Below are 71,289 nucleotides of genomic sequence, written 5' to 3'. Positions count from 1 at the left end.
CTGGCCCCTAATGAGTTCATATCCCAATGGATCCCTTCCCCTCATTCTGGGATGAGCCCCTCATGAGGCGAGTTGCAGGGGCCACGGCCCAGGGCCCCTCACGAACTAAACGTGCGTCACCCCATCTGCTCTGTGTCCCTAATTCCTGACTGAACGCTCTACACCCCCACGCAGGACGTCCTCCACCAGCTCTTCCTTTCCAAGAAAGACTATGCTTGTTCTTTTGTGCGTTTGCAAGATAAAAGGAGTGTAAACATTTAAATAATAATGTATTTTTAAAGGCATAATGGGGTTAGTTTGGGTAAAACAATCCATTTCACATCATCTGCAGAAGAAATCTAGTGTGTTCTGGAGTTCAGTGGGGTTCAGAGAATATTCAATTTTATAAGATATTACGTTTTTATTGAATAACATCTTTATTCAAGGCACTTTCGTTCATCTACTGAAACTGGAAGTAGATGAGTTTAACTGAGAGATGAGTTTCACTGAGTTTAACTCAGTGATCTCTGGGCTAGTAAAATGTAAACCATAATGAGAGTCTTTGGATGAATCGGTTCTTTTAACAAAGACTCCGTTGGGGCCTTGGCGGCTGCCAGATGTTGGTGTCCCTCAGAGATGGGGTTGTTGGTGGTCGCTGATTTCTACAAATAACCAAAGCAAGCTTGCCCAGGACCCCGAAGGGGCCCAAGTGCAGTGGGATGGGTAGAGGAAGAGGACTCGGAACACTAGGTTCCGCTCTGGTTTTGCTGCAAATAGCTAAGCTCCCGAATTTCTACAGAATGCAGTTTTCTCACCTGCTAAAATAAGGGAATAAAGCAATTGGTGATTCCAAAACACTGATCTGACATCAAACTAGTTACTTAAAATTCTCCAGGGGAGATTGTTAAAAATACACATTTCTCAGCATAAACTTGAAAACAGCTTAACTGTCCATGAGCAGGGGACTTGTTAATCAGTTATGGTACATCCAACCACAGTGCTTTTTAAGAAGCACAGGCTGGTACAGAACAGCCCCTGGGTAAGACTGTTATGTGAGCCAGAGCAAAGCTCAGAGCAGGGTGTGTGGGAGACGTCCTCCATGTGACTAAAAGCACTTGTATGGGGCAGAGTCATGATTAGATTTCTGTTTGTTGAAGGTATCACAAGGAACTCTTCACAGTATTGACCTCTGGAAACTCCAACAGCTCTACACAGTAAGGTATTGCTAATGATGGTGTGATGGTATCAGCTAAGGGCCGAATTACCTGGCCTGCTCTGATACCTGGTTTCCTTGATGCCCTTCCAGGTGGACCTATAATGCAACGCAACAAGTAGATAACTTGGCACTGGGGGAAGGATGCTGAGTTTCAGTCATATACTGGTTGAGTATCTTGTGAAAGTATCTTCGCTTCATTGGATCTTTGTGTTCTCCTCTTTTAAATGGGTGAATAGGACTAGCAATACAATTTGGTGGCTCTAGTGGAACTTGCACAGTGTATATCATCTACCAGACAGACACACTCAAACAGAAACATGAACAAAGAACAGGCACTAACTCAGCAAATTAGTTTAAAGCACTGTCTTTGCTACAACTTTTCTATGGGGAATGGAGAAGAAGTAACCTGTCCGTGGGAAATGGTAGGATCTCGTATGAGTGGTAAAGCATACTCACATGTATCAGCTAGGGAACGGTAGGAGGCTGCATATAAACAACCCTGGGTCTCTCTCGTCGGTGTGGAGCTCACTTTAAAGTGTTTATTTGCTCAAAACTCAGGAAAGCCAGACTCAGCAACAATAATAAAACCCAAGCCCCTTGGCCACACTGGCTCTGATCCGTAAAATAAAGTCTTAGATAATCACCAAGTTTCTTGGATGTGGTAAAATTCTATGATTCTGCAATGTCTGAAATTAGGTCAAACCTGAGGAGATTGTTTCCCTGACACTAGATTCCTCCCGGTTCTGTCTCCATTTCCAGTCATTGCTTTACACCCTCGTTTAACTCCCGTGCACAGCCCCTCCCCCAGCCAAGGAGAAAGCCAGAGAGAAAGCTGTGCAGTGGGAGAGGGGACTTGGCTGGGGGCAGCCAGGTGGCTGCCGGGCCTGCCTAGTCACAAAGACCCCAGTGAGTGTGGGGAACAGCACATGACAGGGGTTCTGGGCAGGTCAGATTTGATGCCTCACTTGACCCCATTGGAAGCCAGAGTCTGATAAAGACATGATTGAGCTGGGGGCTTCTCCTGACAGTTTAACAGATGGCTGTAATTAGGGGCTCTACTGAGTGTGTGCGGACACATAGATCCCATTGTAGAGGGGCTACATGCTAGAAAGGTCAAGGCCAAAATGCGGTATGAAAGAAGCTCAAAGTTTTCCAAAACGCAGGAGGAGGCAGTCTGCAGGGAAAGGGGTTATTGAGCATGATGGGGGATTCCCAGATCCTGAGGTTCCTGGCCCCAGAGTTGTCTTTCTCGGTGGGTCTGTGTAGGGGAGCTTCAAGCCCTCGAGCCATGGCTTCAGAGACCAACTCTGTAAAGGTGGAGCCAAGAAAATGAACTTTTCAGCCTGAAACGACGTTCTGTGGGGAAGGTCTCAGAGAGCAGCTAGTTTTTCTCCTTCTCCTAGAACCTCTCTCCCTAGAATAATAATAATGACCAGAACATGTGCCTAAATTCTTAATGTTAAATTTAATGAATACTTGTCAGGTCTGTTTATGCTTCGTTGTCAAACAGATGATTAATGAAAGTGGCTTAATGCTTTCTGAGACTCTTTAGGCCTTTTTCTTAGAAGCAAGAAGTCACCATGTGCCAGCCATAATAAGATCCAGCTTAGAACCATCAAAAATACAATGAGTGACGGCAATAATGTTCTCATAAGGGCAAACAACAGCTCGCGGTTTGGACAGAGACCCAGGGAGCCAGCGAAACTCCCAACCATGTAGGGTTATAGGCTAGACTTGGAAATACTCTTAACCTGGTCCCAGCTCTCAGAAGTTCATCCCTGGTGAAGTTGGTAGACATCTTGAAGAAGATTCGTGAATTCCTCCAGAATTAGATAATCCCATGGTTGGAAGGGTTTGGGAGGTCATGGAATCCAAAGCTTAAATCGTGTCTCCGATATTCCTGCCAAGTAGCTGACCTCCTTTCCTGCCGGTATCCTAGTGATCACATGTCCTACCTATTCACACAGCCTGCCCCTGGTTGGGCAGCCACGAGTTTAAAATAATAAAAACAAAACCCCCAAATCTCTTCCTGATATTGAGCAAAATCTGCTTCTTTCTCCTTCCATTGACTGATCCCACTGTGTCCCCTGGGGCCACATAACACATGACCAAGTCCCTGCTGTATATGCAGCTGAGACGGTCGTGTGACTCGCAGGCCCCAGGGTGAGAAGGACAATGCGGGGCCCCACGACGAGGACAGTAGAACCTCAAGCCACATGCGGAGCCCTCCTGGCGGCAGGGCGTCCAGCAAGCCCGCCTGAACGTGGCTGCTCTGTGCTGTTTCTGAACCACAGGACTTGGTAGAGTACAGACAGGAAGGAGCTTTGCCTTTGCGCCACTAGTGTTAGAGGCTTTTCCAATTCCTTCTGCCTTCCTGCAGAACGCATGAAATATTCTGGTAATCTCAGATTAAAAGTCCAGCGCCATCTTTATCAAACTCCGAGCTCCCTTTGTCACTGCTTCTGTCCCCCCCGCCAGGGCCTATAGAGACCGAGGAGCCTGTAGAGGCCGCCTCTCCTCTTTGTCCTCCTCGCCGGTCCTCTCACCCCACCCCCACCTGTCCCGACCCCTCACACTGCCTTTGGTGCCCTCCGGGAGAAAGGCTGTGGGGAGGAGAGGCCCTCCTTCCCTGACAGGCAGATGTGACCTGCAACGAGCAGCCCCCCATGGGGAGGTGTTTCATGGGCACTTTTTTTCCAAACAACAAAACCGAAACCATTTATTTTTAGAGAGGCGGAAGGAGGGAGAATGAGAGGGAGAGAACACTGATGTGAGAGAGAAAAACACTGACCTTGTTGAACCTGTAGCCTTTGACTTTGCAGGATAGCACACAACCAACTGGGCCACGCCAGCCAGGGCTCATGGCCACTTTTCTAGGTGCCCTTGAGCCCCTTCCCGTGGGAACTCTGAACTGCAGGTTTTTGTGGGGGAGGAGGTGCAGTTTTCCCCTTTGGCTGGCTGCTTTGACACTGTCCTAGCCCATGGATAGTGCTTTACCTCAGTCCTCTTCTGCTGGGGTCACCCACCCTTTACCCCCACTTTGCTGTCCCATTGCTTAGAGAGTTCTCAAGCAGCTTCACAGTTGAGCTCTCCCCTTGGCAGCCGTAACCCGCCCTTGGGAAATATGCATTTTTCTTCTGCCTCTGGTACAACTCACTTCACGGCAGCTTCCTCTTCATCCTGCCAACACAGCCCTCTCCCACCTCAAGCCATAGTCTCTTTCCTTCAGCCTCTCTCCCAAATGGGAGCCAGATACCAGCACTAGCATCTTCCCTAATTCCCAGGGACACGTGGCAAACCTGCTGGGAGGTTCTTGAAAGCTCATTTTAGTGGGCGCTCAGCAGTTTTCTGTACACAAATAGCCTTCCTACTGGATTCTTAATCTTTCCTGTCTCCTGGGGGTCAGAGATAGGCTAATGTGAGCAGAGAAAATTCTTGGCCTACCATCTTTAAATTTGGGATGCTGACACCTATTGTATGTGGGGACAACTTTTCCCACAAGTTCCCTCCCCTTCCAACCCCCACACCCTGTCCGCCACTGATGAAAATGAAACTACCAAGACATGATCTGTCTGGGGAGGAAAGGTGGCCGATCTCTCAAAGGAGAAGGGCTAAGAACCTTTTCCTCAATGGGCTTTTATTGGGTTCATTTGCACAAGAATACAGGTAAGGATCAAACAATAGCTATCATTCAAAGAACTATGAGGGCTTATTCTCAATCAGGGTCAGATAGCTAAAGAGCCATAAAACTTTGAGGAACACACTTCTTGCTTGGACCCTTAGCATTTAAATGAGAGCATTCTAAACAAAGCAGGTTTCACAGGATTTTATATATCCCTTCTTTGGCTTGATCACCCAGGAGAACCTGCCCTTTCCAGCACAGGGTTGCACTGCCTTCCCCATCATAGGTTTTTAGGCTTAAGTGGATTAGAGCCAGGAAGTGCTTCTCCCAGATGGAAATGGGGACTCAGGCTATGTCAGAATAGCTGGGGGACCAGGGTCCATCACTCCCTCTTTGCTGCAGCTCCCCGAGTCCTTCCTTGAGGGCCTCCCAAGTGATTGTGTCTGGCTTAGGTTGCCTCTCTCTGAGAGGTCATACCCATCATAGACTAACTGACCAAGCACTGGGGCCAGGGGATGAAGCAGAGACAAGCTTTGTCTCCTTGTGGCTCGCATTCTGGAGGTCGCCCACTCAGCCTTATCCAAGGGGGGGTGGTTACAATTCCTGAAACCAGGCAGTGCAGTTCCCAACAATTGTACATAGTGTGAAGCTTCAGGAGAAACAGATGGAGAAAGAAGAGACACCCCACTGGAACACCCTGTCACACATGTAATGCGCTGGGAGCTTCTGAGAACTACTGCTGTGGATGGAGGGCTTGTGTGCCACCCCGACCCAATTCCTGTGCTGAAGCTCCAGCCCCTGGTGGGAATGTATTAGGAGATCGAGTTTGTGTACAGGTAATTAATGTCAATGAGGTTGTAAGAACAGGGACCTGATCTGTTAGGTTTAGTGCCCTTATAAGAAGACACTAGCAAGTTCTTTCTCTACCGTGTGAGTACACAGACAGAAGGTGGACAACTGCAAGCCAGGAAGAGAGCCCTCTGCAGGAACCCAACCAGCCAGCACTGTGATCTTGAACTTCCAGCCCCCACAATGGAGAGAAGGTGAATGTTTGCTGTCGAAGGTACCCAGCATTCTACTGTGGCATCCCAAGGGCACTTAGTGCTGCCTCTTCAATCTGGGAGTCTCCCATCCCCTCGCCTCTCCAGGCAGACCAGAATTTGTTGGCTGCCTCTTTGGACGGACTCGTGTTTGCTTACTACACAGGGCGGTCACGTCTTTCACCGGACTGTTGTTCTACAATAAGGTGAACATCTGATGTACCACGTCAACCTGGAGAACCTGTTTATTTGCTCTTTAAATGTAAGTATGGATATGAGATAAGAGGACATGATGGAGACGGTCTGGGCCCATAAAACATAGCTAGGCTGGCTCTCTTTCCACATGATTTAAATGGTAGCTTTTTAAAGAATGGAATTTATTGGTGTAACAGTGCTTCACAAAACCTTACAGGTTTTGCCCCGGCTGGTGTGGCTCAGTGGATTGAGTGCCCTCCTGTTAACCAAAAGGTTGCCATTTCGACTCCCAGTCAGGGCACATGCCTGAGTTGCAGGCCAGGTCCCCAGTGGTGGGAGTGGAAGAGGCAGCCACACACATTGATGTGTCTCTTTCCCCTCCCTTCCCCTCTGTCTAAAAATAAATAAATAAAATCTTTAAAAATTTGTTTTAAATGCTAAGAAAAAATAAATTTCTTATAAAATAAAAACAAACTATACAGGTTTCAAGTGTACAACTTAAAAAAAAATCATCTGCATGCTGCAGTCACGTGCCTAGATCGTGGCTTTAGACTCGTTCACTTCTTGTCTTATTTCACTGTTTTATCCTCCATGCTGCTTTTTTAAAATGCAGGTACAGAAGTTATATTTACAACTCTTTTAATTGTCTTCAGATTCAATTCTTTGTTCCAACATTCACTGATTTATTCAAAATGAGTTATCAGTCTTAGAGCATCCCCTCCCACACTTACTAATTGCTAATGGAAAAAAAGAGTAACTTTTCGGTGGAGACGAGGCAGACAGCACCTTGACCGAGGGATGACTGTTGCACCACCACAGTAAGTCACGGGAATATCCCGGACCCCTGACAGGAGGCACTGGGAGGGACAGAACGTCATGCTGGTGTAGTTTTGCTAAAAATATATAACCGCCATCTCACCTCAAGAAAACACGAGTAGGCCCAACCTGAGGAATATTTTTATATTATTTTGTAGTAACTCTTCAGAAGTGTGAAAATCATGAAAGATAGAAAGACTGAGGAGCTATCTCACAGATCTGGGGGAATGGGGGGATTCTGGTCCAGGAAAATGACATCAGTGGCTCTGGTTCTGGCACCCCTGTTGATGTATCCACACCACCAGACAATGAATTCAATTCTACCTCTATCTACCTGGAGCTGGCTCCAGGTCCCACAGGCCAAGGTCTTGGTCCTAGGAGACTGTTCCCTCCCCCCTTCAGAGGTCAACTGCAAGTCCAGGTTGTCACCTGTACTTCTGACCCATGGCCTATAGGTTGGAGGTTCCCAGGACCCCCTCTTCTGGGTCCACTGATTTGCTGGAGCAGCTTGCAGAATTCAGGAGAATATTTGCTGACATTTACCAGTTTTCAGAGGACATAACGCAGGAACAGACAGGTGGAAGAGATAAATGCACAGGGCATGGTCTGAGGAGACAGCAGGAAGCATCCAGGCCATTTTCAGATGCACCGCTCTCCCAGCACCTCCTCCCATTCGTCAGCCTGGAAGCTCTCCCAGCCCGGTGCTTGGGGTTCTGTGGACACTCCGTTACATGGGCACAGTTGACTAAATCCTCTGCCACTGGCAACTGAACTCAACCTCCAGCCCCTCTCCCTTCCTGGAGCTGGGGCATAAGATGGGGCTGAAAGTGCAAACCCTCTAATCACAAGGTTGGTTCCCATGGCAACCATCCCCCACCCTGAGTTTACCTAGGGACTTTCCAAATGTTACTTCATTAATGTAACAAAGATCACTTTTTTTCTTATTTTGGGCTTTCCTTATAGGAAATTCCAAGGGTTTTACAGCTCTGTGCTAGACATGGGTCAAGATCAGAAACATATTTCCTATTGTAAATCATAACATCACAGTGGGAAAATCGATGAACTTGAAATAATGTCTGTAGATTGGTTAAGCATGTTGGATAAGTGATGATATCCTGGTTTCAATAATTTTACTATGGTTTTATAAAATGTAAACAGAAGAGGAAGCTGGGTAAAGACTATGTGGGAGCTTTGTATAATTTTTGAAACATTTTCAAAGTCTATCAGTATTTTAAACAAAAAGGTATAAAAATACATTTACCAAGTACCTATTCCGTGCCAGTCTCTGGGTTGGGGAAGTGGGTGAATGAGAGGACACAGACCCTGCCCCAGGGGCTTGCAGCTGGGTCTGCAGGAGGACAAGGGCAAGTGCATTCTTAGCAGGGTTTCAAACAGGGTTTTTTAAGGAGATTTAAAGTTCAGTAAAAGTGTCCTGGCTGCGGAGAGGCTGGCTGACTACAGGGGACAAGACCAGAGTCAGAGGAACCCGAAGAGGCTGAGAGGTCATCTAGGCAAAAATTGGCACCGACTCGGGGTCCTGGTGAGTTCCACTCCCCTCCTAGGAGGAGTGGGAGTCACGTGACCTCCCATGGGGATCCTGGTTCTGTCGTGCGCCTACACAAAATGCCTGTGAGCTGTACGGTTATCCTCATTTTCTTTGTGGATAATGCAGGCTCTACAAGGCTCCGGGGTTCACCCCCAGTCGGAGTGTTACAGGAAAATGAAGCAACCAGACACCGAGGGATTCTGGAGTACGAGGTTTATTAACGTGTACAGGCCTAGGAGTCAGTCTCCAAATTCTGAGCCCCGAACAAAGGATTTTCGGGGTTTATATAGTCTACGGGGTCTTCCTGTCTATGTAGCAAAGCGAGATACAGAAGCGGAATTCGGAAGTTAGTTCTAGCTACGTGGCAGAAGCAGAGTACAAAGGCTAAATGCAAAATTAGTTCTAACCGCGGGGGTGCTAGTCCTAGTCCTTGTGACTATCCTGCTGTTTGCTTTCCTAAATGGCCCTATCACTCTTCCTAGGGTGCTTGGGGTTTGGGCGAACAAAGGTTCTTCAAAGCTTCCCATATCAAGAGAGGGGTAAACAACGCTGCCGACCAAGCCCCCATCTGCAGGACTCCAGAGCTCACCCTTTCTTTACAGTCAGACATCGCATGTGATCTGATCTCTCTCTCTCCCTGTCAGCTTCATGGCCCTGGCCAACGGTCATGCAGATTCACAACCCGAGGAAAGCAATCTCGCCAGCGCCCATCTGAGGCCGGCCAGCCCAGTCACGCGCAGAGAGGAGACTGCTGTCCCTCCGGGGTGCCTCTGTGTGCGGGCGCAGCACTGGGCCGTGGGGACCACAGAGAGCCTGCTCTGCCCTGAGCGCGTCCAGTTCCGTCTACAGATTTCGCAATGATCTTAAATTACTGCTCATTCAGGTTTGTGTACGTTCTTCTTCATACTCAGCTGTTTCTCATGTTCAACTTAAATGTGAGTTCAAAGTATTTCGCAAGATGGTCTTAGATTTTTAATGAAAGAGACCAGCAAAATAGAAACATGCAAAACACATTAGGCCTCAAGTTATACAATTTTATGTCATTGTTAAGTCTACAGACACATTGTTGTATGGTCTCTCTTCTGTGCTTGGGGTCTTCATAACATCTCCTTGGTTTTGTGTGTGTTTTTTAAAAGATTTTGTTTGTTTGTTTATAGGGGACAAGAGGGAGATATAGAGGGAGAGAAACAGTGGCGTGGAGAGAAGCTTAGATGGGTTGCCTGCTAAAACACACTCTTCAGGGACCAAACCTGCAACCCAGGCCTGTGCCCTGACCAGGAATCGAACTGGCGACCCTTCCTTTTGCGGGACGACGCCCAACCAGCTGAGCCGCTCCTGTTAGGGCTGTCCTCGTTCTTTCCACTGAGGTTCTGGATATTTATTTTCAAGACCTTCCTCTCTGTGAGCTCTGATGCCTTCCCTGTCCCTCCCCACAAAGAAGCCCCCTTTCCCTCTGGTCACGAAGCCTCCCCTCCCAGGCTGCACCATTTCCCAGGCCGTTTCCTTATTCACACTCCCGGAGGCCCGTAGCTGCTCTCTCCATAAAGATCCCACTGTGGCTCCTCTCCCTCCACTGACTCTCATAAAGGAACACACTTTTCACAGAACAATTTAGGACCAACTCCAGGAAATCCGTTTAGTTCCCTGAGATACAGGTGAAGGTAAACTGGGTTTTGTCCAGCAGAGCAAGAATTCCCATCGACTTAGTCCTCGTGAGGACCCAGGCCTTCCAACTGCAAGCAAATAACAACAAACCTCCCACTCAAGTTCCTCTGCGACCAAGACACTTACGCAGAGATCGCCCCGAGAACCTTCTAATCCTCACGACGGGGGTATTTACCTCTCGAAGCACAGTCGTTCCTGGGTTGTCAGGTCCACGTGCTCAGCAGGGGCTCAGTGCTGGATTATTGAGCTACTCATCTGGATGCATGCAAAATAAGACTTTACTTTTTAAAATGTTTTATTTATTTATTTTTAGAAAGAGAGGAAGGAGAGAAGAAGGAGTGGGAGAGAAACACCAATGTGTGGTTGCCTCTCATGTGTCCCCTACTGGGGACCTGGCCTGCAACCCACGCGTGTGCCCTGACTGGGAATCCAACCAGCAACACTTTGCTTCACAGGCTCACACTCAATCCACTGAGCTACACTAGCCAGGGCAAGACTTTATACAACAGTCTGGGCTGCTTCTAAGCAAGAGGAGAAATCAGTTTTTACCCAAAGGAATCAATTTCTAATGACAGAAACTTTAAGTACCACATTAGCAGGGGGTAAGATTTCCTACGGGAGGCTCTGTCTTGCAAACATTCTTGTTTTGTCCCCGAGGGATACAGACCTCAGAGTTTTTATCACCTCCGTGTACTTCGGTACGGGCGAAGGTATCACAAGAACCTTCTGTGTTTTTTAGTGAATGAAACAGTTTTCTCAAAATGCCTTTGTTGCTCTGCCTACTCATTCATATGATCCACCAACATTTGTTTCCTCGGGCAGCCCACGTTCAATGTGAGGAGGAGTCCGGCCTTAAAGTGGTTTAGACTCTATCTGGGAGAAGCACGTCAGTGGTGAACAAAACACTCCGGCCCCCGCTGTTAAGTGCTGTTGTTAAATTGTGCCAGAGAAGCTACGGCGGCAGCGCAGGGACAAGGCTGTGTTCCTCCTGGGGGATTCTGGGTGGTTTCCCGGAGGCGGTTTTGAGGGAGCATTTTGACACTTTCAAGGAGGGTATGTTGGCAGAGGTAGGGTGACCAACCCTCCTGGTTGGCTTGGAACCGATGTGTTTCCTGGCATGTGAGACTTCCACACCGAAACCCAGACAGTGCTGAGGGGCCCCGACGGTGCGGCCCCTGAGGGAGGGGAACGGGTGCCACGCACAAGAATGGCTGGGAACTTAGAGCCATTTTTACAATCGAGAACTATTCTGTGTCGTCAATGTTCTTTTGCTTTTTAGGGTACCTTTTTTTGTAGACTACCAAGAACTTCACTTGTGCCCTGGCTGGGTGGCTCAGTTGGTTGGAGAGTCATCCCATACACCAAGAGAATGTGGATTCAACCCCTGGTCAGGGCAGAAACCTAGGTTGGGGGGTTTGACCCTGGTGGGCACATATGTGTGTAGGGGTGTTGAGGGGGGTAAACGGATGGAAATTTCTTTCTCTCTCAAAAAAAAATCAATAAACATATCCTATGATGAGGATTAAGAAAATAAAACAATTTCACTTGTTCTAAGATGCTTATAGTGACAACTCCAGTACCCACTTTCTCATACAAAATCCATCTCGCTTGCTCTTCTAACAAATGAAGTCCTTAAGCGGAAGCAGAGAATGAAGGTCTGTTGTTGCCTTTGTCTTCTCTTTCCCCCTTTCTGCTCCCCCTTCTTCCTCCTCCTCCCTGGTCTTCCTCTCCTCCAGCACGAAGCTCCTTCTAAATTCTTTTTCTGAAGAAGCCGCAGAGCAGCCGATTGATCCCGAGAATTTTGTTCCAGGGCCTCGGAAGCAGTGGTGCAAGGACCAACCTGACGGCGGGGAATGAACCAAGCCTATGTAGAATCTCAGAAGGAAAACGAATACCTCACAGTGAACAGTAATAAGCACGACGGGGGTGGTGATACAGCGGCAGCGTGTCGATTTCTTTGGGAGCCGCCCCGCGCTCCCCCACACTCGCTCACGCTGCACTGTGGGGACGTGCCAGTGCCTCCGGCCCCACACTTTGTTGTCAGAAGCCATCAGTGTGGTCACAGTAGGTTCGGTATTTCCCGCCCTCCCTCTTAATGACTCTCAGTGTTGGTGGAAATAGATTCACACCCTCCCTCTTTCAGAAGCTAGAAGTGAGAGTGGAAACGGTCTCTTTGGTGCCAGTGCCCCAGAGAGGAACAAACACGTCTCTCTCTGATGTATATGCTCAGGTGCAGTTTCCCATCTCTGCACCTGGGAAACCATGTGAACAAGTAGAGCTCTGGGCAGACGAGGAATAGAGCCAGAGAGGTTTCAGAAGTTGTGCCAAATGGCATGGAGTGTAGGGAGGGGCTGAGATCCGACCTCCAGTGCCCTTCACAGCACCAGCTGACCAGGCGTCCTCAGCAGCGGTGACCGCTGTCTGCGGGAGAAACAGGAGAGTGGGGCCACCGGGCAGCCACAGGTCCTCGGCGCAGGGGCGTGAGCGCTGGATCCATCGGGGGCCTTCGGTGCAGCGCCTGGTGCACCCAAGACTCACTGTGCCTTTGCCGACTTCCCGACGAGTGTGCGATGGGAGAGAATCGGGCGGAAGACCAAGGATTCTGACTCCTCAGTGAGCAGCAACCTAAACAGGGAGAATATTGTCGCTAGAGCTTCCCCTTTCATACCACTGGTTTTAATAACCATTTTCCCAGGATCTCTCACAAAGCTTCTGTTTTCCAGGAAACAGCCAGTATTCTCCTTTTTCTCTTTCTTATTTATTTGTTCAATGAAGATTTGGGGAGACAGTAGGTATAAGTTATGGGTTTAACATCAAACATATGTGGGTTCTCCTCCTGGCTCTCACTAGCTGTAAAATCGTGGGAAATTTGTTTAATAACTCGGAGGCTGTTCTTTCTCATGAAAGGGTAGCAGCACAGACTACATCAAAAAAGAGTGCAGTGCAGAGCCTGGGGGTGTCGGGACCCTCGGTCCATCCCAGCCGCTCAGGAGCTGGGGCTGGCGGAACGGCCACTACCTCCAAGGCTCCAAGGTTGCCAGTTGGCTGAGCCGAAAGGAAAGCACGTGAGGAAGAGTCTCTCGTTAGCACTTGAAATGAGTTACAGGGCAAGGCTCGTCTGGTTGGCTAGAACCAGTCACGTGGTGCCACCCACCGCACGGGCCTGGGAAGCACAATTCCCGCAGGTCCCAGGAAGGCAGAGAGCAGGAAGTCTTTGGCAATTAGCAAAATGTGTAAAGTACCTGGCACTATGTCGGGCGTGCTCCGGGAGCTCCGGCCACGCTAGCTCTGTCAGTCTGCATCCGTTACATATAAAACGTGGCGTGTGTATTATTTCAGTGTATTCAAAAGTGCTAAAGATTGATAATTAATGGATGTATTATGTTCTCCCTTTCAGAAGTACCTACTGTTTCATGAAGACTTCTGAGAAACGTGATATTAAAACGCAAGGACCGGATCTTGCCAGTGACTCAGGTGGTGGGAAGGGTTAGGTTTCCCCGGGGAGGGAGGAGGCAGGGTCTGGACCGGCCTGGACAGCTGGGTGGTGGTGTCTCAGCACCAAGCAGCCGAGGACAGCGTTCGATGCGCAGCACAGAGAGCCTGGGGTCTCTGCGAGGCCTGGGGATTCACTCACCTTTCGCCCCTTTGTTTATTTATTCGTTCGTGTTTTCATCACCTGGTCACTCACTGCTTCAGTGTGACTGGGGACGCCTCGCTGAAGCAGGCAAAGGTGCTGCCTCCAGGGGGCTTGCATTTCAGCGGAAGACCCCGGAGAGCAGTGCGCAGGCGCACACGGCCGCAGGTGCTGATGGCTGAGTCTGGGTAGACCCGGTGCGGGGTGTCGGACAGGCTCGGGCTGCAGAGGGCAGGGGTGTGTGTCTATTTTCGATCTTCTCTTAGGATATGTTTTTAGATAATTTTAGAGAGAGAGGAAGGAGGGAAGAGAGAGAGAAAGAGAAACTGGTGTGAAAGGGAAGCATCTATGGGTTGCCTCCCCTACGTGCCCCAACCAGGGGCCGAAACTGCAGCCTAGGTACGTGCCCTGACTGGGAATCAAACCCAAGACCTTTTGGCGCATGGGATGGCACTCCAACTAAGCGAGCCACCCGGCCAGGGCAGGTGTTGCTATTTTATGTGGGGTGGTCAGGACAGGGGTGGAGGGAGCAGGCCCCATGGAGATGGGGAAGAGCATTGCAGACAGAAGGACCAGCCAGGTCTGAGGCTGTGAGGGAAGAACCTCTGGATGAGCACAGGGAGTGGAATGGGGGCAGGAATGGGGACTGGGAGCGGGGCGCAGGGACGCGGTTCCTGGTTCCCCCACTTGCCCTGGTTCCTGCTGCTGGCAAAACAGCAACAGGGATGTGAGGATGGCGCGGGAGAGGACCGCTGGTTTTGATCCCAGCTCTGCCCCTCACTAAACGGAGGAGCAGGCAGGTTCCCCAGCCTCTCCATGCTTCCTTTCCCACCTGTAACCAGGGACCCCCGACTTCACGCCCTGTTTGGGAGGTGTAAAGGAGTTATTCACCCAGAACTGCGGTGAAACCAGGGCATGACTCGCTGTGAACCCAACTGGGCGTGACCCATACCTTTTAGAGCAAGCTGCCTCCCCTCCGTAGGGTTCCGTACCACCGCCCGCAGGCTTCAGAGAGATGGGTTCCTTAGGCTCTCCATTCAAAGGTACTTTGTAAGTCGGATGCTCAGATGCATGTTTTTCTGGGGACCATTTTCATGTCATTTGTTCCCTTTTCAGGAACCGAGTTTTTTATTTTTAGTTTGTTATAGCCCGACCCCATCACAGTCCTCCTGTGGGCCTCGGCTTTATTTCCCTTTGCCAGCCCTCGGTGCCACCTGCTGACACCTGCTGACCTCGTTCCTTCTGTGAACTTCACGCAGCGCTGCACAGTGTATTTCGAAAACATCCTCTCCCTCAACGGCAGTGCGCTGGAAAAAAAAAGCAGAAACTGTAGGAAATAAAAGTTCGGGCTATTTTCAGTTGGAAGACTAAGTGTCTGGGAAAGATGCCATTTGAACTAAGGGGACAGCATGTCACAGGTACTTAAGGACAGCCCTCGCTGCGGTGTTGTCCAGGATGCCAACAAAGCACGGTCGGGTTCACGGGGCCTGGACAGCGCACCCTCACGTTCCTCCGGTCTCCCTAGCGCGCTGTGTTTTGTTCCGAGGGCGCGAGGGAGTGGGTGACAGAAGGCTGCTCACGCTGGGAGGACGGGGTGTTTTAGGATGAAAGAGGCAACCAGGTATGGGTGTCTCTGAATGACCTCTGTGTGACACGTCAGCCCCCAGGTTAGGCAACCCCAGGGCGCAGAGTGAAGGCGCTGGGTACAGGGATCCTGGGGTCGCCCTCCCCGGGAGGTCAATTCCCCAGGGTCCAGGGCAAAGCGGCCTGGGGAGGGGGGATCGAGGAGGACTGGAGAGCCCGTGCCACCGCCACTTCTGAACTCTGTGACATGCATGAGTCTCCTGCTCCTCATCAGCAGACTGTGGGTGTGCCTTCGTCTTGTTCCATAAATGACAATATGTGCCTTTGTAAGTTTGTCACTTACCCTCTTGCATAAATAATGTGCATATTTATCTCGCTTAATAAATACATGGCTGTTCTTCAATTTTCAGCCTTGGCCAGTCCACCGCCTACTGAGTTCCCTGTATTTCTGAGGGGGGAGGAGAGAGAGAAGGCAGCGCCTACAGGGGACTCCAGGCCCAGGAGGCCCAGGGGGTAGGGAGGGACACGTCCCGGCATCTCCCCTCCAGCTCCCCCTCACCCTCGGGCTGCTCGCTTTCATCTCCACACGAGTGCAGATTTGTGCACCGATACGGAAGCACACCCACCCGTGACACCGGTGTCTCTGCAATGCCCCCTTTTCGGAGCACGCTGACCTCGAGCCTGGACAGGAACGCCTGGACTGGTCCGCCAGCCCTGTCGTCGGTACCCTTCTGCCACCTCTCCCACGGGTGACGGCCGGCCACGCACCTGCTCTTTCTTGCCTCTCTGCCCGCATCGCCCTCCTCAGCCCTCCTCACCAGCCTAGCTCCGTCTAGGGTCACCGGAAGCCTTCACGGCCCACCCCGGTCTCCTTCCAGTGCGGCCCCAGCCCTCACTTCGTTCTCACAGCGACTTCGCCTGTCCACCCACACCCCTCCCCGCCCTGTGGACAATGACTTTGTCTTTTCAAATTGCTGGCCCTAAACCCACGGGCCCTTCAGAATGTTTTCTCAGTTTAATTGGTTGAACACATCGAAGGTGGAAGAAGCTGCCGGGGAGAGAGAAAAAACTGTTTCCTTCGAGGTCTCTAGCAGGGTCAGTGCAGCCCCCCTCTGGAACCCACGAACTCTGGTCCCCCATCTAGAGCTTTTGCATTGAATCCGGCTAGCTGCAGCGCGGACCTGCTTCGGGGGGTGCGGGAGGTGTGGTGTTTGCCGGGACAGCGCGGCGTGTCCTGCGGGGATCACCCCCTGCACACAGAGGCGCTCTCTGCCCCGAGCGAGGAAGTTCACCGAGCGCCCCCAGCCTGCCCGCTCGCGCCTTGCTGGGTTAGGCAACACCGCCACCTCCCGGCCCGTTGCCGCCTGTTGTGGCCTGACTTGGGAGGTCTTGGGCGCCCTCTTGTGGGCTTTCAGAAGATGCGGCGCGAAAGCGACTTAGTTATTTCCAGGTCACAGCAAGCAATGAGCCCCCTCGGGGCTATTTCCTCCTTTGATGTTTGAGTCATTCTGGAGCCTCGGAGGAGAGAGCAAGGTCTTACAGCAGCGCAGGGTGCGTGTGATATAGTAAGTTGCCAGGCTTAGATGACGTGGCATGCCCCCCAGGGACAGACGGCCTGATAGCTCCTCTGAGTGGCTCGGAGAGCAGTGAAAACAGTGGTAACTGTGCCGAAGGATGGGAAGGAAGTGGGTGGGGGAAAGAAGAGGAGGGAAAGGAGGGGTTCGGGAGCAAAGGCCTTGTGGTGGGAAAACCCTTCCCCAGAGCGGGTTCCGGGGCACTGCTGGTGTCCCTCGTCTGGGCCAGTTAGTAACACGCGTGGCCCCCGAATCTTCACTCAGCTCTGTCGCGTTCCTGACCAGCATCGATGGCCCAGCGGGGGCTGCGCCACGCCTCCTCCATCAGCCGAGTAAGAATCCAGTGCCAGCTCAGCTTGAAATGCACGTCCCTGAAAGGCTTATTTCGGTTTGGGACAAATCTCATGCCGATGTGTCTTGCCAAGAAATTATTGTTGCTGAACCGTTGGTTTTCATTGCTGTCAAACACAGTCTTACCAGGGAGAGCAAGGGAGGGGTCCCCACTGAGCGTGGAGGGGACTTTCTCTGAACCCTCTGGAGAATTAAAAAAAAAAAAAAAAGAACATCTAGAATGGCTGATTCTGATGAACACCCCCCATAGCGCTGCCTGACGCTCGCCAGTGGCACCGATGGGGTCCAGTTCATTTCAGTGGCTCACAGTCAGCATCTCACAGCTGCACCCAGCAGGAGGAGGGCAGGCAACGAAGCCCCGGAGCCCCCGCGTGGGGCATCGCCTCCTTATTCTAGAGGCGGACAGTCCCGCCAGCTTCCGCCTAACTCACTGTGGGTGGGAAGAATGAGGAAACAATTTGCCCATCTACACAGGTCAGGCTCCTGAGGTGACTTCGTTTAGGTGATTCCTTTTCAGGAAGGCTTTTCAAAATAGTTGGAGGCATGGGGAGGGGTGAAGTTTTATTCTACTGTCCTTAGTCTCTTGTTTTTCTTTTCAATTCCAAGAAAAATCATCTTGAGTGCAAAACCAGGAGAAAACTGAGAGCTCAGAATCAGTTCTGATGAATGGTCACATTAGACCTTGTTTTAGGAAGGACCACTGTTGGGTGTCAGATATGCTGACTTCCCGAGGGTTCATCCTATTCATTTTCCCTCTCTGGGACTCAGTTTCCTTCTTCACACTGCTGGGGGGCTGACCTTTCAGGGACCTTTATAGTTCTAATGCCCTTTGGCTCTTTGAAAGGAAGCCTCATATCATCCCAAGGGTGACTGCTTGTCATCACATTGTCACGCATTACGGTTCTTAGTTTAGAGAGAAATGTTTACTTCTTCATTCACTTCTAGCAAACAGGAAGTGACCTACAACATTCCTGACACCTTGGGGAACACCAGCAACAAGCGGTGAATAAAGCGAGCTCTCTGGCCCTCATGGAGCTCACAGTCTGCAGGGGTTCGACTCAGTATAAACCCAGTAAAAACGTGCAGGCACATCGTGCTGTGTGCTATAGTGTGGTGTGACGGGAAGGCAATGGCTTCGAGTCCTACGTGCTACGAAGGAAAACAAAGCAGGGGAGGGACCCCGGGGTGAGGAGTGCCCTTAAGACCAGGTGGTCAGGAAAGTCTCAGAGAGGCCGGCCTTAGGGCAGGGACCACGGAGCCAGGCAGTGAGCTGCTGGAAGCACAGGGAGAGCCCATGCCCAGCACAACGGGAGCAAGTGTGAAGGCCTGAGGCGAGTTGGTCCGTGTGCTGGAGGCCGAGGTAGGGGATGAAGCTGCATTGCTGCATCTGTCTTAAGGTTTGACGCTAGGTGGGTACAGTGGGTCTTCGTTGGAGAGCTAGTCTCTCGGGAAGGAGGAGCCATTTGGGGCACATTGCTAGGCACTGGGGGTACCAAGAGATAACCTACTGTCTTTGTTGCTGAGCTGAAGGACCCTTGGCAGAACGTGCACCTATTCCTGTGACGGTAAGGCAGGGGTGGGGAGGTGGTACCAGGTACCAATGTATGGTGCAGACAACAGTGGCCGCACCCAGCAAGAGGAATCAAATGCCGACCTTGAAGAAAGGGCAAGCTGAGAGGAGGAATGAGGAGGAAGTGGAGGAAGGAGCAAGCAGTCGGAGGAGGTGGCGGTGGGCAGGGCCGATGTGGAAAAGGGCTTGGTTGTAAAGAAGGTGGCTCACAGCAGAGCAACAGAAGAAGGTGGAGTAAACAGGGGGAGCAAAGCTGCAAGGACACACACGCCCCCTCTTTCTAAGGCCGGGTGAGAAGGTGCTTCTCTTCATTGCCAGTGCTATTTCATGATGAAAATGGTTAGGACTCCGATGCCCTTATCCCTCCCTGGGAAGGTCAGTGGTCTCCTTTGCCGGCCTCATCCTCTCCAAGTGCTGAAAGGGATGGTTACCTCAGAGGCCACCGACCCCTTCTGCCTGCCCCCAGAGACACAGCTAAGGAAGGATGGCAGCTGAGCATTGCCTCAAGTGACTTGTCTCTCATCGCCGGCATCCTGCAGGCTGGCTTCCCACCAAGCCTCTCCACCAGCGATCGCCTTCCTGCAAACCACGGCGACTTGTCCAAAGTGGAGCCTGTCCCCATCTCAGCCTATGTTGGCCTGTGCCCTCTGCAGGTATGAAGACCCACAAGGCTGGGTGTAGCAGGGCCCAGATATGAGTCTGGGGACCGCCTGTGCACAGAGCACCATGGATGTGGAATCCTCCTGGGGCAGATTTGGGGCCAAGCCTGCCACCGACTCCCTGGCATCCGCCTGCTGCCACCATCTATGAGATAATGTCTCTCCATTTGGGGACAGTGACATAGTGCCATCAGACCTCAGCGGCCAGCGTTCACATTCCAGGCCAAGACCAGTATGACAGGAGGGAAACCTGAGCTGTGAGGGGACATTCTCAGGCTCAAAAATCACAAACCCGACAGGGAAAGGCATTTCATCAGAAAACAACACCATTTGGGTTATTTTAATGCTCTGGATTCAAGCTGCCCTTTATGCAGAGCCCCTTCTGTCACAGGACTTTGGTGCCAAGAGACCTTGGTGGATGACTTCCACTTGTTTTGAGCTGCAGAACAAGGTCATGCCTGGTTCGGGCTCATGATGAGGTTGCACAGGCCCGAGGCCAGCCTGGCCAGGCCTGTGTTATCTGCATGCAGGACATGCAGTCAGGGGTACAGGCGGGCTCGGAGGCTTTGTGGAAGCCTCTGCTCCTGCCCCCGACAGATGACTCTGGAAACTTCTACCCTTGTTCAGGGCACAGCGCGGTGGTGGCCAGTGCTATCTGGGCAAGTTCTTGGATCCTTCTGAACTTGCAGCTAAGAAAGAAGCAGGGACAGTTGTCCACCCCTTGGAGAGCCCGCCGTCAAACAGTTGGTGCGTGGACCCAGACTGTGTGTGCACTTACTGTTTTTCCTGCATGTGCTGTGTGCAGCGCAAAACGTGTCCCACAAAATGCAAGGCTTGTGAACGGACGGTCGCACCCTGGCCCGTGGTGCCGATGGCGACTGCGGCAGGAGGAGGCGAAGAGAGGCTGTTCTGGTGGGCAAACAGCGGGAGAAAAGCCCGAGTACACATCGGTGAGTCGCCCTCAGGCCTTTCTTCTCTCAAGACCGCAGGTAGACGACCCTTCCTCGGGAGAGTGGGGGAGTCTGTTTTCAGGACGTCAGTAATACTAAGTGAGAGTCCTTGGTCGAAGAATTTAAAAAACTTAAAAGAGGGTTGAGTCCCTCTCCAGAGCAATGGAGACATCACGGTTTACTGGTCAAAGGACTAACTAGAGCTCCAGGAGAGCTTGGTTCTAGACCCAATGAATGGAAAGAGTTTGGGGGAGCTTTTCACTTAGACATTGAAGGCTTTGGAGTCCCACCCATATATGAAGATAACATTGGCGAATGTCAGCAGAGACGTCACGTAGCCAGAAGTGGGGAGGCCGGGTTGCAGCCTTGGCTCTGCCAGTGACAACATTTATTGTGCACTGTGGGCTGGGAGTTGTTCTAAGAATCCTAAGCATATGAGCCCCTGTCCCCACCCAGTGTCTGTGAGAAGAGTGCCAGGATCGTTCCCATTTTTAATGGGGTGGGAGTGGGGGGAACAGGCTGTGACACAGGGCTCACCTCTCAGGGGATCTCAGGTTCCCATTTGGTTGTCTATCGGCAGAGCCAACACCTTAATCCCTGGGCTGTTGCCCCTTGAGAAAATGGGCAAGTGATCTTGGGCAAGAGACAGACTCTCTGCATTTCAGTTTCTTCTTCAGTAAAATGACAATACGGCCCTGGCTGGTGTAGCTCAGTGGATTGAGTGCGGGCCTGTGAACCAAACAATCAAGGTTCAATTCCCGGTCAGGGCACATGCCTGGATTGCAGGCCAGTTCCCAGCAGGGGACTCATGAGAGGCAACTATACATTGATGTTTCTCTCCCTCTCTTTTCCTTTCCCCTCTAGCAAAAAGAAAAAATGACAGTACAAATGGATTCCCAAACTACCTCAAGAAAGTGGATATGAAATACCTGTAGTACAGGTGTAAAATACTGCATTTCTCAGAGGAATGATGAAGGCTGCAGTGAGAGGGTGGATGAGGAAGATTTGGGGAAGTGGAAAACCAAAGTGCGCACTTTGATCATCAGTGCGGCCACCACCCCAAGGACACCAGGGCTGTGGGTTCCACGAGAAATTGGGGGTGGGGCTTATTCTTCAAATCTGCATGTATTCTTCACCAGTTTGACTTTGACAGGCTTGAAGAGGAAAAATGTAGGTTAGAAGATTTTCATCTCGGAAAGAGCGTCTCGAAGCTCAGTCCCTTCCTTTGTCATGCTCACTCGGCTTCCTCTCTCCCTTCTTCAAACCCAGGCCCAGAGGAGGAGGGGGGACTGCTGCTGAGATGCTAGTCGGGGTGGAATCTGGTCGCTCACTCGCTTCCAGGGCAGAGGTTTAGAGAACTTCATCACTGTTCTAGACACTGGCCAAGAGTGAGAAGGCAGGCTCCGCTCCGACGGTTCAGAGCTGGGCGGGGCCTTATCTGTTATGCAGTCCAACCTCTCTCTCTGGAGGGAAGAGAACAGAATCCGGGGGAGTGAAGAGACTGGTCCAGGACCACCATGACTCACAACTGGGGGCCAGCCAGCTCTTCAGATGCCTGGGCCCAGGGGTTCTGCCGTCTTTCGTTCCTTCCCTTCTGGGTGATTTTGGGGTGAGTGGGGAGATATATGCTCCAGATCCATATCATGTACCTGTGACAATTCCAAACAATGTCAGGTGATTTTTTAAAAACTCATCTTTGAAATGGCTCCTTCACTGCCTTTATAGGCCTGAAGAGTAGAGCAGGCACCATCTCTCTGGGTCTCCTGGGCACTAATAATCCCCCTGATTCCCTGGGGCAAAGAGTGCTTCCTTTAGGGCCCAAATCTGCTCCCATTTAGGATGCAGTGTGCTCCTGTGAGCTGAGACAATCCATCACCGCCAGTAACTACCAACCCGTCTCCACAAAGCTGGCTTTTTTGCTGCCCTCCCTCCCTGCCTTCCCTCTGCAGATACCAGTGGCAGAGACCCTCCCCACCAGCAGGAAGATAATTCAGATCCTTTGATGGTATTGCTCCCTTTCAGTTGAGCTTAGCATTAGAAACATCACAGCATGTGACAAAAAGGACAGGGAGGGGGGACCTTTCACCCGGGCCAGGCTGGAGGTTGGAGACTATGTCTCCTAGGCAGGAAAGCACCGCCATGTTTTGAGCTCAACCCCTCCCACAGTGATAAAGAGGACCTTTTGCTCCAGCTACCAGCTGGTTCCAGCTGCATACGTGCTTATGAGATGGGTCATGGTTAAGAGCTGTTTCTGGGGACATTTCCACCTCAGCCAGTCTCAAAAAGCATTGGAGTCAGGAGCTGCCTGGTTACTGTGGCAACAGGTCCCTCGAGCTCTCCCAGTTTCAGAGGAAGGCTGCTACAGCTAGGAACAGGCTTAGGATCCGATGGAGCAGCTGGCGAGTTTTCACAACACGGGCGCAGTCCGCGCAGCAGACCGGAGCCGAAGTCCGCATGCACCCACCCCGCTCACATGGCACTTGGTGCTCTTCCTGGCCTCTGGTTCAGTGAAGGGGATTTTGAGGGGTGTGGGCTCTGTTGTGTGTGTAGGAAGATGGAAAAAAATTTGCTGGATGGCAGCAAGGATTCCATGCCTATCAGAAGGAAAGAAAAATATTACTCACTGACACAAGAAGGCTGCCAACCTCACTTACGGATCAAGCAACCGTTCGCAGGCGAAGTCTGTTAGAAGCCTAAGTGGAAAGAATGGAGGAACTGGCCAAGGCGCCTGAGGATTTGTGAGATGATAGAAAATAGTACAGTGCCACAGTGCGGTGCTTAATGCAGGGAAACTCGAGTAAACGGGAACGTCGCCTTCAGGGGGTTTATGGAGAGGTGTCCCCTAAGGGTTGGCTCGGGACAGATGCCGGTCTGCTAGGTGCTTCTTGAAGAGGATGGCGGATATGTTGCAAGCAAGTTGTGCTAACTCCACCCACTTAAGATATACTTTTCCTTAATTACATTTTATTTTTTTAAAGGGACTCCTTCATTCTATTTTTTGTGTCACTGCGTCTGTGAAAGGCACACAGAACTACGAACAAATGCAATCAGCACCCGTTTTTGGCTTTTACACATCATCTTTCCCATTTGAGCATTAATTATTTGGCATTTCCTCACCAGTTTTTATAAAATTCCTCTGGGAGGCTGAACTGGCATAGGTGATTTGAGGGGGCGGAAAGCTTCAGCGATATCTCCAGAGGCTGTTTTATATGGTTTTAATGTCTGAACTGTTTTCACAACAGGTTTTCTATGGAAAGCTCAACAAATCACTAAACTCTCTGACTCTTGGAATTTGGACTTAAAATCAGGGAAACAGAGCGACGTGGCTATGATTTCCAGGTGGGCGGCTTAGCTCACACGGCCTTACCCAACAGCATAGACAGGGTGGCTTAGGCAGTGGAGATTCACGCCTCACGGTTCTGGAGGCTGAGAAGTCCCAGATGGGTGCCGTCAGGGCCCATCTCTCGGTTCGTGGGTGGCCACCTTCTCACATGCGCTCCCTTTGTTCGGCGGGACAGAGAGCAAACCCAGGCAGAGAGGGGAGGGGGCATGTCTCACTAATGTGGCGGTCCTGAGCCTGGTCAGATAAGATTGCCAGGAGTTCCAAAAATCACAAGAGAAAACATGACAGCGCAGGCAGAGAGGATCCCTGGAAATTTTGTATATGTCATTTCCACTATCTGGGAAAGAAAGCCTTTGAAACTGTCTTAAGCCCTGGGTCTGGAGAGGGAAGGAGGAGGGGGAAACTAGAAGTTGGCTACAAGCATAAATCCCCTAAAACCCCCAAAGTTGGGGCACTCAGACTAATGGTGCCTGCTTGCAGCTTCGTGCTCAAGTATATTTCAGAAATAAGCTTGCTATTTCATTTGTACCACACATCTTGTCTCTTGTCTGAAGCCATTTCTTGTGAGCAAGACAGAACGGAGAAGGGTGACCCCCCAACTCAGGTCTCCCTGGTAACGCCATGACCTCTTCTTCAAGTGAAACGAGGAAAGAGGAAATTGTGGTGGGTCTTTCTCTTTATACAAGGGCACGGTCCCTCTGTGGGGGCGCCACTCTCTTGACTTCATCTACATCCAGTTTCCTCCAAAAGCCCCCCTCCTGATACCGTCACATGAGGGACGAGGACTTCTTTGTGCAAAGTGGGCTGCGGGAGGGGAAGGCGCAAACATGTAGCCCACATCCCTGTGTGAAGAGTTGGGAATATGTAACGAATTCATCGAGATGTTTCATCTGAGGTGGGTGGTTATTCTGATCTTATAGGGAATACCAGGGCGAGCTTGCTCATAGAACATGAAGTGTGGAGTCATGGACAAGCAATACCATTGTACTGAAGGGTCACGGGTAACCTTAAACTGAGTTCCGTATTCATTTATCCAGAAGACTACTGGAGTAGTTAAGCAGCCAAGTTAACCCATGAAGATTGGTAACCTGACACAAGAGGACAATTCAGGGATAGAGAGAAAGCGATTTTGGAGCTGTGCAAGAAAAAGGAGATTTCCAAAAACATCATTTTTGAGGTTTTTTTTTTTCTGTTACTCAGTTTTGTTTTTGAAGAAACAGCGTTCAGAAATAAGCACGGAGAAGGAATTGGGTGAGGAAAACTGCTGTCCGAGGCTGCCTGCTCTGACAGAGACTGGAGGAGGAAGCTTTCTGTCCCTGGGAGAAATCCACAGAGATTTCCTCTTATAAAGAACACAGGTCATTCCACGCCAACAGTGGGTGTCCTTCCATATCCCAAACCTGGGTAAGTGGCTCGTGCTGCCGCCTAAGCCCACGCGCAGCCCCCTCCGGACTGCTCCGAGGAGGTGCCCAGCACTGCCCTTTGGGCGCGAAGGCTACAGGGCTCACCGTTGCAGCCTCACACGCACACTCACCCCCACACTCTCTCAGCTGTCCAGACAAGTTTTTTCCCTGTAAAAGCCACGTGCCACTCACAAGCCCACGTCTGAGCAAGGGGGCACACCTGTATGTGGGGGCAGCTCGTCTCCGACATTGCAGCTCCACCTTTCTCTCTCATTGGAACAGATCGTGGAAAAGGAAACTTCTGGGGTCCTCGCCACAGGCAGGGTGTGCAGAGCTGTGTGGAACAGATCCGGTGTTAATCACCCGTGCTCTCCACTGGAATAAGTGGTTCATCCCAAGGAGGTTTGCACTGGAGACTGACCAACCTGCCCCCAGGGTGGGTCCAGAGCCAGGGTCGGCCCAGAGACGGTTCCAGGGCACATGTTGTGCATATGTGCACGGGGCCTTCGCTCCACAGCAGACGAGCTTCTTGTGCAGGCCCACTCTAAGATATCACATGGCCCACACACTAAATTACTAGTCTCCTTCTTTCCAGATACACGTGTCTTCCCTCTGGCTGAACTTCCTCCTGGGCTCCTTCACCTTCTCTTGCCCTCTGTCAAAACGTGGCCGGGAGGTGTATTCCGGGCCCACAATCAACAAGTGACCTTCCAACACCTGGCCCTGCACCCGGTGTGGACGTCCTAGAGCCCAGGGTCTTCCTGCAGCCGCCTGGCTGTGCTCTGTGGCGCTGGGCGAACACTTGCTGCAGTGCTGTGGTGGGAAAGAGGCAGTGAACATTTGAGGGGGAGGAGGGGTTTAGGCTGTTCTTTCCTTTCTTTGAGGTTATTACTTTGTCTTTGAAGAGCGTTTTTTTTTGTTTGTTTGTTTGTTTTAGTATCCTAGACATTGTTTAGATGGGCTATTAGAGGTGTGAAATAAAGAATTTGGAATCTGAAACCAAAGGATTTCCAAGCTAATTCAGCGAGTGGAAGAGAAATTGGTCTTTCTCTTCACAGTAGTTGCATTCCTTAAAATTTGTGTCTGAGGCAGGGAAAACGTTGATAGAGAAAAATTTGAGAATAGTTCCTGCAGGCAGACTTGTTTCCCTCCTTCCCTCCCTTCCTTTCTCTCTCTCTTTCTCTCCCCGCTCTTTTCCTCTCTGTTTTCTGATCCCAGTGAGACAAGTAAAGACTGGGGAGTAGACAGTGTGTGCTGGGTATTTTTGTGGCTGAATAACTGAAAAAACTATTTTCAAATCAGAACCAATTTTCTTTAAAAGCGCACAGCTTTAGAACCTTATGGCCCACATACTGCAAACAGTACTGTTATAAATGGTGTGAATTTTGGCATAGAAAATATAAAAACAAACTTCATTCATTTAATATTTGACTTGCATAAAGATACAAGGTTCTAAAAGAAAATCTGTTCCCTACTCATCCCTCTGTAAATATTATCCCCAGAAAGTTTCTTTATTAAATTTATTCACATATTTTACATCCTGAAACTTAATAAGCATAATCTTCAATTAGATGAGCTTCGGTATTTATTTTGTATCTACTACACACTGGTTTATACAGGGTGGGCAAAAGGAGGTTTACAGTTGTGAGTATGTGAAATGGAGTTTATTCTTGTATTGTCATTTACTAATTATTGTGTTATTTCCCGCACAAATGACTGTAAACCTACCCTGCCCCCACTCTGTCCCTAGGAAAGTTGAGGAGGCACAGGATATAACGAGAACCAAAGAGATACATGGCATGTTCCTCAAACTTGAAGAATTACACTTACCCAAGAATGTCTACCAGTTAAATTATCGACTTACCCACCTACCCCGCCCACCCCCCAGACACACTGATCTGAGGGGCAGTGTGAGTGACTCAAGGAAGGAGAGTTCTGACTGGCACTATCCCATAAAGCTTCATGGAGAAGGTGGATTGAATCAGCCCTGACAGAGAGGGTCCCCCCTCACCCCCAGCACAGCTGAAGGGAGGTGACCTGCCTGGTGGAAAGAGGAGCCCCAGCCAAAGGTCAGGAGGAGAGAGCTGATAGGTCAGCCCGTACATTTCTGTGAAACCATCTCCACAGTGCACTCCGCCCCAAGTGAAAGCCCCCCTGCCAACCAAGTCCTCACGATGCTCCAAGACACATGAAGCCTAATGAAAGGTGCCCTTGATATTTTTGAAAGAATCCTTTGTGTTTATAGATAATGGAAGGCAAACTTTTGACACAACCACATGCAGCTGGAAAGGAGCTGGCTTGCCGTCATTGTCTTGAATTTGGACTCTGTGTATTTGTAGAGGATGTAACACCAAAAAATTGTTGTTAATAAGGCCTACCCTCCGTAATGGCAACATACGAAATACAGACATTTTGCTAAATCGCAGTTAACCTTTTCCACAGGTCCAGGGGCAAAATGATTCCTTCCCAAGGGCACAGGCAAGAGGACTGTTTCCCAGGCTGACGGACCACCAGATCCGATGCACTCCAGTGCGGGCAGTCACAGCTTTTGAAGACAGGTTAGTGCCTTTATCTGTGACCGCAGACTTCTGTGTTTATCTGGCTTGGTTTAATCCATGTGTCTGGAAGTAATTATAGCCAACTCTCCGCTGTTCATAATAACAGGGAGCAGTAGTGACATGGAACATAAGGGGAAGAAACACAAGCCGGAGTGTGGATTATATATAAGCCCAGACTTACCTTAATCCTTGTAACATTCCAGTATTAAAATTAACTTGCCACTTTCCAAAGAAACACTGGCTAGTGACAAAGAGGGCTACTTTGGGTTAAAATGAGTGGATAATGTCATTTCAAGGAATGTTTTCTAAGTTTGGATCTTGATATTATTACTTTTCTTTGGCCACATCTTCCCTCCCAACCCTCTGCATCCCAGAAATGGGAGCAGGGACTCGTGTCTGCAGGTAGGGTTTCACCCATCGGGGCATGTAACAAAACCAGGTTTTGTCGCATTGGTGCAGAAACATCAAAGGCAGGAGCAGTTCTCTGTATTTCATCACATGCTTGTTTTCACTTCCAAGAATGTGGAGCTGAAATGTGCTTTCGGCCCAGAGACAGGTGAGAAGTGACAGGGAGTCCACGAGGACGCTGAGCAAACTCCAGGACGGTGCAGTGTGTCTGCCAGAGGGGCTAGTGTGCCCCACCCCTGGCACCACAGCCGGCCGGCCTGCTGTCAAACGCTGCTGCTACTGGGTCACAGCAGGAGAGGTTCTGATGATTTTCAGTTGTTTTTTGCGGACACATTCTTCTGGCTCGAGGTCTGGCTTTGTTTTTAGACCAGCCAGCGCTGTCTCTGTGTAACAGGAACCCTGAGACCCGCCTCGGGATGTGGCAGCTGTGTCTGGGGCAGTGTCCCCTCACAGGCTCTCTCCTGAGAGAGGTGGTTCTGCGGGGGGCAGCACGTCTCAATGTTTATACCACAAAGGAGTGATGAGGTTTGGTAGCTGGGATCTGCCTTGTGATCTCTGGCGCTCCCAGTGGAAAGAAAACCGGGGCCACTTTATGGAGTGGCTTACTGCAAAAGCCTCACGGTGCCCCCTGACCCCCAACAATTATCACTGCTTCCTCCGTTCCCCTTCCCTTTTGAATCCAGCACGGCCGGCTGGCTAACCTTCCCTTCCTTGTCCTGGGAAACCGCTCCTTGCTCCATTGTGAGCGAAGGCTGGTGTCGTCAGCGGGCTGAAGGGCTTGAGAACCTGAGGCCTGTCTGCCGGAGGCAGCCTGGCTGAACCTGCCCGAAGCCAGGTGTCACCAGCTGCCCCCAAAGACAGCGTGGGCCTGAGAAAACGATGCCATCGACATTTGCAGAGAACAGCTCCAATAAGTCAGCTGGAGTCACACAACTCCACATCCCTACAAATGCTCACCCAGGACAGACATTCGTAAAGCACTTTGTAAAGCTCATTCTTATATATGACTCATTCATTTCTCCACGAAGCTACCGCATGTACAGGGATTAGCAGAAACAGACTTGAAACAACGGGAGCCCGGAGGTGACAATGACAGTGGCAGGTGCAGGACTAGGGGCGGTTCACGTGCGCCATCAAGCCCCTTCATCTCTCACAAGCTTGTAGGACGGGACGACCAGGATGAAAAAGCCTCCTCAGGAAGTCTTCGAATATCCCCACGGTGCGAAGGGGCACAACCGCAGTTCCTTCGCCCGCCCCGCCCGGCAGCCCCCACTCGGCCCAGCCTCGGGCGCTCTGTTCCCACGCACTGTGCTCCGACAGCGCCGCACCGCGTGAAGCTCTCCATTTCTTTATTTTCGCATTTCTTCACTGTAGTGAAATATGCACATTTAACTTACCATCTTCAGTGTGCAGTTCAGCAGTGTTACTGCACTTACGCTGCTGTAAATGCCTGCGGGACCTTTTCCTGCCGCGGACCCCAAACGCCGCACCCAGCCTCGCCTGTCCTCCCCTCCAAGCGCACGCAGCCCTGCTCCTCGGTTTCATGGGTTAACTGCTTGGGGCCTCAGGGAAGGGGAATCATGTATTTGTCTTTTCCTGACTACTCTTTTTTATTTAAAATAATCCTCACCTGAGGATATGTTTTATTGATTTTAGAGACAAGGGAGGAAGAGAGAGAGAGACACCAAAGTGAGGGCAAACATTGATTGGCTGCCTCCCCTACGTGCCCAGGTGTGGGACTGAACCTGCAACCTTCCCCTGGCTCATTCTTACTAATCCCTCAGGAGTCAGTTTAGATACAATCAGCTCAGGCTTTCCAGGTCCCCCAATCTCAAGTGCCCTTGCATGATCACACCCAACTGGAGTTGTCTGTTCTAACCCCTTGATTCTCAAAGCCTGGTGGGAGAGCAGACTGCTCCTTGATGTGCAACTGGGAGCTTGTTAAATGTGCAGCGTACTAGGCCTTCAGGAAGATCCCAGGTAAAGCACACACACACCCGAGTTTGATACGTGTTGTTCTAACTCACTAGACAAGGGGCCTGTCTGCAAACCACTTGTGGGCCACACAACCTGGCCGGCGGCCTGTTTTGTTAGTGTGGCTGGTGCGCAGTTGCGGTCACCTGTGCGTGCATTGTCTGTGCTCTCGTGCGGCAGCGAAGAGCTGACCAGCTGCAGCAGAGACCAGCGATGCGTGGCCACAAAGCCTGAAGTATTTCTTCTCTGGCCCTTTACCAAAAATGTCTGCTGGCTCCTTTACTAGACTACAGGCATCTTAAAAGGGAGAAGCTGGTCTTGTCTTGCTCTGAAAGATGAAAGGCGGGTTAGTATTATGGCGATGATGTAGGCTCGAGGGCAAATCAACAAGATTTATAGCAGGTTCTGCCATTTCCTTGTAAATGACTCGGCCTTACGTTCCTCATCCATAAATGGGGCTATATGATGAAGCCTCCCTTACAGGGTTGGTGTACGGGGTGTTTCTGTACATGGAGTGTGTCACGTGGCACCTTCAGCAAATGCCACTGCTCAGCTAGTACCAGGTACTTTGAGGATCGTGGGGGACTGCTGATGTCGGCAGAATGGCCCATGTAACAGACACTGTCTAGAACACTCACTCTGCCTCTTCCAACATCTAATGCTTTTTCAGGCACCTCCCCTCCCTGGAGGGTGGCCTGCTGTCTGGGGGCTGAGTACCATGGGTAGTCCGTCATGATAATGCCACTCTGTGTCCGTGGACTGGCTCATGGGTGGGCAGTCTCTGGCCAATGAATCATGACAAGATTCTTGAAGGGCTTCTGGGAAATGGTTCCCTAATTCTTTAAAAGAAGAAAATTAGATGCCCCTATTCCCTCACAGGTACTATTTTTGTATGAACACGAGGACCCAAACCGAAGCTACCATAAAGACAGATGGTCTGTGACCAGACTTCCATGTTCATGCTGGCAGAGCAGAAAGACAGCAGGAATCTAGCCCTCTCTGCAGTCGGAGTTGCGTAGCACGCACCCCCAGGGCTCACCCACTCAGGTAGTACTTTCATGGGGAAACGATCAATCTTCCTAGTTGTTTCAGTCCCAAACACCCTAGCTTGCATCACCAGGGCCCATGTTTACATATATTTTCACTCCACCCAGGACCTAACAACTGTTGTTGGGCGCGATGGGAAGGAAACGTAGCTGGAAAACGATGGGGGGAAAAGGATGAGCAATGTCCCGTGCTGGTGCAGGCTCCGTTCTTCTTAATCGCCTTTCACCACTCTCCCCCGGCAGCACCTTCCGGGTGCCTGTGGCTCTCTCCCAAACGCCGATCCCCCTTGTTGTCTGAACTTGTTACCCAAGTAGCAGGTTGACAGGTTGATTGGAAGCCAGATGGGTTTTGATTATTTCCTTGGTGATATCCATGATTTCCCCTTTGGGCAGAAGGAGGGTATAAAGACAGCTTATCTTTTTGGGGCAGAGCGACTGCAGGTGGGGTCTTATGTAACATGAAATTCATGAGTTTTTGGGGGGTTGAAAGTGCCAAAAGTTTCCTTAGAATTTATAGCCAGAGGGATTTTCTGGTGTGTCCGCTTATGTACTGGTCTTGTACCATTTCTGAGCCAAAACTAGTAGCTGAGATTCAAAGCAATACAGGCAGCTACATAAATATGAAGGTAAAGTATGGGAAGAGAAGGTAACAAGACAGGGTGCCTCCTGTCCTGAAGAGCACTGTGGCCCCAGATGTCCCTCGTTGTCTGAACTTGTTACAGGAGGTAAAGATCAGCTCCAATAAGTCAGCTGGAGTCACGCAACTCCACACCCCTACAAATGCTCACCCAGGACAGACATGCGGAACTCCTTCTGCCTGGAAGGGTCTAACTAAGATAAGAGATGCTTGTGGAACTTTGGAGCCATAAAAATCACTGTTAACAATCAACTTCCAAGGTTAGAAGGCTCCGGGAGACACTATCTCAGGCATCTCTGCCCCGAGGCAGTAACGACAGTTACAGTAGCACCAAGTCCAGGGGTAAAGCCCGGGGATTCGCTGCCCTTGGCAGACCCACTTTACTCGTGTGCACATCACCTGCTTCAGAGTCTGAGAGAATCTTGACTCCTGTTCTAGACCCACCCATTCTTATCTGGCGCCCCCCCACCCATGGAAGGGTCTGTAACCCGGTGAAAGCGGGGCTCTAACAGGCCAGCACTGAAGGATGATGGGTGGGCGTACTCCCAGCCACACCCTTCAAACCTCTCGTCAGCTCTCCCATGTTTATAGCACTTCTCTGGTGCCCTCCCTTCCTCCTCCTTCCCTACCAACACCTCCTCCTAATTGTTCCATTAAAAATGTTTTATTGATGAGAGGTAACACTGATCTGTTGTTCTCTTATGTATGCTTTTATTGGTTGCTTTTCTATGCCCCCTGGTCGGGATCAAACCTGCAACCCTGGTGTCCGGGAATAAAGCTGTAACCCACTGAGGTCCTTGGCCAGGGCCCCACTGTCCCACTTTTCCTAAAGACCCTGCAGCCTGACAGCCCCTTTGCCTTTGTCACTGGTATTCCTAAAGACTAACTAGACCCCTCAGGACAGGAAGTTAAAGCATTTTTGTGCGCAGTCAGTTCTCCGTAGGCTTGCGGACAGTAGGGCTCCAGTTCCCGGTCAGACCAGAGAAGAGAGAAGGCCGTGGCTCCCGGCTCCCTGCTCCCGCCCTCGGGGCTTTCTCGGTGGTGGAGCCGGTGTTTCCCTTCCCACCGGCGGCACTGAGCTGAGTATGCACAGGATCCCCCTGTGATCCTGCTGAAGGAATCGGGTCACAAAGGACTGGGCTCAATTGCTCCTGGGGAGGAGACTAAAAGGAAATAGAAGCAATAAAATCCGTGCTGCACCTCCTCTCAGGAAAGGGTGTGGAGGTGTGGTGGGTCTACCAGAGGCTTCGGCTGTCTGCTCTGAAGTCTTCTGGGAGGGAAGTGCAGCCCCAGGGAAGCAGCCCCCGATGACACACATGCCCCTTAGGGCTGCTGTGGTGGGGCGTAGCCACGAGCAAGCAGCCCCTGGAGAGACGCCCCCCCCCCACGGACCAGGTCTGGCTTTCAAGAATGGTCCTCATGAACTTCCAGCTTCCTGGTGGGACCGGAGAGCTCAGGGGATTGTGTCCTCCTCCCAGGAAACCCACCCCTTTTCTCCCTGGTTTACCTGGATAGTGTGTGTTGGGGGATTAGGTGCATGTACATGCTGGGCTGGGCTCCTGGCCAATAATCTTATGAAGGAGGGCAAAAGGGGCTCCTTCCTTCGCCTCGCAGACTGCCTGTGAACATCGACCCGGGAGCGACACCCCGAACACCAGAGAAGGTGCGACAACTGCACACGCACACAGTTGCGTGCACACCCCTCTCAGCTGCTCCAGTGGAGCAGAGCTGAGGGAAACCTGTGTCACCGAGACCTGTGCCTTCCAAGTCACCGCCCAGCTCCGAGGGTGCAGGCCAGCCAAGTGGCCTCTGGGTGGCAGAGACACTCTCCTCCCTACCCTCTGAGGAATGGCGGGTGACCTGAGCCTAAGTGGGGACACCTGTCCTCCCGGCGCTGTCTGGGGTCTCGGAGGCAGAGGTGGCCGTGGGGGACTCCTCAATGGAGGCACTGAGATCCAGGAATTCCAGGATGATGTCCCAGAGGCAATAAATCAAATGCCTGAAACAAGTGGACAAAACAACTTAGAGAAAGGTCTGGTTTAGTTGAGAGACACCAGGTCTTGTTTATGACACTTATCTAAGCCCCTGCCCCCCATCACTGATACCCTTAGTAGACACGAAACTTAAACAGCTTGACAAAGCCTCTGCCATGAACAAGTCTGCTGAACTGAAAAAGGCTATGCCCCAGCACAGGCAAACAGAAGGGAGACCAGATTTCAGGAAATGCTGGATGTGTTTATACAGTGCGACGTCAGCACATCTGCACTGTTCCTGTGAGGGGGGTATCGACTTTCTAAGCACCGTCAGAGCTACTGGCTGCTGCTGTTTCTCATCGTTCACCACTGTAGGTTTACTGGTTACCTCACAGGCAAGGGGGCGGAGGCCAGGACGCTTGAGAGGTGGGAGTTGGTAAGTGCGGTCTGCTTCGGGACAGGGTCTGACGGAGGAGTGGGTGCACTCAGTACTTTACAGAAGCATCCCATCCCCAGGTACCAGCCAGGGACACCTGCCTCTTTTGAATTATCCTAGGAGTGTTCACCTGGCACTTCTGGTCACTTTACCCAAGTATGATCTCACAATTACACAAAGACAACTCCTGGTGTGGATACTCATCAGAGCTTTGCTGAGAGGCCAGGTGCAAACCTTCGTGTGGCCTGTGAGGCGTGGCCCAGGGGACACTGTCAGTGTTCAGTGTGCACAGGGCCTGGCAGATGCTGGGAAGAGTCGCTGAGCACGCTGACATGGCTGGAGGGCGAAAGGGCATTGCCAGCAGCGTGTGGGGCCCCCACGGGGTTCTTCCAAATGCAAACACAGAGGCTGGTGCAACCCTCGCTTACTGTCACATGACAACCCACTCAGGAGCCGACAGCATGGGTCTCACCGAATGTGTGTGGACCTGGACATCGTCTGCAGCCAGGGCCAGGGGCAGGAGAGACTGTAGTTCTGTTCTCCTCCGTGTGGGCTGTTCACTCAAAAACCCTGGCGCCTCTGAGACCAGAGACGGCTTTAGTTACGCCGACGCTGGGTCCACACTTTTCAGCCTACCTGTTGATGAGCGGTTGCTGTAGTGACTCCAAGACTAGACTCCAGCTCAGCTGGCATTTGTTCACCCCCAGGATTTCAACTACAATATCTACAGAGGAAACACAGACGCGGTGTTAGTGTTACAGCAACATCTCATTGTCGGCACTACCTTGATTTACATGGGCACTTCCAGCACACCTCTGACCTACACGGGCAAACTAAAAATCCTCCGAAACAGAGAAATGTCATGAAAACGTATTTCTTAACTTAGGTGTCTAAGTAAAACTGGGCCTCCAGAAATAATGCCCTGATGTGACCATTTTAGGTTGGAGAACAGAGGTTAAAACCAGTGAACAACATTGTCCAGAGCCTGGAACTGACACTGCACCCAGGCTAACAGAGCTGAGCCACAGACCAACTGCCTTTGCTGCCCTCAAACACCAAATTTGTATAAAGCAGAGAAAAAACCCCTCTTCAGAGTCTGTTTTTGCCCACTGCTAAGGACCGTGCATCTTACTCCACATCCCCAGTTTATCAAGGCTGAGCTTCTGCAGGACATATAATCTCCTCCCTGGTTCAAAATGCTGTGAGCTGTCAGAGAACCCAGCCTTCCCTTGGCGGTAATGGCTCGGAGACCTGCCCCTTGGTGCCGCAGGCAGAGCTTCCCAGGCCTGCCGCACAGCCACAACTCCAAATGCCGGCAGGATTCGCACCTGCTATTTATAGTGTGTCTCCGTGATCCGCTCCACGCCTGCAGGGTCACTTGGGTGAGGAGTGAAGGAATCGCAGCCCTGGTCCTTCCCCTGCTAGCCTGAGAACTGGTGGGTCGACAGGCTTTGAGCCTAGCCACATTTCAAGCCTTTCAAACCCGGGGAAGGGGTGGAGTGATGGTGAAGCTTGACTGGAAGGGCAGAGTTACTAGGATAACCAATCTCTTTGTCCAATTACCTGGCAGGACGCCCATCAGGCTCTGCAAAGCCTGTTTCTCAGCTGCCGCCTTCTGCTCCTGGGTCCTTGCAGGCCGCGGATGCTTAGGCAAAACCCCACCAGGCCAGATGGATTCCTGAAGAAGCTGGAGGTACTGCACCCAGCGCTGTGGGCATGTAAGATTAGCTACCTGCACCTCCAGCCACCTGTGGTGGAAGAGAAAAGAAAGGGGAGAGAAACCTGAAGGAAAGGGCGTGGTGAGATGCAGACTGTGCTAGCAACCTGAACAGGGCTAAGCACAGTTAGCACCTACTCTCACAAAGACACAAAGCCAATTCAACAACTTGGGATCACGGACTTTGGGACGAGAAATAACGATGACACTGTTGTTTATGGAGCGTCCACGATGGGCCACACGTCATGTTGGGGTTTATGGAACACACAGTAAAGGGGGCCAGCCTCTCCAAGTCTCCTCCAGCGGAAGCGCTGTGACTGCTCAGTGACGCGCACACACAACCTTCACAGTCCAGGCTTCGAGGGGTCCGTGTAAACACCTCTCCCTTGCCTCCGTGTGCACATCCCCGAGACCTGCCCTGCACACCCCCTACACCTGCCCTTGGCTCACACGGCTCTCTCCCAGACAGGCCCTGTCCTCCTGGTGGCAGCAGTCCACCCTTCGGCAAGACCAGTTACCACTCCGGCTCCTCCACAAAGTCCTTGGCCGCTCCGGACAAAGGTGCTTTCTCTCCCCTTAGAGCTCCACTGGCACTTAGTTCTGCAGCACAGGTTTAAAATTAGTATTTTCCTTTGGGATAGTAATTATTTTCTCTTGTGTTTACAGCTTCACTTCTCCACCGAAATTGTAAGTATCACAAGGGTTCCATGCTTTATACTTCTAAAAAATTCCCACAGTGCCTCAGTGCTCGAAAATTTTTGTTGATTGGAATAATTATTATAATAAAAATTTTCCTTTATCAAAATTTCAAAAGCGAGCTAGTAACTGTGAGGGGGCAGATATACCAAGCCTGTAGTTCTTACAAGGATTCCCACCTTCAATTCTTTATTTGTCCCTGTATTTGTTCAGAGAGCAATGTGGCCTCCTTAGCATGCACCATGGTTGAGACTGGCATGGCTGTGATGGTAATGGAGGGACTGTCAGCTACTTCTACTGGTACAGGGAAGACTCCGTGGGACAGCACCACATGGAGCTCATGCTGTACCCGAGTTCCTTGTCACCCGTGCAAGAGCAGGGCAGGCTGCCAAGGCGAACTTTATTTAACCTCTACTCTGCCAGACAGTCTGCATTCCACTCAAGCTGGGCATTCCGGCCTTGGGGGCTGCAATCCCCCAAGTCCAGGGCTCGCAAATAATTCTAAGAATAGGAAGCCTGAAAGGTAACAGCAGGGCAAGAATGGCAGACAGACACTGATGGAGATCAAGAGCGGAACAAAGCTGCTCTTGCCCAAAACAGCCACAGCGATCGTAGCCGTTATTATTAGTGCTGCGTCTCCTTTTCACAGGGCTTCTCATTCAGCAGCTGAGACGCCCGGTGAGAGGGATCCAGCAGCAGGGATTCCTGCTCCTGTTTACAGAGCAGGGCCACCAGAGGAGGGGTGTGTACAATGACCTGACTGGCTTCTCCGAGGGAGGCAAGTGACCCCACACCCTCACGCTGCACTGGGTTCTTTACCTCTAGACACACGCACTTGTGTGACTGCTGCTGGGGTGAATGATGTATACTGGGGTCTCATCTAACTAATGAGCGCTTAGAAACCAAAATGGTTAAGTTCTTCAAAGAGCCAGAACCCTAAACTAAACCAGAAACCTTCAGCTAGAATTAGTTCCAGCTCCTTTTCTTATTCTCATTCTCTCTTTCTCTCTCAGCCAGTTTGACTCTATCTTTGTCCTCTGGCGGACAGTGCCTGTGACTCAACTCTTCGAAAGTGCCTCCGCTCTGCCCAACAGCAGCCTTGGCTGCCCCCCTCGTTTTCGGCCCCTCTGGAGTGAAGACCCACACACTACCAGTGTTTCATCAAACGCCACTCGTTCCCTTAGTCTTGCTCAGTTTACTCTGAAACTGAGCCACAGCAGAGAGAGCAGAGAGTTTAGGTCTTGGACTATTAAAAGAGAGACTGATGTTTTAACTCCTCCTCATTAGTTCTCTGCATCTTCTACTTCACATGTTGTCTTTCTGTGCTTAGCCTGGGAGTGAGAAGCCTGAAGAGAATTTTGTGTCTCATGGTTCTCTCGAAGCAAAAGGAATGAAATTCATGCGTCAAAGTTTCTGGAATCTGTGGGTGCCACTTACTATTATGCTAACAGAAATCTAAAGTTTCAAGGTGGACACACACACATTTATGCCGCTGATAATTAATTATGAGTTATTTATGAGAAACCATTTACTATATATGCATACTATTGCTTATGTAATATAAGGCACAAGAGGAAAACATGGTAAAAAATAGCCTCAAATAGCACTGGTTTTATTTTCTACTACTATTTCAGTTCTGATGCTTGATTTAGAGATGCCTCCTTCCACCATCACACCTTTTGCCAAACAAAAGAAGTAAACAAGCCAAACTAGGTCGGTTCTGTCAAGCCATCTCTGAATGATTCAGAGCAAATGGGAGCCTTACGAGTGGGCCCAGAAATAGCCAATAAAACGAGGAAAAAGCAACAACGGATTGACACTGAGACGTTCAAGAGCTTCTCTGATGCCAGATGTGGAAGGAGAGAGGATGTTGAGACTGGGGAGTGCAGACTCATCCATGTTCAAAGGAACCTGGTCTAAAATAGCTTCTGATAGAGGGATGAAGCAGCGGCTAACACAAGAAACGGTTTAATACTAGGGCTTAGGATGGCACTTCAAGGTTAGCAGAAGGTCATTTCCCACCAAAACAGCAGAATCAAATCTCATGACCAGAGGAGAAAGCTTTAGGGACCATGTCTAATCTCATTAGCCAAATTCCCTTCACTTTGCTAAGCGCTGCTATGGCTGAGTAAGAAACCTTCCCCACCCCCTCCGTAAGTATGGCTTCAGGGGAGGTGGGAAGGATGGGGGTGGAAAGGATAGTGAAATCAAAACACAGACATTCCTAAAATCAGTAACAATATTCTAACAAAAATGTCTCATGCAATCTCAATAAAATAAAACAGACTCATTCCTTGTACCCTTTTTATCCACGGGGCTGTACCTCTGTGGACAACCCAAGGATGACTGTACACCAACTTGATGTTAACATAGCAAATACAGTTCAAAGGAAGAGAAAAGGAAGATCCGGTTAAAGCTTCCACCATTCTAAACAGATCTACGGCAGAGTAGCAGTGTCGCCGAGCTTTGCTGCCCTCAGGGCAGGGCCATGACCGGCTGACTCTGCTGTGGAGGGCTGTCCCGTGCACTGTGAAATGTTGTCGGCATCTCCCTCTGCCCCGCATGAGCTGTGTGACAACCAGTGCTGTCTCCAGACATTGCCACATGTCCTCTGAGGGACAAAAGGTTCTCAGTTGAGAATCACTGACTTTTGGATGCAGTGTATAAGGCCATTTTTACAGTCATTTTAAAACTGGTGACTGCAGCATGATATCCTTCAAGTTGTGGGATGAACAGCGATAGAGGCCATGTAACCAGCTTTGTGGGTTACAACATTTAAACACATCTAAATAAAAATAGATGAGCACAGAAAACATCAAAGGGGGTGTACGAGGTGTGCACTTGTATGTGCATGTTTTCACAGTGGGTCCTGATATAAAATGTATTTCTTGCTGTGTGCCGGTTTTAGAGAAGTCTGAAAAACACTGACATTGGTATGAGAAATTAGGAATTTCAAGAAAAGCAGGGAAAAGCCCAAACCACACTCCTGGTCTCCTGGAAACACTGCCCACTCCCGCCCGCCCCCACGCACCCTGCGCACTGTTCGCAGCCGCACGAACCCCGAACACTGGGTCCTGCGTCTGCAGCCCCAGCACGTTCCTTCGAGCACTGGCTCGTGGCCTTGGCAGCTGCAGGGCTCCCAGAACGGAGACTGCGGGGTGGTGGTGTGGGTCTAGTGTTTCTCCCATCACATGGGTTGATTGTGCCAACGTCACACCCGATAAAAGCGACACTTCTCCTTCCGGTTCCTTTCCCAGGCCTCACCTCCCTGCCTCAGCCCCCTGTGTTGACTCAGTTTCTCCCTGGCAGCTCTCAGCTCTGGGCTCCTCAGCCCGAGAGCTACCTAGATGCAGGCTACTCAGGGGTGTCTGAGCAAGTTCGGCACAGTTACCTGACTATATCGAGGTCCCCATCCTTTCCTGTTGGGGAATGAAAGAGGAGGAAATGAACTTCAAGGGCAAAAAACTCCTTTTTCTTTCTCTCAGTGACTATTATAAAATCTAACATGGCTCATGGAGTCCACATAATCTCTTTGATTTTTGCTTTTATGTTTCAATCACAGACCCACATCTTTGAAACATGTGCTTCAACGGTAGACTAAATACTGCATAAACACCATGACTTAAGAATCTGAGTTCCATACTCATATATCTAGCCACAAAGAGTTTTTGTTTTCAACTAGTAATGTGTACGCTATGGATATAAAATGAATTAAGAATTGGAGCATTTTTACTCAAGCAAGTTAAAGATGTCATCTGTTGAGTCTTAGAGGTTATCCATTCCACTCTCATCAATTCACATAAAAACACTGAGCACCAGGGAGCATCACAGCAAGAGGCTACTTTAGGGCTGCAAGAAAACAGAGAGGTCACCCGTGTCTCACCCTTTCAGAGAGTGGAAACCGCTGTTTAACAGCACGGTGTAGAGAGGGCTCTAGCTTGTGAATTCGGAAGGCTGGGCTTTTGTTTGAGCTTCACCACTGGTTAGGAATGTGACTTTGGTGGAGTTGCTTAATTCCTGAAAAGGATAATTTCAATTCAGTAAGGATGCTTCTTCAACACTGGCAACCAACATCTGCCTTTGTAACCTCTAGCCATCGCTCCGACTTGAACCCCTGCAGTTAACAGGAGGCACTGAAGTTACAGGGTGCAGTCTCTCGTTAGGCAGCACTTCGCAGTTTTGAGTCCATCTGTGACTGCCCCCTAACTCTTTTCCACCAGTTGCACAGCCTTGATTCCGCCAACCTCGAAGCTGAGCACACAGAAGACACTCGGTCAATGTCTGATGAACAGAGGAGGGGACGGGCCAACCACTCGTCATCCCGACTCCGTCCTCTGCGTGTGCTGCTTTGTCATTCTCTCTTACAACAGAGTCCTCAGAACCAAACCTGCAACGTGCCCTGACCAGCAAAGAACGTGGAGGATCAGTGCCTTCCTTAGGCCAGACACCATACTTCTATTAACATAGCTGGAGACTGTTCTGGCTCTTTGGGCACACACATCAAAGCACTGAGTTTGCACTCAACCAGAACCCTAAGTCTACACGTGCACTTTAACTAACAAACAAACAAACAAACAAACCCCGCATGCCCTCTGCAGAGCCTAGTCTCACCTTCTGTACTTGTGCAACTTTAAACAAGTATCTAAGTTGTGATTTATTAAGTCCCATCTTATTGGTTTTAGACTATTACTCTATCTCTTCTAGTCATTTTAAATTGTAACTCTTGTCATCCAGTATTAATTATACCTCTAAGACTCGCAGATGTACTGATGAAAGAATCTGACAGGATAACGGGAGTGACGGTCTGTCACTAGAAATTTCCCTCTAGGTTCACATCCATTTATTAGATATTTTTGGATTAAAGATGCTCAACTAGCCACAAATCACTAGAAAATATTACAGAATAGGCCATGTACATCCATTTTGCCCATATATATATATACTATGAAAATATGGCAGAAACTTGTTGAAATTCATATACAATATAACTACCAATGCATTCCTTTTGTTTAACGGTCCAATAATCCTGCTAAAGAAATTTAAAAACTCAGTTTATCAAGCAGGACATTTCCCCCTGAGGAAGGCACACTGGTCTCCACGGCAGGCCATTCCCCTTCCCAAGTGTTCACAGAACGTCTGTTTAATGAACTGCTTCAGGACTTCTCAGAGGTAAATGTCAGGTTCAACCACCTGCCCCCGTTTTTCACAAGGCGGGACACGTGTCTGTCTCCGACACAAAACACCACCATGAGGCGGCTTTCCCAGTGATCTTAGAACTTCATGATAAATCTAAATCTTTCTCAGTTCTATAAAATTCTATCCACCTGGACCAGGTACATGAGCTTTAAAACAGGTTACATGTTCTCTTATTTTCATCTCTATTTTAGTCTTTGATTCTGGTTTAATCATGTTCATTTGATTCTTCTTGTTAGACCATTTTCCTTGATGGAGAAAAAAGAAATTCAATACTCTAACAAACAGTAGACCGATGAATTGTTGGATAAATAAACAATGCTCCCTCAATAGAAGTAGTTAACACTATAGTATCTGTTCCAAAAACTTTACCTACACGGAGTGGGGCAAAAGTGGGTTTACAGTTGTTCATATGGAAAATAATACAATAACTAGTAAATAAATAATCTAAGAATAAACTGTTTTGTGTGCTCACAACAGTAAACATACTTCTGTCCCACCATGTATTTCTTTGTTCTTGTTTTTAATGGTTTTTTTTGCCTCTAACATGTATCCATAACTTCAGCTCCTTCTGAGTTTAAGCTTACTGGACGCCATTCGTATTAGTTGATATTATTCACTTAGTATGTGCCCCTTCTATTTTTAATTTTTAAATCCTCACCTGAGGATATGTTTTATTGACTTTAAGAGAGGGCGGGGGTGGGGGAAGAGAGAGAGAGAGAGGCATTGATAGGTTGTCTCCTGTATGTGCTCCAATTGGGAATTGAACTTGCAACCAAGGTACGTGCCCTGACTGGGAATAGAACCTGCAACAACCCTTTGGTGTATGGGCTGATGCTCCAAGCAACTGAGCCAGCCACCAGCCAGGTTTCTCCCTTTCTAAACAGGTGTGGATCCACAATCTGATTTATTAATTACCCTGGGTTCACCTGATGCTGATTTGTGTCCCTCCTCATTAGAATTATGTGTTTAATTTGTTTATGACATTTACTCAAAACATACTGGTTGAGCTTCAGGTAAGTGCCAAAATAAGATGATTGTAAGGTTTTGAAAGCAGGGATCTTATTTAATTAATTTTGGTATCTTCCTCAACATTTCCCATAATAGTGCCATTCACACAATAAGCAGTCAAGTACTTACTGGAAGAATCGAATCTTACTCCACAACTCTCAGTGATAACTCCTGGGGCTCAAACTTGAAGTTCACTTTTTATTATGACACGTAAGTCAGTGTTGTAATTACTTATCTCTTACTCTGCTATGCTGTTCTGTCAGTTCTAGTACCTCTCATCCACCTCTGCTTTCCTTTCTCTCTCGGTTCTTTTCCATAATACCGAGTTTTAGCTTTGTCTCCAGTTTTGCTCAGTTTCCCCATTTCACTCGGCTGGCAGACCTCCTGCCAAGCACATTCTCTCCAGCATCCCTGAGTCACGCTCCACCTGCAGTCAGCTGTCTGCTGTGAGAGTACCATGTACCAAGGTACAGAAAATTTATAAAAACCTTCCCTTTATACAGCTACACAGCTAACTAGTCATTGCACATTCTCCCCTCTCTTCCCGAGACAGAACTGACAGAAGAAACAATGGCGATACTGCCTGGGCCTCAAGTTCTGTAAGTTTTCTGTCAATAATCTCAAAATTATTAGATACAGTCCATGTTTCCTCTTGTGTCACGGTTTATTTTTACACACAAGTAGACAATCATCTATTGATTTAATAAACAAGAGCAGACTTTCAATCACAACTCAGATACACGATTCAGAAAGGTGTTCTATGCTCTGTTGGTCACGGTCCTTAATCCACAAGGTAGGAAACCGGCTATTCTTGGCTTCTCCTCTTCCCTGTCCCTAATCCCTGTGCCCCCAGCCACACCCATACTTTTTAAGCAATGACTAAATCTGACTTATTGTACTTCATTGGTTTCTTAAGAATTCATCACCTAGTTATCATCTCTGTAGCAATGATCTTAGTTTAGGGCCTCATTGCCTTTCATTCCTATTATTTCAACTCTTTCCTAATTTGTTTTCCTAGTCCTAACTGTGCTTTCTTCAATAAACCCTCCAGGCCACTATTTCAGTGCTTTTCTTGAGTTACTAATTTGATCATGTCATCACCTGTTTAAGTTTGGAAAATGGCTCCCACCAAATGGGGAAGCCACGCCGATTTGCTCACAGAGTTGTCTGAGTCGGTGCCTATCAACCCCTGCAGTGTGACCCTGGCCACTCGTACTGCACCTCCTCATCGTACCTGGCTTCGCTGGTAACACGAGCGTGCCACACTGTGTCACTGCTCTGCCTTCAGCGCTCCGCTCTTCATTGCCTCTCTCAGCGTCCCTGCCCCTCTCCGTCCTACTCAGACGTCCCCTCTCTGGGAGTCTTCCCTGGGCCTCTCATAACCGATACTCTGCCGTGTATGATGTGCACTCACATTTTTGTCCCAAACTTTCAGGGAAAAAAATCTTCCATTTTAATTTTTTTAATTCAATTTTCATCAATTTATATTTAGAAACCAAACCAATTATCGTATTCCAGAGTATTATTTTACATGCTGATATCGTTATTGCTTTCTAGAGTTAGTTTTAACACATAAGCATAAATAAAAGAATTAAAAACATTTATATATATGACACAGAATTAATACTACCTGTGTATAATGTGAGTCCTTTTTTTCTCCCCTCGAAAATCTGGGCAAAAAAGTACGCATTATACATGGCAAAATAGAGTACTTGGCCCTTTCTCTGAATCACATATAGGGTTCTTTTTAAAGCCCTAACGTTATGCTATAAGTCCTTATTTATAAGACCGCATCTGCAGCTGGATATTGAACTTCTGAGGGTGGGAATTTGGTTTTTTTTTTTTTTTGTACTTTGACCACTTAGCCTCTGGCACAGAGCAGATGGTCAGTATCAGGGCTACGTGAATCAATACCGTACTTGGCACGCACCCTGGCCTTAAAGCAGCAGCAGCAGCAGTGAGCTCTTCATTATTCATGCTCATGGAGGATAATAACAGGTTAAAGAAATAGTGGACTATCCAGAAATTCTTTGTATCTGGCATTTTATAAGTACTTATGTAAACATTTAGCAGGTTTAGTTTCCTTTTAATTTTTGTTTAGGCTAGTATTAAAATTACACTGGGTGCCAATACACCAGCTGTAAGGTGGATGCTGTAAGAAGTACACTGGGTAATAAATATGTCAGCTGGGCTAGAATTCAGAATTCATCAAGAGCCCTGGCTGGGTATCTCAGTTGTTTAGAGTGTCGTCTTGATACACCAAGGTTGCGAGTTTGATCTCTGGTCAGGGCACATACGAGAAGCAACCAATGAATCCATGTTTAAGTAAAACTAACCAGAGTTTGTGTGTATCTTTCTCTGTCAAAAAAGAATTCATCATGAATGGTCCATGCAATTCACACCCAGTTACGCATCCCCCGGAAGGGAAAGAAGGTGGGGTGGGCCGTCCATGCTTCCTGTCTGAAACGCTCTACAAGTCCCAGAGAAGAGAGACAGCTGCCAGCAGCTGTGTCTTGGTCAGTTTCCAGGGCAAATAGGCCCACAGGATGGAAAGGGCTGAAAGTCAAACAAAAGCAAAGGGGTTAAGGGGTTACGAGGGACATGAGTCACACTTGTATTTTGAGAAGTGCCCCTGATGGATGGAACAGCATCGGACTGTTTCCAACCCATTACTTACAACTAGTAAGAGGAAAAGAAGGCAGCAGAATGTTGGGGCAAGCGATGACCGAAAGCAAAGTCAGGCTACCTTTCCATCAGATACAAAATGAGAAGGGCACACTTGGGCGTCTGTTCATGGGACAAGTGAGACTGATGCAAAAGGAGTCTTGAGAGACCTACTCCAGATCTGAGTAGTGTGCCACTTAACGGTTCCCGTGAGGAAGTATTATGCAAACACAGTATACCCCTAAGGACCGTCAGGTTACCTTTGCTTGGTTCCACACCGTGCTGCTATTGATGTACCACAATCAAGCTCTGCAAAACCAGGGCTGACAGATTTTATAAAAACCAGTGAGGCAAAATCAAAGTCATCCTCTCTGGACGACTGTCTGACATCCAACTGAGCCGAAGTCCTGAGCAGCAGGACTTCGTTCTCACAACTAACAACTCCCCCAGAGACTCCAGAACAGACAGTGTCTCTGCTCCAAGTCCAAGAGGTTTCCTCTCCAACAGTGAGCACAGAACAGGTTCCTACCTGTCTGGAGAAAAGTCAAACTTGGTATCTGGAAGAACGACAAAGAATTCGCACTGGCAGGGTGCTGCGATGTGTGAAAATAACACTGAAAAGACACACAGAGGTTGGAGCCTGGCTTGACCATGTAAAAGCTAAATGAATTCTTTAGGTTCTGGCTTTGTTCTTAATGAAATGGGCTAATTCTTGCCTGGTGCTCGTCACAGGTTATCCAGATGAAAGGAGAACAATGCAGGTGGTTTCCAAAGTGCGTGTGCTCCTGTCAGAGAAACACTCTCCTGGCGCCTCTTTAAAAACCCTGTCAGATCCAAGGGACTAAAGGACCAGCAAGTTTTGCATTTCATGCCTCCCTTTCTCCTTTTGCATAAATCATTCTCCTAGTAGCCTCAGGGATGTAGACATTAGAACAGTGAGCCCTTCTTCTAATGTGTTTAAAAAGATTGTGGAGGACTGACCCTGTGGAGTTATGAATAATTAGGAGACTGTTTCGAAATCCACCCGTAAACTACATCTATATGTTCACCAAAGACTCTTGCACTGCAGGGGTTACAGGGTCCAAAACGGACCTTTCCTTCTCTCCCTGGTCCCAAGCGAACAGCAAGCCTGGCTCATTCTCAGGCTCCTGGTAGGAATTCTGAACCTTTCCTTTCTCAGCGTCTAGGGCATTGGAGGCAGGTAAAGGAGGGAAAGACTGATTAAAATGACTATCCATGAGAAGAATATTGAGTCTGGTGGAGGCTAACAGGCAGGGAGAGGAAGCGAACTAAAGCTGAAGCACTGGGAAGAAAAGCAGGACACAGAGGAGAGCAAGAGGCAGAAATGTAGTGGTTGTCTTGACAACTAGACGTCCTGCTGTTCCTGGTGACCTCACCTCACAGGCAGACTGACCCCCAGGCTCTGCTCTGGGCCAAAGGTACCACTGCAGGAAAGGAGGGAGGGGAGCATCTGCTGCACTGGATCGGCCGGCCCCCAACCTCTAACAGTACTGCTGATCACAGATTTAGGGTATGCTCAGCCATGATTTGAAATACAAGTATTAGGGATTGCATTTAAGAAAGCAGGCATGGTAGAGTTCCAAATTATGCTGTGAAAATGGCTGGAGGATGCTATAAAGACTACTAGCCTGGAGGAGACATCAAAGTTAAGAAAGCAAGAAAAACATTGGAAAGAGCATGGGGAAGGAGGAAAGTGACTATGATGAATCATGGTGGGTTAGCTCTACCAAAATATATGTTTCCAGTTTCCATTGGATGTGCTGAATCTTAAAACCTTTCCAAACACAAGCCTATCTGCCCTAATACTAAAGATACAGAACTAGCAGCCACGCTGTAGCCACTCCGAGGGTAACACTTGTGACTAGAAAACAAGGGGATGAGAGGAGGTGATGGAGGAGGGGCTTGTCCTGGTGGAGGAAAAGGGGGCCACACTAAATCTGACGAGCTCAGGGAGGCCTGCATGGTGGGCCATACAAATCCAGAGACCAAAGCAACCACATAGGGCCGTATGAATGAAAAATTCCTACCTAAAAGTGGGCCACGGTGGGCAGTCATGTTCTAGGTCTGTGGCTTCCTTGATAAAGGTCAATCTTCACTTTGAAACTGTCCACAGTCTCTGTGCATCTCGGGTAACATTACCTTTGACACGGCAGTTTCCTTCTCCAGGCCCCTTGGAGGCACCGTCACTGGCACCAGAGCAGGAAGGAGGCCACACCATTACTTTGTAGCCCACATATCATCTCTGCATGACCCAAGACTTAAGAAAGTTAAGTGTTATTAACTGTCCTGAAGTGTGTGTCTCTCTCTGTTGCACGTTTTATCCAGTCCCACAGCTCTAATGGCTGGGGCCCTTCCAGCCTCCCTCATCAACCTGCCACCCATGGGGTCATGTCGCCCTCCTTACCTCTCCTCCTCTGAGTCTAACGTATAAAATAAGCTGCAAAGCTGCCCTTCCCCGGAACATTTTCTTAATGTCTAGATTTTGTCTCCAGCAGTTTGGCTCAAATAAACTCATATGAGACTTCTTTTTAAGCTGGATATTTGACATCCTGAAGCTGCATTAACACAGTAAACATACTGTGTTAAAACGTATCATATACTTATTGGGGGACAGCTGAATTCCCCTAATCAAGTTAACAGAAGAAAGCCAAGTGACCTCCGTCCAGGGCAAGAAGCAACAGGCAATGCCCTTGATGACGTCACGGGCGGATCGGATTCCCACTATCAGTGCAATCTGGCACTGACAGCCTCTTCCTTAGGCAGACGTTTATCTAGGACTTTGGCATCCAAAAAGGCCTGGGCACAGGACCAAATAGTTTACAGAGGGTACTGACGAAATGTTTTCACTTCAGATGTCGAGCTGGTTTTATCGCTGTAGATCGCTGGTTCCCTCCAAGTTCCTGAGGGAACCAAATCCTTGATGGACCAAAAGCAGTTACAGGGATGACTTTCGACAGCATCCCCTGCTCAGAGAAGCAAGTGTGTGTTGAAGACTGATCAGATGGCAGGGAGAAGGGTAAAGATGAAAAAACTGGCTTCTCTAACAGCCAGTGGGGCCAGGGAGAGGACAGGTAAGCAGTCTCGAGTCAAGGAGCAGGACTCGAATAATTCTGATTACTATCACCCTGAAGGCGAGGACCTGTAATTGCAAAGCATGGCTCACCCTCCTATGTGAAGTTATTATTTAACCTGCAGTGCCCCCTGGTGTCCAGAGGTAGAATTTCTGTCTTAACTCTCCCAAGCAGCAATGGCCTGGTGGGTTTTCCATGTTATTTAACACAAAAGGGTCTCTCTTGTGCGTAAGCACACACAGTCAGACAGGGGCTGGATGAAAATATTCAAAATATATTTAGAGGTTACTTTTAATTTAAAAGTACAAAAATGTCCACCCCATCTTTAAAAATGTTTCAGTGCCTGGAATATTCTTTATCCTAAACCAGTCTAAAGGATACCTACCTTATAAGGTCTAACTTTCAACATGTACTTTCCTCTATAAAGCCCACCTACCCCTTACCCTGTGCTGCAAGAGACAACGCATCACCTGCCTTCATGTTGTTTGGTATTTCTGATTCTACGGGTTACTGCTTCTAAGAAGCTAAAAGGCCCTTCCAGTAGGGTGATTGCCACATTAGGTCTAATGGGCTGGCACCCAGCAAGTGAGTCCTCAATAAACACACACAGACACTGAATCCTACACCTTTCTAGGGTTATCTGTGAAGAGGCCACCGTGACACAAACTAAATAGTCTGTGCCCTAGAAGGTGAAGGCGCAGCGTCGGGAGCACCTGGGTTAAGAAGTAGGTAGCTCCCTGGTTCTGAAGAAACGCAGAGATTCTGCTCTGGGTACGACTGGAGAACGTCTTAAGCATATACATAAGGTGGGACGGAGCGCGAAGGTGGATGATGTGAAGGAAGAAAACAAGGTGGAAGGATGCAGGAAAGACTGTCTGTCTCACAGGGTCTTCACTATCATCAGATAGCACAGCAAGCTCACTACAAAGACTGCTCCAAAGACCCATTACAATGTAATCATACTGTATTAATTATGTCTACAATGCAAACATTATCTATTCTCCACCAGAAGTATTTCTGCCATAGCAAGTAAGAGTCCCCAAGGAAATGAAATATGGAGCTTGTAAAGATGAATGAGGACTCACGTTTACTGAGTGATACCCTATGCCAGGCATACACCAAGAGACTTTCATTTATCATGTCTTATCTTCCAACTGACTTCACGAGAGCAACTCAAGGCAGAGATAGGTCGACTTGTTCTAAGTTATCAGAGGGTAGCCCTCAAAGCAGAATTCGAACTCACACCTGTATGACTTCAAAGCCAATATTCTTATTTCCCCATCTGGAAGGAAAGGTTAAGAAGGCACAACAGCCAGAGAGGCTTCCAGAGAGGGCAAGCTTCAGTGGGGACTCCCTGCGGGAGGCTGTGCCAGAAGTGGGCGTGTGTTCTCTGGGAAAGGAGCGTGTCATGAGTATGTGAGGTGGACTGAAGGGCTCGAAGGGGAACCCTCTTTGCTCAGGCCCACGTGGCTCTGGAAGCTGGAGCTGCCCTGCTACAGAGCTATTTCACATTTGAGTTTCCCATCCCCCAGAACTGTTAGGAACCCCTGAGACTGTCATTAGTGATAAGCAGTGGACTGATTCCATTGGAAGAGCATGTGCTGTTCATTCATTTGACAGAAATTTATTAAGTGCCTTCCACGTGAAGGGCTAGGTGCTGATAACAGAATGGTGAATAAGACCTGGTCCCTGCCTTCAAGATGCGAACAGTCTGAAACGTCCTCAACAACTGTCTCGGGCTCCTATCTGTAGTTAGAGATGGGCAAGAGACACCGATAGCCTGACTTGGAATAATGGGCCTGAGGTTTAAATGCCTTGTGATATTTTGTTTTTTTCTTACCTGTTACCATGATGACTAATTCTATACCTCTCAGGTATGAGAAGTTAAGAACATGAACCGCACATAGAAGTGCAAAAACATACATGCACAGGCACACAGCCAGTGAGCTGGCACCAGCTGCTACAACCCTAAAGATGTATTCAAATAAACACTGTCTGTCACACACAACAGGAAAGGCATGATGTCTTTATCCTGAACTGGGTGCAGAATGAGAGACACCTAAGAAATATGACAAGGAGGCTACTCACGTAAATAGGGGAAGACTGCTGGGACCATGCCGGCAAGCCAAGGGCTTCCCTTTGTCAAGGGCTGGTGAAGAGGATGGGACAGGCAGCGCTCCTTTTAACTGAGGAAGCACAAAATAACCTGAGCAAACCATCCCTGCAAAAAATTACTCTCAGCACCTGTAAAAGCAGCCCAACTCCATAATTGGAAGGCCAGGAACTAATCTGACAGCAACATTTGAAGACTTAGTTTGAGATAATTTTGTATCTTGGGCTTTTGCAAAAGTATGCAATTTTCTACAGAAGCTGTTCACAGAAGGAGATCTGGTGCAACCACTGAAAGAAAAAGAAGTTTATGTCGCAAAGGAAAAAAGCTGTAATCAGTGTTTCCTGGAAACTATAAATCCTTAACTCGCATCTTTTTCTGAATGTGATTAGAATGTAGAATAGAGCTACCCAAGGGAGACTCTAATCCTGACCCAGGAGTGCTTTAAGAATAAAATCAGAATATGCAGATGGAAATGAATTCATACGCTGCCACCGCATGCATGTGTCCTTAAGGCCAGTGACATGGACAGCAAGAGATCACATGGGAATAGGGCCTAGGGACTTTCAAGGGAAGCTGCTTCTAGTGGCCACTGCTTTGTGAGAGCTCCAATAGTGGGGAGGCAGCCTGCGGGAGCAGAAAGTGCATGGGTTTGGAGGCCAGGATGACTGAAGTGGGATCCTGGGTGTGGTGCTTACTAGTTCTATGATTCTGGGACAGTTACCTGACTTGAGTGTCACTCTTCTCATCTGTAAAATGGGGAAACACGTCTCTCTCAGACACGCAGTGCACAAGAGTACATACATAAAGAACACAGCAGCTTGGCTGGTGCCATGAGTATTTCATGAATGTCAGTTCCTGTCTTGCTGCAACTGCTTGTGTCCTTTGGGTAGAAGGCCTGGGGTCTCCCTGACAGGAGAACCAGTGTCAGGGAGACCCTCCATCCATCTGCTACACAGACATGGCCATGAAGGAATGACTGCTGCATGGACTATGCTCAGAGAACATCTGGGATTCTGCACTCACCTAAGAGAGGGATGGAGGCAGAAGAGCTCACGATCATCTGCTCACAACGGTCCTTAGGGAAGATGAATGTCCCCCCCTGGCAGCACAGTACTCTCCAAGGGTCCCCTACTCTGCAACAACAAACCTTCTCCTGACCTTGGTAGAGAGACCTCTTTTGTACGGAAACAATCTCATGGCCCAGCATCAATTCCAGAGCTTGTCTCCTGGGCTGGCTGCTTGCTGAACTCTTGAAAGCTAATGCAATCTTTCTTTTCTCCTTCCTCTCTACATACACCCTGACTTGATGTACTTTTCTGTTCTCCTCTGCCCACAGATCAGAGAATCTTCTCCTTTTTTCCCTACTTTTTGGCACATGATACCATTCCCACGTGCCTCCGACACACACACAGTGTTCTCTCTCTCTCTCTACTAAGAAATCCTGACGCAGATGCCAGGAATGTGTCTGCTGCCCTTTTGACACAGAGTCTGATGCCATCTTGGGGCCATGGGGAGGGCAGGGCCACGGGACGTAGCGTTTGAGTGAGTACTCTACCACTAGCCTGGCTCGTATTTTTACCATGGCATTGCTCTCGGCATCCAGCAGGGAACAGGTCCAGCTGTTTCTCATTCCTTTGCTCTACATCAGTACTCCACAATAATCTCGCTCCTTGCCTTGGCTGGACCTTCCAGCCCAAAACCTCCACCATCAATGGAGCACAGCACCTCTCTCCTCCTTCCCTCCAAGCTAGGCAAATCTAGGTCTACGCACTTGTCCAGCTCCCTGAGCCTGACTCTGATGTGTGCAGAAACACTGTCAAGTTCCTTCTGCTTTCGGACGTAAGCAGTCTGCACAAGCTGAATCTACTCCTTGGCACAGACTGCTACCCCCACTCCTCTTCCCCTCATTTGGTCTCTAATTCCAAATAAGGAGCGCTCCTTCTTACATAATTGGATGTTCCCGGCACAGAAGCTGACACTCGAGGTCAGGCGCGCATGTGTGCAAGACTCCCCTTTGACTTAACAATGCCTTTTTTGGGCATCTACCCTCTCTCCAGCTCCCTTCCCCCACCTTCCCCACACCATCAACAATCAAGGGAGATTTATGAAGGCTGTCTCAAGCCAGGACTCTTCCCAACTTGGCTCAGGAGGGGTCATGAGGTTGAATTTACTCTTTTTTATTATTTTTTCTTTGCAGGGTAGGAAAGGAGGGAGGGCAGGAGGGAGGGGCAGAGGGAGAGAGACAGAGAGAGACAGAGAGAGAACAAGAATGAAGGCTTAAGGTCTGACAGAAGTCCCTTGAGTCCAGGGAGTTCTGCACACGGGTCTTTCGAGGCAGCCAGGAGAGTAAATGAAGACGGAAGCAGGAAAAAGGAACTCATCTTCCTGATGGAGACAATTCTGGAGGCTAGAGTGAGGGAAGGAGGAGACACACCTGGGTCCAGATGGCTGTGCCACCCTGATAACCGCAGTGTGTCCATCAAGACAACTAGAGAAGTGGCCAGAGCTGCCTGTGGCCCCAGCACCAACCGCCCTTCTCTTTGAAGTTAGAGCTCAAAGAAATGAATCCAAGTCCTCTGCTCAGACACTTGTGGCTGCAGAAGGAAGAAACATGCCGCCTGCTGGGCAGTGGTCACGGGGGCAGTCTCAGGGAGGGCCACACTGAGTCAGCTGGGGCCATGCCACCTCTCCTGGGAGTAGTGGTGGCAGGCTGGGGAGGGGGAGGGCTGTGGCTTTGAGGAGCTATCGAATTCCAGTTTATTTGCAAGCCAAAGCAAAGCCAAAGAATGTAGCACTGCACGGACCTCTTTTTAAAAATAAAAGAAGGCAAGCTGTCAGGGACAAGGAACACAGGCTGGCTTTAGAGCAGGCCAGTGCCCTTTGTGCTGCGAGTGTGCATACATGGAAATGTAGTTTGGATTTTACAAACTGGATTTTGAATTGGTTTTCATCCCTTTACATCACAGGACAAAGTCTGACCCTGAGAGAAAGTTATTCTAGCTGAAAATCAGACAAGCCTGGGTTTGGATTCTGCCCGTGGTGTATTTATGAGCTCTGTGATTTTGACTGAACCACCATAATTCTTTCTAAGCCTTGGTTTCCTCATCTTTGCATTGGAGATCTTGATATCTCTCTCACAGGGTATCTGAGTGGACTCAATCACACAATATGCTTGCAGTGTTAAGCACAGTGTCTGCACAGAGTAAACTCAAGAAATGCCTGCTGGATGGTAAACATCCTGAAGCTGATGGGATCATCAGTGTCCACGCAGGAACCCTGAAAGAAGCCCAACTTTTCCGTGTGCACCATGTACACGGGGTCTAGAGCTGGGATTCTTCCTCCAGGTGCTCATGACTTGTTGACTCCTACCTTAAGGAAGCTTCAAGAACACTGTGAACACGGCACAAGAAATTTGAGAAGAGGGCCAAGTATACTCTGAAGAACTCAGAAGGACAGGCACAACAGGGGTAGCCCGAAGACATTAAGAAATGGAACAAATCTGGGGGCACTGGCTAAAGGAAAGAGACACAGAAAATACTTTTTCACCTTCTTCGCTTTTTCCGAAGAGCAAATATTAAGACATAACATTTACTGGACATGTTCCATGTGCCTGGAGACACAGATACCATCATTACTCCTGTTTTTCAGGGAGATTACAGATAGCGGAGCAGTGACAGTGGACAAGGAAGCGGGCTTTGAATACCCGGCTCGACTTCTGGCTCCACAGCACGTACATGAGGCCCTCAGTTCTCAGCCCCACTAACCTGTAAACTACGTTAAGAGTAGGGACTGTGTCTGTTTTGTTCACTACTGACAAGCCCTTACTGTTTCTTTCAATCAATAAGGAATAAGACCAAAACAATTCCCCAATTGGACAGAGTTATAAGCACTGTCAGGGAAAGTGGGGTGAATGCTACAGAGCAGCCTGAACAAAGCTCTGTGAGACAGATGAAGAAGCAGCTTAACTAGAGCGCCCATGCCCAGCACACTCCCTCCTCCAACACACTCACTCCTTCAGACAACAGCAGGAGCTGTCTCTTCCCCATCTCTAGACAGTTCATAACCATCGCCCACTGGGGCCGGGATCCCCACAGCCTGCAAGTACCGTGTGAGGAGTTTCCCATTTTAGATCCCCGTGAACCCACGCTGCACAAAATACCCTTTCTGCAGCAATCTGACAGCAAATCCCAAATACACATTTCTCTCTACTTTATTCAGTACTGACCCAAGCTCTTTAACATGCTGAGTTACTTAAACTTCAGGTAAACTTCCTCCTACCTTTTCTACATAGGCATCTTAATATTTTAAAATTTCTCCTGACTCATCTACATTTTTCTGTTCCTTCCAAATAATTTATTGTGTTCTGAAACCAATTTCTCATGTAAATGACTTCAAAGGGAAGAAGTGATCAATGATCACATACTACCTAGTTTTAGAATCTTCCCATTTGTTGAAAGCATTAGGAAGCTCGGCAAAGGGAGGCCTAATAGAGGGAGAAGAGAAATGAAGGCCTAATTAGCAACATTCATAAGTGACAGAATTAAACATAAGGAACCTCTACGTTTAAGTAGAAAGGTATTGAGAAGAGAAATGTTTATCTTTTTATCCAGTAATGAACATCTTCTATGGCCCAGGCACCGTGTAAGTTGCTGGGAATGTGATAATGCCACCTCCGGCTCTTAAAGACCTCGCAGTCCAGGGAGCTTTCTCAGCCTCTGCACTAGTGTATTTTGTGCAGAATAACTCACTGTTGTTTGGGTGGGGAAGGTGCTGCCCTGTGCAGTACAGAGGTTTAGCTGCATGCCTGGACTGCACCCACCAGATGGAACAGCTAACCAAAACCGCCTTCTGACACTGCCAAATACCCCAAGGAGAAAACCTCCAGCTGAGAACCACTAGTTAAGGGGAAGCAGATAATTTCTGTAATACACTGTGATAAGTATTGTCATCAAAACTGCACAGACAGAAAAGACTCCTGAGTGCTGACAGAAAGCAGGAGAAGATGTTATAGAAAGTTTCATAGAATAAATGACACAATGCTCAATTTTGGCAAAACAGTTAGCAGTAGGCCAAGCAGAAAAGAACAGAGACAGCATGGGACACAGGAGGAGGTAGAAGAATGAGTAGATACTGCACAGGCGGAAACAAGAGGAGCAAGGGACTCGAAGAAGAGACGGCACGGAAGGCTCAGGCAACGGTGGATGGTTTACATGGGGCAGAACTGGAAATGCAGCTGGGACCAGTTTGTGCCAAGAAAAGAGGTGGAATGAATGAATGAATGTACATGTGTTTTAAACACAGTGGAGCCCCTTTTCAAACAAAACCTTCCCTAGATCCCCAGTCTATTAAATTGGTCAGAATGGAAGTACTTTGGCTTTGGCCGAGTGGCTCAGTTGGTTGGAGCGTCATCTTGTGCACCAAAAGATTGCTGGTCCGATTCACAGTCAGGGCACATAGCTAGGTTGTGGGTTTGGTCCCTGGTTGGGGCATGTATGGGAGGCACCCAATCCATGTTTCTCTCTCTCAATCTCTCTAAAATCAATAAACATGTCCTCAGGTGAGGATAAACAAAAATGGAACTGATTTAATTGGATCATGGTCCACTTAGTTCCCACCTTGGATTCCCAGGTGGCTTCTGAAGCAGCTCTGCGGAATCCTGGAGCTCTAGGGAACACTGGAAAATCACTTCTGGAGGCAACAGAGTGCCACTGAAGGGCGTTTAGTGCAGAGCAATGTTCCCCTTGCTTTTTAGAAAATGCACTCCAGTGAGACAGCAGAGTGTGTGGAAGGGTCGGGGAGAAGCCTAAGGCACAGAGACCGGTCTGCATTTTCTACGTGGGTTTCCCATACAGCCAGTTACCAGGCTATAATAGGCAGGAAAGAGCCCACTGGCGTGGAAGATGTGTGCATCCAGCTTCAAATTCCAGGTGGGTTACTAACTATGGGCAGGTCAGTTGGCGTTGCCAAGCCCTGGTTTCTTACTTGATTTTGTAAGATGGGGCTACTTATCTCACTTGGTTGCTGAGAGAAAATATATGCAAAAAAAAGTTGGTTGCTGGTGTATGAGAAGCACTCAGCAAACAGAAATGTGCACCCTCCCTTGACTTAGCCTCTTTATGATTAAAGCTCACTAACCTTCCTGATCCTATGTAACTTTGAGTGTGAGAGGGGAGAGTCAACAGTTGGTGATGGACTTTCTACACGGTGTAGAAGAGATACAGAATTCTATTAAAAGTTGTTTTTATTTTTGGAGTGCCTGTCAGCATGAGCCACGTGCTAACAGAAAGTGGTCGGGACTGGCTTCTCCCTTTGCCAGGATGTGTTATGAGAGTGAACTCCAAACCAGAGTGGCCAAACCAGATGCACTCACGCACTGTGTGTGTGGTTCAGAGACAGCACTCTTCAGTTTAGCAAAGCTCGGCAGTTACGGGGTTAGAAGTCTGCAGCTAAATACTCCGCCTGTGCGCAAACCTGTCAGGAGACTCAGGGGCTATCAGGATTAGAAAGCCTGAATTACAAAATTCAAGGTTTAACTATTCTGTGTGTTTCTTTACTTGTGAGTATTTACATCACTTTCAGAGACAATAATCTATGAGAACACCGATCCATTTTTCGCCTCATCTTTCTTATTTCTATTGTCACTGACTATACATTGTCATCTACGAGAAACATCCACCAAAAGGAGGTGGGAAGTAGAGGGCGTGGGGATGGAGCCGGGTGGGACTTGACCCCAGAGCAGGAAGAGTTCAGCATTTAAAAACCCCAGGCAGGGCCCATACTCAGGCGGTGAGGGCCGGGGTCTTACGGAAGGCTCTGCGGGCGGTCTCCATTTCTGCAGCTCTGTAACAGAGACTGTCTTGCTTTATGACCAGTTTCCTGGCCTCTTCCCTTGCCCTTCCCAGCGGAGAACTCAGTACCACACCTACCCCTGTCCAACTTGAGACCCGAATGTGAAGAACTCACCAGTCTTACCTCTGAATTAGGGTCCCGAAGGTGAGATGAAGAACTTTCTGCATGTTTTCCGTACACAACCACCTCCACTGTTCTGTCAGCAGCAAGAGCAGCAGGTCCAGGGCTGTGTCGGCTAACCCTGTCTCCGTTCCTGCAGGACACAAAGGCATCAGAAGAGACTCCCACTTGAGGAACATACTTCAAGGCACTGGGTCTTCTCTACCTTTATGTTGTCTTGTATTTTTATAATCCAGAATTTCTTAAATCACGTCAAGAGATGTCCACTCTGTATCTAAAAAGTTCAGTGGCAGGCTCTGCATTTCTTTACAACCCTGAATCACTTAGTAAAAATTTTTTATTTTTAAAAAAGACTTTGTATACAATTACTTTGCCTGTCTAGCTTGTTCCTTTGTATGTCCCCCAGAGCTGGATATATTTGGCCCCAGGTAAGTGCTCACAGCTGGTGACTATAGGGAACCGACAAGGCCTGGCCTCTTCTGAACTTCGATTCCACTTGCCTCCACAAAGATCACAAAGAGATTGTGGGCAGCAGGTATGCGGAAGATTGGGGTTTATTTTCCAGTTGAAAAAGTGCCTTGAAAGCATCTCCATTACACAGAGCTGTTGGGCTGGGATCCAGGAAGCTTCAGTTTGGTTTTGAGACAATACGTAGTTTTAGGAAAAGCACTACAACTTTGGAAAAATGCCAGGACAATTTCTATTTCAAAGCCTGGCCACAAATGGGCTCACACCCATGCTCAACCAAAGTCTCCTGAAAAGACATGTTTATGGCTGGAAGCATCTGTTCTCTAACCCTGTTGAGGGGACTCTGTCACCACCGACTTGGTTCCTGGGAGACTTTCTCAGGGATACATAATGTTCCTGAATGATTCTTAGCTATCTGGTGTTACTGCTGAGATCACTGATAATTAATCATCAACAATAATTCTGTTAGTCTAGCACCAATGGGTATTCTCTTAGCTGCTCTCACCCATGTTCTCCTCCCTTACAGATTCTTTTTGGAACATAAATGACTTCAGACTTGGATGGACTGCTAGAAATAAAACCTACTGTCTTCTGAATTCCATCCAATATATACTTCCTTTCTTCTGTACTGTATTTTATGGGTGCGTGGGAGCTGACGTGTTCGCTTTCCAGTCATTCGCTCAAAGATGTGATATTTGAGTTCCTTGGGACACAGCCTCCTTCTGAGTCTTAGTCACCCTCCTGAATTCTATTATTTTTTCAGGTTTAGTATTTGCATAGAGGTGCCACCATGTGGCAACAATGTTCATAACAGTAAAAAATCAGAAAGCAAACAAGGCACCAGGTGCTCTACTAAAAAATGGCAAATTTTCTATCAACAAGCATTTTGAGTCTTTTAGAGCTAGAAGGGCTCAGGCATAAACTATTCATTTAGAGATAGGATATGCAAAATTTACAGGTTTGATTTGGGCTAGATCGTTTTACCTAGACCCTCTTACTTATAATTTCTTGCAGTTTTCTGATGATTTGGTGTCAGAATACTTCCTTTATGTGACAAGTGAGGTATGTGTGAAGAGGTGGGGCTGTAGCTCCGTTTCCACACAGTTCAGCTGAGGTTCACAGGGCACAGGTCAGGTGACCGTTCGTGCAACCAAACTTTTTATTTTCCTTCTGAATGTGATCTCTATTTCTAGCAGGAGCCTTTATCTTGGTGGAAATGAAAATTTTTCTTCTTATAAATTCTAGTTCAGCAGACGTACCAATACCCAGGGCTCCCAATGCTTCCCTTTTCTTCCTCTGGGAAGCAAACCCCCCTACTCAAATGCTTCCAAGGAGAGGGTAGTGTCCTCACCTCCTCTCCCTCCCCGCCCTTCCTTGGGGAAGTAGGTGGTATCACTTGCCATGGCAGGAAATAAAGCAAAAGGAACAGATCTACTGGACAAGATGAATTCCATTTTGCACATGCTGTATGTCGGCTGCCCTATGGTACATTTCAGTGCAGATTTCCATTAGGCAACTGGAAATACAACATCTGATATTAGGCATCATAGCATGTGTGTTAGGGTTAAAGCCCATACTACAAATGAGAGCACTCAGGTGAAGTGTGCAGAGTAATAACAGAGAGGCAAAAAGAAAGCTCTAGAAGGCTAATAAGGGAGCCAACAAAAGGGACTGACGAGGGACCAAGCAGGGAAGTGGTACCACGTGCCCTAAGGGAACAGCTGAAGGGAGCAGTTCAAACACAGGCCAAGCACGCCAAAGGGCACTTCAACGAGGTAACCATATTGTAAGCATGGATCTTATTTTGTTGGATTGGAACTCCCTGACTTTGTGCTCTATTCTGCTCAACTCAGCTCGGGGACTGAGCTGGATTCTTCTCTGCACCCCAGCACTCAGCACAGTACCTGAGGCTCTGGCATTTAATTGTGGCTGGCTTAGCAGAACTGAAGATAAACTACTGTGCTAAGAGCAATGATGTGTTGCCTCTTGGACACCCCCAACTGGGGACCTGGCCCGCAACTCAGGCACATGCTACGACAGGAAATCGAACAGTAGCCTTTTGGTTTGTAGGAGGAAGGACAACCCACTGAGTCACACCAGTCAGGGAGGAAGCGGAGATCTCGTCACTCACTTGGATCACCGTTGCTGAGGTCTTGGGCTGGCACGGCTGCATCTGACAAGTAATCATCCACATGTCCTTTGGGAACATGTTCAGGATCTTTTTCTGGGGCTTCTCCTGGCTGCATTTCTAGTAATTTTGTCTGTTTTTCAATAAAGGATTCCATCGCAGAAATGGACAGGGTCTCTGACTCCTGAAGAAAGAGCCAGCGAAATATCCCATAAAGAATGCAGAAAGCAGAGAAGCAACCAAAGCACTCTATGTTGTCCTTGACCCTTCCTTCCCTGCAAATGTATCAGGAACACAGAATCCAATGGACTCTGTGAGCACTTTAGGGAAGCATTTATTTTTTACCAAGACTGCAAATAAACAAAGGCCTGTCTATTCTTACTTGCTGCAGACCCTTTGGGGCTATCTGTTCCCTTCCAGGAACTGGTTTTCTTTCTTATTCTGCCACATATAACCCCACACCCATGACCCTTGAGGAGCGAGCCACACTACCAACCTAGAACTAGTAGTGATTCCGAACCATTTGAAGAAAATGATTTTATAACAAAACTTAGAGATGTGTTGGTAAGCTGTTTGGAAAGGCATCTAAGTCCTTTTGGACTCTGGAGAACGTCCCAAGTGCCTGTATCTGCAGGACCAACTTTCTAGCTATTAACTCCAGTTGTTCTCAAGGAACTTCTCACCGCATTGCTCTCCTGGAGAGAGTAGAGAATCTTCTCGTGTGGTTCAGTCATATTCAGCACTGGAGCAATTTTACTGGATGGGAACCTCAGCCTGGACCTAGTACAGAAACAAAGAGCAAAGAGAATGTAATTCATGCTCTTGATTCCTATAGAAAGGGCCAACAAGTATTAATACCTCAAAACAAATGTACCTATACTTATTCTGGGCACTTACAGTGGTCAGAGTTGCCAGAATGGACCTGGCCCTCAAGTCTCCCAAGCAATCTATATTCTGGAAATTTTAGTAATAGTGTAGCTCTTGCACTAAGCTTTGTCTACAGTGCATCTGGGAAAGTGCTTTTGCTAATGTAAAAATGTCAGTTATATTCCCAGAGGCTAGAAGAGTGGCTAGCACATACCACACATTCATTAAATATTTGCTGAAGATTAGACAAGTGGCACAGGTTTTTCTTGCTGTCGTCAGTACCTTTTTGCATACCCACTTTCTCCCTGTGTTCCAAATAAAAACAGGGAAGGGACTTCAAGTGCTAACCTCACTGTTTTTAGGACTACAATTCTCATAAGCACAGGCCTATGGTCACCCTTCAAAGTATGGGCCCAGTAAAAAAAGGCTAAGAATTGTGTCGTTGCTGGCCCAGGAAGCCTGAACAAAGACAAAGAGACAGCCGGACAAACAGACACACACAAGTGTTCTCCACTGCCCACATTCTTTCTCTCCATAGTTGCCCAGACACAGACATAGGGTAAGGGTAAGCATGGTGGTGCCCTTCCCTTCCATGTGGGGCTCTGCCAGGGGACATCTGGGACCTGGTACAGGGATGGCAGTGATGCCCAGTTACCAAGCGGGCCCCACAGGTATCCCTCCTCACCCTCCCCCATTTATGGCTGGTACATGCAGCTTCTGAGCCAAGAGCCCCAGGAGTGATGGGAGGCAGAGATCAGGGATGGGCCTTAGCTCTCAATAGGAAAGAACACCTCAATCTTCCAGGAAAATGGAAATGGGGAGTATCTCTGTCCTAGAGTTTCCCTTCCAGTCACAAGGCCTGGGTCGGCTGGGGCCCTGGGTTCCCATGGTAGGACAGACACACAGTGGGCAGCTCAGGTGGTGGGTTCCTTCTGGTCGAGCCCTGAGGAGTCTGAGGTCTGGCTGGGCAGAAAACTAGTATATACAGCTCATCTCCTTTCTTTTGGAGCTTGAGAGTTGGGGATGGGCTTGGGCTGAGGATTGGGAAAGGGTCCTGGGTGACTGAAGGGCTTCTCACTTGCTAGCCTTCTTGCATTCTGTCTGGGGCTTGCTTTCTGTCTCAGCCTCACTCAGCTCCTCTGTAGGACTCTGGGGTTCAGAGCGAGGAAATGCCGTCTTCAAGGTGTCCACGATAGCATTCACCACCATCTGCAGGGGTCAGAGGTGCGGGGTCAGAGGTGCAGGGTCAGACAGAAACCACCAAACAAGCTTTACTATATTCTCCTGGCATCTTGTGCAATCAGGATGGGGTGATAGCTAGGCTACCTAGGGGAGCCTTATTCATCAGCCCAGGCAGACTCACCTAATAATTAAGTGGTAACTATTCTTCCTATTCTCTGTGGCCATAAAAATCTCTCTCATAGAATTAAGACAAACAACATCATGGGGAAAGAAATAAAAAGAAACAATGGGATAAATAAAAACCTGAGAGTTCTGCAGGCTGGTGAAATATTTTTCATTTTCAGCTTCTTTGTATATAAAAGAGTAATTTTTAGATCCCAAAGTGATATATTCACCAAGATGTGAATAAACAAATTTATATACCATTAGGTGGGAATATATGAGGAACAGAAAGAGTGAAGATTACCAAAATAAGAAATATAGTCTAAAGGCACATAAAAAAAAAAGAATATGTTCAGAGTAATTCACACAGAGGAAAGAGCTGGCTTTTCCAGTTAATTCGAACAATTTTTCTTCTTTAAGTACAGAAAGAATAACAAAACTATCCTCAATGAAAAATAAGAATCATCTGTATTTCTCAGAATGGGAAAATGACATTTAAACATTAGCTTTAAAAAACTGTACAAATGAAGCCCTGTAACACTGAGGAGATGTCTGGGCTTCCCTGCTGCCTGTCACTAACGAATCCTGCTGGTGCGGAGCGGCACGGCGGCTCTCGAACCCGCCCCTGTGCCTGCCCTCTGCAAGGGCACGGCCAGCAGAGCTAGGACAAGGCTGGAATGGCCCAGTGAGAGTACAGTCAAGACTCTGGCCTAGTGAACAAGGGAAAGGACACAGAGGGGAGCAGTATAAGCATGCAGAATGTGTTTAAAGTGGCTTAGAAAATACAACTTGCTCGCTAGGCTCACAAAATTGTGGTCTGAGTGAAGTCCTTGTCTATTTGGTTCACTATTATATCATGAACCATTACTACAGTCACAGCTAAGCAGCCAGGCAGTAAGTAGATGTTCAAAGAATCAGTGAATGAACACGTTCGTGTGGAACTCTGGAAATTTTACCTTGTGCAACTCTCTTTAGTTTGCAGTGAATGTCTCCTAGCTCCTACCAGGTGCAATTCCACCTGATCCTTTTCTCCCCTGAATGAAGTCTGGATGAGAAGAGGGAAGAACCTCTTCTACCGAGTCAGTGTTTTCTAACCTTTTGAAACACGACACCTTTTGATAAACATAAACCTCAGATTTCTGCCTTGGAGACTGTAATGTCAGTTGGTGATCACTGCTTGCAGGTCCCAACGCGTGACACAAATGTCTTCCTACCATCTCTGAGGTCCTGGGATACCCTCCTGAAGAAGGTACAAGGCTCCCCACATTCTGTTCTCCACGGAGAATCACTACACCAATCTAAATCCAGCTTAGTGTCCTGCTTTAGCAGCTTCCTTCCTGCGTGACCAACCCTGGGAATGACCTTCGCCTCTAGAAAAGACCTTCCTGCCCCCCACCTATCTATGGAGGTATAGATATATCCTTATATTCCTCCACTAGAATTATGTCCCCAGGAGACATGTGCACACTTACAGTGCTGAAGATATTCAGAGTTGCTCACTGTAATTCAGCAAGATGATGACCCAATGAAGATTTGGGAACAGGTCTTGAAAATTCTAGTCCATGTTTTACTTACTCCTCTGTGCTGCCTCTCGCTACCCTCCACCCCTATTTTTAAAGCACTGCCTCCACTCTGATGAGAAACTAAGGCTGGGCACAGTGGCCCAGCTGGTACCTTGTCTATTCTGGAGACCATGAATGGTTTCTTGACAAAGGCAATACGAGCATCTGTGTTCAGAGCAAGGAACTCCTGCATCTCCTCACTATTAGCGATTTCAGGAATGGCACAGAGTTGCTGCAAAAGACACAAGAAGCACTTCAAAGAGAAATTTCAGCTCCCCAGATCTCCCCATCTTGGCTTGGGTGTCTGTCTGGTGGGTAAAATGAGAGCAGAGCCGAAATGGAAGGATGCTGACCTTTAGGAATGATTCCAGGAGGCTCTTACGGGCTTCTACTCTGTCACTATCCATGTTTCCAAATGGAAGATCTGGAAAGAGCTTTTTAGGACCCTTCACATCTTTAAAAAAAAAGTTCATTCACTTAACATTCATTAAGAGCTACTCCATATAAAACACATCATATATGTAAAAAATCATAACTGATGAATATATTTCCCTGGGATTTTTCATTTCAAGAGTTCCAAATATACCCCAGAAACATAATATATACAGCCTATTCCCATTATTGTTAATATAAATGTGTAAGAGGTGAGAAGGTACAATGGTTATGAATGAGGGCTCTGAAATCCAACTGCCCAAGTTTAAATTTAGGATACAATTCTTCCTATAACTACCTTCAGCAAGTTGCTTACTCTTTCTCTGACTTTGTTTCTTTTCTGTAAAGCAAAGATAGTAATAGTATTTATCTCACAAGCTGTATGAGAATCAATGAGCAAGAGGTGCCTAGAAGAGAAGCTGGCCTGTGTTTTCAAGCTTGGCTCAGGAGTGGCTATTGTTATTAAGAAAAAAAATACATAACTGAAATCCACAGTTTATGCCTCAGCTTATTAAAATGTTTATTTGGGTAATCATTAGCTTTTTTAAAATAAACAAAGTAGCTGCTTACTAGCTTACTTTTAGAGTTAAATTTCATGACATTTTCATATTGTCCCTATGTCTCACAGTATACTTTAAAAAGCCTGGCTGTTAATCTATGAACCTAGAAAAGGTAACTGAACTCCTCAAGCTACGTCACACATGTAAGGGGAAATGTAAAAGCTTCTTTCTTCAGCTTAAACTAAATGGGACTGCAGAACAAAGCATTCAGTGACAAAAAAGCACCTCAGGAACAGTGTGCCCACGGCTGTCCAGAACTAAACACAAGTCGCCTGAATGCAAACTGAGGGTGGGGGTGAGCAAGGACCCTTGATGCTGCATTCTCTGCCTCCATCCCTCCCACAAACCAATAGGCCACCAGCCTCTCAGATCAAGGTGACTAGAAGTGAAAAGCAATAAGGTATTCCAGGGCTGGGGAAACTCCTGACTTTTGATGAACTTTCGTAGATCTGATTTCTCCTCCAGACGGGTCTGTAGATTCAGGAACTCACGGTAGCGACGATTTACAGTGTGGTATGCCAGCTGCTGCAGGCCGCTGCTGTTCTCCCCATCAAGGACTGTCTCATACTGTTGAGTGAATAAATTTGTTCACTGCATCAGCTCAATAGCAACACATTAAGAGGAGAGTAAGTGTAAAGGAAGGGATCTGTTCTTATTCTGTTCCCAAACCTACCAGGTATGATTGCTCCTCTAAGTTGTAATGAACAACTCAAATTCCAAGGGTGACTAAATTTTTAAGGAATGAGATACATTTCCAAACATAATGTGGCCCGGAAAGTGAAATATGAGTTTTACTGCTCTCAACTCCTTCATTCTCAAAGCTCTCTCCTGCAAACACTTTCACTGACACAAAAGGCTACATAACTCTTCTTCAAACCCCAAAGACACAGCATAAAAGAGAAGATGCAACACTGGTAAAAATGATACCACCTTTTCCACCCCTGAGTTATGGTGTTGGAACCATTTTGCCATTATGTTCACCCTGTGACTATGTGTATTAGTTGGGGAGAAAACAATTCAAAACAGCTGATGAAAAAAATCACTTGTCTGCAATGCATTTAAGGGACATATGTTTTTGTTTTGCTCAGGGCAGATGAATTATTTTTGGAGCTAAAGTGAATATTTTTTTTCCTAAGTACATATCATCTCTATTTTGAGAAGTCATGTGAAGACTGGATCTGTCATAAGGGGTTAAAGTTGGCTGTCTTCATATGCTTGGAGGGGTAGTACATGGGAAAAGAGAAGGTGTACTGTATGTTCTCCCTGAGCCAACACCCTGAAGAGCATGAAAGCTGTAACTTAGCACAGGAGAAGACTTTTTGACCGAGTAGTTAAAATATAATGAAATGCTGGGGAAGAACTATGTATGTGCTTGTTCTCATCAGAAGCAGGTTACTGCTGTTTCGTTGTGGTATTATAGTGTGAGCAAGGAATGGACGAAATGATCTTGTTGGTGGGATTTGAGGCTGGTGTTTTAAAAATTTCTAGAGTCAGAGAGAAAAAGAAAATAATTCATTAGGAGCTGACATGAGCAAAGCAGTCCATCAGACCAGTAAAAGGCCTAGGTAAGAGACAGGTAAAAATTCCAGGTGGAGCTTTTAAACTTGGAGTACCTTGAAGTTATAATGCTTTCTGTGGAATATTCTACTCCTTGAGGGACCATCAATACTGATACATCCCCAAACCTGACTGTACCTCCAAATCTTTTTTTCTTTTGGGCTTCTTTTTCAATATAAAGATTCTGAGAGGGCTTCTTTTTCATTATAAAGATTCTGAGAGGCTCTTACATATTCTGAATGAGAATTTCCTAAACTGGGCCCTCAGTTTTTTTTTAAGTACAACTTTCCAGGAGACTTGGAGGCAGCCTATGCTAAAGCCTGGTTTGGGGAACTGCTGCTCTAACTGAAACAGATATCTGACACATAAACCCCATTTATACCATTTCTGCAAAGTAGTTCCCACTTCTGTGCTTAAACATCTCTGGGAATGAAGAACTCACTGTCTTCCAAGGTAGGTATGGGTAAACAACCTTCCTTCTAAAACAAAGTACAACAGATATCAGTATTTCTAAATAAAATTAGCAGGAAAAAGGTGTGGAAAGAGAATTTCTGGACAAGGCTTTAGACTTTGGGAACTACTGAACAACATGACCCTCAGTCATATACGACCCTCAGTAACTCAGCACAGGAGAAGCCTGTTCCCTAGTAGCCTAACCCTGAGATTCTAGACTGTGTGGGTACTGGATAGAAGCCTACTCTGCCCTACAAATGAACTTCAGACTCACAGCTAAGAGTGGCTCCTCTCCCTTAGAACCCTAGCTTCACTGAAAGCTTTCCAAACCCATTCCAAGCCCAGAGTGGCTGACCAGTTCTCATCCTGTTACCTTCACTGTGTAGAGTGTGTATGGGTGGAATCCGGTGCCACTATGCTCTCGGGCAGTAATGGTGCCAGTGATGCGCAGGTTCTGGATGACAACTGGGCCATCTGGACTGCTCAGGGGCTCAAAGCTGAAGGTGGCTGAGCTGAGAGGACCAGTTGGAGAGGAGGAAAGCAGAACCTGTGGCAGACTAGGGTCTAAGGAACTCACGCCATTGGTAAGATCTTTTTTTAAGCATGATGGGCGTGGCGGGCAGGTCCTTTCTGGACTCGACAGCAGAGGTGTAAGTGAGGTGACGTCTTGCTCTACCTCCTTGTCTGCAGTGTCAACCTGGATATCTGGGCAGGAATTCAGCATGGAGACCAGCAGGCCTGTTTCTGTGTCTGTTCCTGGGCCTTCTTCAGCCTCTGCTCCTTCAGTCCCTTCAGATCCCTCACCATCCTTAGACTCGAGAGAATGGGAGCCCTCTAGGGCACACAGGGCGTCCTGGATCCTGTCTGACAGGAAGGTGCCTGGGGTCATGAGCATGATGGTTTCTCTGCTCAGTTCGGACAGTGGAGACTCCAGCTCTGCGTCTCCACACAGGAACAGAGGGCCTCGGATATCCGGCTGGAGAAAATGAGAGGAGCTGTTCCCTAGTTTCCTTTCTTCGGGCCCTCCACCCAAATCTCCCTCTATAACTTCATGGCCTTCTTCAACTTCTGGGGAGGAGCGCAACAGTCCCTCTGGCTCATTACAGTTTAGGAGCACTGGGGCTGCAGCGGGAGAAGGAGCTCTTACTTCCGGCAGACTCTGTACCTCAAGGACCAGTGGCAGAGATGTGGGCACTGAGGGCTGTCCGGGGGCACTGGCTGGGCAGAGTGGTTTAACCACTGCTGTATCACTTCTCTTCTTGGAAAAGATGCCCACGAGTACAAGGTGGATCCAGTCAGGATCTGACAGCTTGCTGATCAGTGGTAAGATCACATTGCAAGTAATGAGTTCGACCACAACGTGGCGTCCTGTTCGAGTCTCCAAGTGGGGCTTTGGCACTAGACCTTGAAGCAACAAATTCACAATCCCGCGTGTATAGATAACCTCAGCACTGGAGCTTTGTACTGCAGGATGTGGAACAGTTGCCCTGCAGTACGCCTCCCAGAGTTGGGAATGCTCAACTGTACCACTCTGCTTTCCTGCTGTAGCCTCCTTTGCCCGAATATAGCTCTGCAGGTGACGACCGCAGAGAGTCAGAACCCTTTGGGTAAGAGCGTGACGGTCCACCATGCCCATCCTTCTCCGCAGCTCCTGGGCCAGTCCTCTCATGGCCGCCTCCATTTCTTCCTCAAAGGCTGGCTCCTGGCTCACCGAGCGATACCAGGATGACACAAAGTCCCGAATAATCATCTGGATGGTGCGGTTGATCTCCTGTTCCAGCTGTCTCTCTGCCTCGGGGTCTGGGGGGCAGATGGCCATTGGGATGAAACGTTCCAGGTGCAGTCGACCTGAAGCCCCCACAATGGCGTTGGAGCCCAGCCATCCTCCCAGCACCATGAACGACGCAGACAGAAGGCAGAGAAGCCACACATTGACCAGAAAGTGGATGACCAAGAGCCAGCCAAGCACGACCCCGACAGCCATCAGCTTCCGGCTACTGAGCAGGTCACTGAGGCCATAGCTGGACACAGCTGAGGTCTTTTGTAGCGAGGACACTGTTTCTGCCTGCATGGTTGAAAGGATGACGGGACTGCCCCAGATGACTGCCCTCTTTCTATTTTATTTCGGTGTTGGGGAATGGGGCATAACTTCGTCCCTGATACTAGGAAATCTGGGGTGCTAATCGCGACCCCGGCCAAGGTTCTGGGCCCTCGATGTCCTACAGGCACCGCAAAGCGACAGGAGCAGTTCTGCTTCCCGCCCGCGCTCCGGGGCTCTCATAGTGTCGGGGTCGAGAGCCTCCGGAAGGCAGTGCGGGCCTTAGGAGGTCTCTTCCCGAACACTTACTGACGCCGAGGGCCGGGCCGGACTGGACCGGTCCCACACCGCCAGGGCGGCACGTCCAGACCGAGCCGGGGCGCGTGGTGGGCTCAAAATGGTGTCTTCTCCGGCTAGGGGTCCTCCGCTGACACGGAGCAACCGGGACGGAGCAGCCGGGACTGGCGACTGCGCTCCGTAGCCCAGATTCCACCCGGGCTTCCCGCGGCCCGCGGCCGCCAACGACAGCTTCCGGGTCTCGGTCGGCGGGAGCAAGGCATGCTGGGAGAACGGCCGCGAGTCAGCAGACGCGGCGCTGCTCGGCGCCCCCTTGTGTTGAGGAGTCGGCACGACAGCGCTATCGCAATTCGGTCTCCCGACCTGCAATAGTGCGGAGTATGCAGTTGCCAAGAGTGTAGGCAAATTGCCAAAGTGGCAAGGAACCCTCAAAGACCCAGACTCCTAGCTCTGATTACTAAATGACGTCAGCCAACACTTTTTACTGCTTAGGAAAGACTCTCAATCCAGTTTATTTTAATCCCACGTGCACATTTCCCACTGAACCGACACCTTTGAATGTTCACTGATTTCCTCCAATGCACCCCTGTCACCTCCAATAGGCAGCTCTCTGAACTTATTCTTAGGAATTGCAGAATACAAGACGTAAAACGTTGATACAAAGATAGCTTTGTTTCTTATGTTTCTTAAATTTCATATACTGTATAGCAAAATCATATTTGTGATTTGGAATGATTTGCTGATGGCGTTACCCAAGCAAACAAATATTTCAAGCCTCGTGCATAGTCAATCACTCTGGAAGGTAGTGTGGAGGAATAAGCAGTCCTTGTCCTCAAGGAGCTTGCAGCTAACTGGGGAGACAAGTCCTTGGATCATTAGTGGATATCTAATAATGCAAGTCAGTATGGGATACAGTAAAATGCAAAATCTTACAGGTCTTCATGGGATAGATCACTGTAGATGGCAGTGGTTAAGGGCAGCCTAAAAGAGAAGGTAGCTTTTATGCTGACTCCTCGAAGGTGAGAATTTCTTTCCGTTCCCTTTCATTTCTTCTCCATTCCTTTCCAAATATATAGGAGAAGAAGGCAGAGGTTGAAGATGTATTTTCAGACCATTCTTTTAATATGTTTGCTTTGGAATGGGGTCTATGTTTTATTGTTGTTGTTTAGTAAATGTTTCTTCAGTTTTCTAGGCAGATAAAATTACCGATAAAAAGATTAAAAAAGACAGTAACACTGACAATGCATAACAATGTTTGTGCCAGTTTCATGTGAGACTTGCTCCCTTTCCCATCTTGGTCCCTAGAATTTCTGTCTGCAATGTTGTTATTATTTTTTTATTTTGGCACAGGTTGTACATGATTTATATAAAGCTGCTTATGATGGCTCATTCTCCGTGCTGTTAGCAGCCTTTCGTTATTACAACATGAGTTCCTTGATACTTAGAGGAATCTTCAGGTAAACTCCCACCCAAAATTGTGTCAGCAAGAAGCATATTTTGGCTGCTTCTCTCATCTTCATTTCTCCTTTTGGGGTAAAGATTTTTTTTGAATGCAGAAAGAACCATTTAGATGTGGGGCATAATTTATGACTATCACTTCTAAAGCAAAATTTTGATTTGGGATCAAAGTGTCCACAAAGCAGACTGGGCACATCCCTGAGATCCCAGAATATTGGTCCCTCTATTGCGGCTCTCCTTCCCACAACAAAGGAACAGGGGAAAGGGGGACTGCCTGTGTTTGTCCTCCCAGACCATTCTATTGTCTTCAGGGGCAGTTGGAAGATCACATTGATGTTCTGGAGAAATATCCCCTGCTACCTAACTGAGAAATAAAGAAGGGGGTAAGGGAGGGACTGACAAAGATTCTAAAGACTTCCCTGTGACAGTTCAGAGAGAAAGTTTACTCCACAGCATAATCTGGTCTGTTTAGAGTTGTAAGAAACTGGCTT

At 48.4% G+C, this 71,289-nt stretch overlaps 1 protein-coding gene across 1 annotated transcript; it reads right to left on the bottom strand.

The window, feature by feature from the left end:
- Positions 1-32,459: 32,459 nt before the first annotated feature.
- On the bottom strand, positions 32,460-69,579 carry SNX19 (sorting nexin 19). The gene is made up of 11 exons (XM_037145162.2): positions 67,379-69,579; positions 65,424-65,562; positions 64,357-64,457; positions 64,116-64,235; positions 62,176-62,306; positions 60,914-61,010; positions 60,234-60,414; positions 57,638-57,767; positions 35,743-35,927; positions 34,816-34,903; positions 32,460-33,769 (listed from the first exon to the last, which is right to left on the bottom strand). Exons 1-11 carry the CDS (start codon positions 69,074-69,076, stop codon positions 33,637-33,639), a joined length of 3,003 nt encoding a protein of 1,000 aa, XP_037001057.2. The 5' UTR covers positions 69,077-69,579; the 3' UTR covers positions 32,460-33,636.
- Between the last annotated feature and the right edge of the window lie 1,710 nt (positions 69,580-71,289).

This window comes from Artibeus jamaicensis, unplaced genomic scaffold (genome assembly GCF_021234435.1).
Source record: "Artibeus jamaicensis isolate MK-2021 breed Jamaican fruit bat unplaced genomic scaffold, CSHL_Jam_final scaffold_660, whole genome shotgun sequence".
Classification (NCBI taxonomy): Eukaryota; Metazoa; Chordata; class Mammalia; order Chiroptera; family Phyllostomidae; genus Artibeus; species Artibeus jamaicensis.
Note: the sequence above shows the minus strand (reverse complement) of the source record. Positions and strands in the feature narration are given on the sequence as shown.

Bases quoted from the DNA above. Each gene is read 5' to 3' on its own strand.
- SNX19 (XM_037145162.2), bottom strand. From the start codon at position 69,076: ATGCAGGCAGAAACAGTGTCCTCGCTACAAAAGACCTCAGCTGTGTCC. The intron at 64,236-64,356 runs GTCAGCATCCTT...TGTCTTTTGCAG, and splicing joins TCCTGGAATCATTCCTAAAG to CAACTCTGTGCCATTCCTGA. The intron at 34,904-35,742 runs GTAATTGGACAA...TTTCCTCTGTAG, and splicing joins CCTGATGGGCGTCCTGCCAG to ATATTGTAGTTGAAATCCTG.